Source organism: Peromyscus maniculatus, chromosome 8, assembly GCF_049852395.1.
Source record: "Peromyscus maniculatus bairdii isolate BWxNUB_F1_BW_parent chromosome 8, HU_Pman_BW_mat_3.1, whole genome shotgun sequence".
Lineage (NCBI taxonomy): Eukaryota > Metazoa > Chordata > Mammalia > Rodentia > Cricetidae > Peromyscus > Peromyscus maniculatus.
Genome location: NC_134859.1, coordinates 33,415,964 through 33,488,052, shown reverse-complemented (window position 1 = coordinate 33,488,052; position 72,089 = coordinate 33,415,964). Strand labels below are relative to the sequence as shown.

At 39.8% G+C, this 72,089-nt stretch overlaps 4 protein-coding genes across 6 annotated transcripts; all 4 read right to left on the bottom strand.

Moving 5' to 3' along the window:
• Positions 1-23,349: 23,349 nt before the first annotated feature.
• On the bottom strand, positions 23,350-56,980 carry LOC102914872 (olfactory receptor 2Y1B-like). Of its 2 annotated transcripts, none has more exons than XM_076578243.1 (4): positions 56,929-56,980; positions 31,030-31,129; positions 29,126-29,202; positions 23,350-28,022 (listed from the first exon to the last, which is right to left on the bottom strand). In XM_076578243.1, the coding sequence occupies exon 4, from the start codon at positions 25,550-25,552 to the stop codon at positions 24,611-24,613; it is 942 nt and encodes a 313-aa protein (XP_076434358.1). In that variant the 5' UTR covers positions 25,553-28,022; positions 29,126-29,202; positions 31,030-31,129; positions 56,929-56,980; the 3' UTR covers positions 23,350-24,610. The 2 variants fall into 2 exon arrangements, with proteins under 2 accessions (XP_076434358.1, XP_076434359.1); XM_076578244.1 differs by having other exon boundaries at positions 23,350-26,144.
• On the bottom strand, positions 36,526-56,982 carry LOC102915190 (olfactory receptor 2Y1B-like). Of its 2 annotated transcripts, XR_013053253.1 has the most exons (3): positions 56,929-56,982; positions 41,868-42,977; positions 36,526-36,547 (listed from the first exon to the last, which is right to left on the bottom strand). XR_013053253.1 is itself a non-coding variant. In XM_042283912.2 (2 exons), exons 1-2 carry the CDS (start codon positions 56,948-56,950, stop codon positions 42,001-42,003), a joined length of 999 nt encoding a protein of 332 aa, XP_042139846.2. In that variant the 5' UTR covers positions 56,951-56,982; the 3' UTR covers positions 40,952-42,000. The 2 variants fall into 2 exon arrangements, 1 of the variants encoding a protein (XP_042139846.2); XM_042283912.2 differs by lacking the exon at positions 36,526-36,547 and having other exon boundaries at positions 40,952-42,977.
• LOC102915495 (olfactory receptor 2Y1B-like) lies at positions 43,367-56,982 on the bottom strand. Its single transcript, XM_042283911.2, has 2 exons — positions 56,929-56,982; positions 43,367-56,281 (listed from the first exon to the last, which is right to left on the bottom strand). The coding sequence occupies exon 2, from the start codon at positions 56,236-56,238 to the stop codon at positions 55,303-55,305; it is 936 nt and encodes a 311-aa protein (XP_042139845.1). The 5' UTR covers positions 56,239-56,281; positions 56,929-56,982; the 3' UTR covers positions 43,367-55,302.
• A 9,208-nt stretch (positions 56,983-66,190) lies between these two features.
• Positions 66,191-70,156, bottom strand: LOC102915801 (olfactory receptor 2Y1B). Its single transcript, XM_042283916.2, has one exon. It carries the CDS (start codon positions 69,471-69,473, stop codon positions 68,538-68,540), a length of 936 nt encoding a protein of 311 aa, XP_042139850.2. The 5' UTR covers positions 69,474-70,156; the 3' UTR covers positions 66,191-68,537.
• Positions 70,157-72,089: the final 1,933 nt, after the last annotated feature.

Sequence of the window (72,089 nt, the reverse complement as noted above, 5' to 3'; positions counted from 1 at the left end):
TTAGAGAAGAGGCTGAGGCCATTGACAACAAGGTAAAAATCAGAGGTTTTGAAATCTCCCAAGACCAAATTCTTGCTGAGGGCCGTTTGACTGATATAAATGTACAAACTACCTTGGATGAGCATATATTATCCCTGTGCTGTAAAGCAACTTTAAATGCTTGGGATTCTAGAACCAGGGAAACCAAATGAGCTATATATGAAGGTTTTCAAAGGGTCAAAAGAACCAACCATTTACTGTTTGTTTTTTTTTTTTACATAGGCTGACCATGGTTGTAAACAAGACAATATCAGATCCACAATTAAGGCAAGTATTAATTCAGTCTTTGGCTTTTAACAATGCCAAAACAGAATGCAAAAGAATACTTACACCTCCTTTAAAGATCAGGTCAGCACCTTTGGAGAAATAGATTCAACAGAGAAACAGTGTTGAGTCTCTTAACTATGGTAATGAGGCTTGGATAGGAGAGGTGATTCCCAAAGGTGGAAGGAGGCATCCATGTAACATGTTTTAACCGTGGTAACCAGGTCATATAAGAAGAAATTTTACAGAGGGTGCTCCTAGAAGCAATGCTTCTTTTAGAAATAACCCAAACAGGAGAGCTCAACCTCCTGGATTATGCAGAAGATGCAGCAAAGGCCAACATTGGATCAATGAATGTAGATCAACATATGAGGCAACCCTTTACCAGTGGGCAAAGGCTTCTGTGGGCTATTTGCAGACCCCCAAATCAAACATGGTCCAAACATTTCCAATCACTGTAAAAGAAATTTCTCCTCAGGACTATTAAGCAACCCACTGCCTAATGTAAAGAATGATATTGCACTGGATAATAGAACAACTTTGATAGATGAATCAAAAAATTCCAAAAAAACCATAAAATGAATATTTTGGCACACGTTCATAAATGAACAAAGACCAAAGCTTAAAGTGCAAATTAATAACATTGTTCTTGAAGGATTAGTGGACACAGATGAGGATGTAACTATAATTACATCAAATTCATGGCATCTGAATCGGCCTGTTCAAGAGGTAGACGTCCAATTTCTAAGGATTGGAATCCTACCTCAGGTAAAACAAAGTTCAAGATGGGTTGAATGCATAGGGCCAGAAGGACAAAGAGGAAGGCTGAAGCCATATGTGGCAAATGTAGCAGTGAACCTTTGGGGCCAAGATCTGTTACAGCAATGGAATACCCAGATTGAAATTCCTCCCATCTCAGGAGTGGAATATAGACTAATTCATGTTTGGGGGAATAATATTATAAGATACTGTAAAAAACAGCCACCAACCATTCGGGCTGTACATAAACAGAGCACAACTGCTGTTGAACTCTCAGAAGTACCAACAGCCCTACCTTTAAAATGGCTAATGGATAAACCTGTATGGTTGGAAAATGGCCTATGATGCAAGAGAAACTACAGACTTTAGAACAGCTGGTTCAGGAGCAGTTAAATGCTCAACACATAGAAGAATCTACCAGCCATTGGAATTCTCCTGTATTTGTTATTAAAAAGAAATCTGGTAAATGGAGAATGCTGACACATCTGAGAGCCTTAAATAAAGTAATTCAACCTATGGGCTCCTTATAGAATGGGATGCCCTTGCCCTCTCTGTTACCTAAAGAATGGCCTGTTATAGTTATTGACTTCAATATAAAGTTATTGACTGTTTCTTTACCATACCTCTACAAGAAAAGGATAGAGAAAAAATTGCCTTCACAGTACCTGTTTATAATAATTACAAGCCAATGGAAGGTCCTCCCACAGGGAATGTTAAATAGCCCTACCCTGTGCCAATATTTTATGCAAAAACTGTTGGGAATAATTTGTGCAAAATTTCCACAATCTATAATCTATCATTATATGGATGATACCTTATTAGCTGATCCAAAGTCAGACAGAAAACATGTTTGAAGAAGTAAAGAAAGTTTTACCTTGCTGGGGATTACAAATTGCTCCTGAAAAAATACAAAGAGGAAATTCTATTAATTACTTAGAATATAAGATATAGCTACAAAAATATTAGACCCCAGAAGGTACAACTCAGGAGAGATTGATTGTGGATTCTTAATGATTTTCAAAAATTGTTAGGAAGCATTTCCAACTTTGGAATGCTTGGAATATCTAAAGATGGACTAGTAATTTTGGCCAGTATCCTAAAAGGGGACAAGTACTTAATTAGTTCAAGAGAATTATCATCTGAAGCTGAGAAGGAATTGGCTCTAGTAGAAAAGAAAATACGAGAGGCACATGTGGATCATGTGAACCCAGAACTTAACTGCATTCTGGTCATACTCCCTCCAGATACTTCCCCACAGGGATTTTGATGCAGAGGGAAGATATTATATTAGAATGGATATTTCTATCACATAAACTGAGTAGGAAGTTAAAGACTTATGTAGAAAAGATCTCTGATTTAATTCTAAAAGGAAACTTAAGGTTTCATCAGTTGTCAGTTGACAGGAATGGACCCAGCAGAAATCGAAATACCTTTAACTAATGAGGAAATTTCCTCTTTATGGAAAGATAATGAATATTGTCAAAGAATCTACAGTAACTTTTTGGGAAAGATCAACAATTTGGAAGATTAAAATCTGTACAACATACCATTGACACCTACTCAGGATTTCAATGGGCAATTTCTATGAGTTCTGAAAAGGCTGACTCTGATTACACACCTATTAGAAATTATGGCCATCATGGGAATACCTGTACAAACTAAGACTAACAATGTTCCAGAATATATCACAAATAAAATGAGACAGTTTTTGCCTATTACAATATAAGGCATGTTACAGGTATACCACACAATACCACAGGCCAAGCAGTGATAGAAAGATCCAATCAAACTTTAAAGGATATGATATATAAACAGAAACAGGTACAATGACTCCTAGAAATAGATTACATAATAATTTATTAACTTTGAATTTTCTCAATGCTGATGAGAAAGGAACAACAGCTGTGGAGAGACATTGAACAACAGAAAAAACTCCTGAGCTAAACCAATCAGTTTACTTCAAAGATGTGTTGACCTGGGAATGAAAACCAGGATACAGCCTACATTGGGGAAGGGGTTTTGCTTTTGTTTCTGCAGGAGAGGAAAAGCTATGGATACCAACAAAATTAATAAAAATCCACTTCGAGCAGGAGAAACCCCTTGATGAGGAGAAGTAATAACTCATCCACCGATGTGACAACTCTACAAAGTTGTAAGGAAAAACTCAACAAACATGGGTCAGGGCAGGGTTCTGTTTTTGTCTTTACAGGATAATAGAAATACCCATCTTCAAGAAATTATAAGGTCTTGGACCCCTAGACATCTACACATAAAGGAAGGACCTATTGGCACCAATATACTCTACAGGGTAATATCTCAGTGCCTAACTTCTATATCTCTTCAACTCTAGAATAGTTGTGGTTCCAATTCAATTACAAATCAAGCTGGCTTTGGGGTTGTAATATGGCTCTCTCTTCTCTAATCCCAAGCATATTGCTTAAAGAAAAATTAGGAGATTCTGTCACAAATCAGAAGAGCCAACTGGCGTGAGACAGAAGAAAACTAATAATCTAAGGACCATTGATGTCAAGATTCTATTTTTTTCCATGCTTGTCCTTGCTTTCTGGGAATCCCTTCTCGATCCAATGTAAATCCAAACTTTCCATTTTGATATTAATAATGTTCAAGTTTTCCACAGTGAAAAATAAGTCTTTCCAGTAGCAATTTCTAAAGTCTCCAGAAGAAAGATGGTGCTCCACCACAACTCTACTCTGTCCAGAAAGATGCCATTGTTCCTAAGAACATTACTCAATGATCAGCTTTGGACTGAAAACTGTTCAGAAGTGTTCTACGATGTGATGGTCCATCATACTACACCTCTAGCCAGAATCTCAGACAATCTTATTCATTACTCTGAGACTGGCTGCAGACTCTACAACTAGTCCTATTGAAACCTAATTATCTAAGCTTTTTTACAGGATGCCACTGAGATACCATCACCCCCTAAACAGCAGGAAGCAATTCTAGAAAATGATGCCCCCTCTAACAAAGGTTTAATTTTTCTCAGGGTATGGATGGATGGTTATAAATTTGGGGGTAGAACAATAAAATTTAGAGTCAGTATTCTCCTTTAGAAAAGAAAAAGGGAAGCCGGGCGGTGGTGGTGCACGCCTTTAATTCCAGCACTCGGGAGGCAGAGCCAGGCAGATCTCTGTGAGTTCGAGGCCAGCCCGGGCTACCAAGTGAGTTCCAGGAAAGGCGCAAAGCTACACAGAGAAACCCTGTCTCGAAAAAAAACAAAAAAAAAAACAAAAAAAAAAGAAAAGAAAAAGGGAAAAGATACGTATAGTATATTAAGGTAGATCATTGTACCTACTAATACACTGATTTGGCAAACTATCAGTCTTGGATAATTTGCACTGATATGGATTCTTGTATATGGATACAAATATAAACAATTCTTAGATTCCTATTTAAGATAATTTATACATTGATATAAATACAAAACAATATTTGTTGTATTCTACACATATTCCTACTCCTGTTTGAAATATTTTGTATATTGATACAATTGTAATATTATATTTATCATACTGTATATATGTTCTACCTCTGTTTAGGATATTTTGCATATTGATACATATTAAGAATATTTTTGTCATATTGCATATTGTACTATAAATTTCTACCTCTGTTTAAGGTATTTTGTGTAATGTCACAATTTTGAGATCATTGTCCTTATATGGTAAATCAGCTCACAGACTGTTTATCTTGTTAATGTGAAGCATTAGTCCTTAGGTTATTAAAGTAGATAATACTTACAGAACTATAGTCACCAAAGCTTGCCATTTCTATAGTTATGCTAGTTAGGTTCTCTAGACTTACAGAAACAAATGCCAGATGGATAGGTAATCTTCAAATACTTCATAGACCTAGAAAAATATGTCATTAAAATGTTTTGATAACTTACAATTGTGTTGATATGAGACACAACTGCTCCTGGCAGCACCGATCTGATCCCATAGAGTATTGGGCTTCTAGACATTTCCATTTGGAAGTTTGTTTTCCACTTGGCACAAAATGGCCTGATGTGCAAAGAATTGCCCTTGCCTCAACTGCTGATAATATGAATGCTGTCCTTTCCAGATGAGCAGGACACAAGGAAAAACAACTACTGAACTCTGCCAAGTCTGGGTAAGATGGTCTTTCAAATTCCTGCTTCTGAAAATGGTCTGTCAGATATTCTAGGCCTGTAGACAACTTGGACAGACATTGGTCTGTCTATGACCAAGGAGGCAGTGCTTCCTGTCCTTGTATGTGACCTCTTAAAAGGTGAGGCTGAAAGGTCACATGCCGCTTCTCTCTGCTCCTGCCTGTGAGGTGGAATCACTGCTGGTCAGATCAGAGGACGACTTCAGCTCTCTACTCTGTTCTGTTTTTATGAGTGTATTTTCTCAATTTACCTTAATAAATTTCCCTAATACTTCTTAATCAGACTCTTATAGATTCACTGCTTTAGAGGAGGTCAGGGGTTCCATTAATGAAGCTCCAGCTATTATTTTCTTAAGTGAATATAAAGCAACTGCCAAATTACCTTCTAAACGTGTGTGTGTGTGTGTGTGTGTGTGTGTGTGTGTGTGTGTGTGTGTGTGTACTATTAACTTCAATTGTTCATGGAGGGAGACTTCTCTTTAGCAACAAGAAGTACAAAGCAGATTCACAACTGCTCATGCTTCTGAGATGAAGTGACTGTCACTCTGGCATAGTGGTCCAATACTAAGGTGTAGATGGAGAAAAACTATCAAACATCCATATTAAACACCATATCATCCATATCACCTGCTTTAAGATTCAGGGCCCATTGGGGAAGAGGGTACAGAAAGAATGTAAGTACCCCAAGAAGTTATTTTTGTAGGTCTTTCCTCTGCATTGAAACTTTCCCTCTTTGAATGTAGAAGGAGGTTCCTTAAGGCTTAGGAAGTAAACAAAACAAACAAGTCTCAGAACAAATCTCAAGAAGTTCCTGAATCTAACAAGATTTACACCAATCTTCCCAAGTTTACATAAGCAGAGACAGTTGCTATGGAGAAGAGACTCTGTCTGACTGGATGAGACACCTGCAAGTTGGGCAGGGAAGTCCAGGAATGTGGTTTCCTGTGCCATCACCAGTACTGGGATAGGCTTTTTGATAATGCAGCAGCCTTTGAGCCTTCCACACTCCTGTAAGTGACCCCAAATGAATTCCCTGGTTTGCTAAGGTAGAGTTGGGTGAAATAACTTCTTTGGTTTGTTATGGTTGCTTTATCTTAGGTGAGTAGATGTTTCCTCACATCTGCCCAGGAAAATCCACAAAATACCTTTTGAGGTGAAAATTGTATTTTTGTATCAACCAAAGAATACAACAAAATATAACAACTTTAGCAATACTGAGAAAGGATTAATGACATGGTTTGCAAAATGAGTTGCAAACATAAGCAAAATCAGTGGGAAATTATTATAATAAAACATGATTCAATTTACACAAAATTTATCATACTTACAAAAGTCTATCAACAAAGATCCCTGCACTTGTAAACATGAAACAGTCATTTAAATACATGGAAGTAAACAATAGTGATGGAAGACTGATAGTCAAATAAAACAGAGATGAAGAGCAGTGAAATGGAACCCCAAATCAACTTTCACATAGCTGGTCACACAACAAATAATAGCCTCTTCCTTTGCTTCTTTTAAATTTCCATTAATAATTTTCTTACAAATATAGATTTTATTCTACATAAATTTTTGCATCGGGATATATATAAGTTACTGATTTCTTTGAATTTTTCTCTTAGTTTACTATTTGTATAATCATTTTCCCTATCCTCACCTCTATATAATAGGAGAGGAATGCTGCCAGTTCGCATGATGGATACTCAGGGTTCTGCTAGGAGATCTTTCTCTCGCCTTTCTTTTTTGCAGCGTGCATAATAAATGATTCTGCCTTTTTCTCCAAGAGGGTAAATGAACCCCTGTCTGAATTTCACATGCTACATGAAACAGCTCTGCTCATCATCAGCTTGTTTATTCCAAGCTAGGAATGTTAAGCACTAGCATAGGAGGCCTTCACAAAAGACCCCGAGTTATGACTGAAGCCAGATAGGGTCATGATACATCACGAAAATGGGGTGATATTGAGGCCCCACTTAGACCTGATGCTCCACATCCATGTATATGCAGGTGGCCCTACATGGACCCCCTGGGTTATATATTTTTTAAAAAGGCATGAATGAAGTTGGGATTAGCCATAGAGATGTTCGAGGACTGAGGAAGTTGGATAGAGAGGAATAGGAAGAGAGAAGGAGGGGCTGAGGGAGATTTCCAGGACTTTTGGATTAGAAAAACATGGACAGTAGGGTCAGCTGATCTTACCCACCCTGTTCCTTGTATTTATCAGGTTTTTCTCTCAATTTCTGACTCCTGAGTTTTTATTAATACTAGAACAATTTTTTGGGTTTTAAAAATAGAGATGATTTAGATTTTTTTCCATGGCTGTGAAAAAAATGCCATTGGAATCTAGATGGCGATTGCACTGAATCTGTAAATCACTTTGTATAATATGGGAACTTTAATGCTTAAATTGCTTAAAATCCATGATGTAAAATATCTTTCTATTTATTTGTAGTACCTGAAATTCCTATTATAGTCTTCATCTAAGGTATATTTTATATTCTTGGTTGACTTTATCCCTATTCTGGATATCAGTCCTCTGTCAGATGTGGGGTTGGTGAAGATCTTTTCCCATTCTGTAGGCTGTCGCTTTGCCTTGTTGACCGTATCCTTTGCTCTACAAAAGCTTCTCAGTTTCAAGAGGTCCCATTGATTGATTGTTTCTCTCAGTGTCTGTGCTACTGGTGTTATTTTAGGAAGTGATCTTCTATGCCAGTGCATTCAAGACTACTTCCTACTTTCTCTTCTAGCAGGTTCAGAGTAGCTGGATTTATGTTGAGGTCCTTGATCCACTTGGACTCAAGTTTTGTGCATGGTGACAGATATGGATCTATTTGCAGCCTTCTGCACATTGATATCCAGGTATGCCAGCACCATTTGTTGAAGATGCTTTCTTTTTTCCATTGTACACTTTTGGCTTCTTTGTCAAAAATTATATGTTCATAGGTGTGCGGGTTAATATCAGGGTCTTCAATTCGATTCCATTGGTCCACATGTCGGTTTTTATGCCAATACCAAGCTGTTCTTATTACTGTAGCTCTATAGTAGAGCTTGAAGTCAGGGATTGTGATGCCTCCAGAGGTTGTTTTATTGTACAGGATTCTTTTGGCTATCCTAGGTTTTTTGTTTTTCCATATGAAGTTGAGTATTATTCTTTCCAGGTCTGTGAAGAATTGTGTTGGTATTTTGATGGGGATTGCATTGAATCTGTAGATTGATAAATTTGGTAAAATTGCCATTTTTACTATGTTGGAAATATCTTATTCTTTTTTATCTTTTTAGAAATAGGGTTTGGCTTTTGATTTCTTCTTAGGATAATCTAATGTTAATGTTAAGCAATGCTACTGATACTGTAGGTTGATTTTATATCCTGAGAATTTGCTGAATTTGCTTACCAGTTCTGATAGTTTGTTGATAAATCTTTAGGGTTTCTTACACATGAAATCACAACATCTACAGAGACAACTCTACTTCCTCTTTCCAATTCAGATGTCTGTCTTTTGTTTCTTTCTCTTGCTTCACAGCCCTGGCTAGACTCTAGTACTATGTAGATTGATGTAACAATGTGGCTTCTCTTGTCTTGTTATTGACCTTAGACAAGTACAGGTAGTAATTACAAATGACTTTGGCAAAACCAGTGAAGTTTGTATAATAAATGTGTTATGAAGTCCAGGAATGTGGTCTGACCTATAGTAATAGCTTCCCCCAGCATTAACTGTCAAATCTCTTAAGTTTTTTCTCCATTAAGTTATCACTGAAATTTTTTCATTTGAGGATCTGAGAAGATGGTTCAGTGGTTAAGAACACTTGCAGCTCTTGCAGAGGACTGGAATTCTGTTCCCAGTACCTGTGGGGCGTTTACCCACCACCCCCACAGCTTCCCAGAGTTTTCTTGAGTGTGATCAGCAGGAAATATTAGATAGAAGGATTTATAGCGGAGAATCTTGTGGAGATAAACAGATAGAAAATAAAGGATAGCCTCGAGAGGGCCTGGAACCTATTCCAATGGGCCCCGACTAGCTCTGGCCCAGGGTTTTTATAGAGACGCCAAGGGGTGGAGCAAAAGACCTCCTCCCCCAGCACAGCCAAGTGCAGGCCATCTCAGACACCTGCACTCAGGCCCGTGGTCCTGATCATCCTCTATTCGGACCTGCTGGGTAAAGCCACGAGGAACCCCAGAACGGGCTCCCACAGGTCCCCCCTTCTTAATATATAAAAAATAACTATTAATGGCTTACAGCAATCTCCATAGCTGTTACACCTCCCAGTATGGGAGTAGAGGATGATATAAATGGCATTTCTCTTTTGAATTAGGTCCAAGGTGACCACAGCAGTCTTAGCTGCCTCAAGCCCTTTCTAAACCAAAACTCTTAAGGTGACTACAAACTTAAAGAATCCCTTAGCTTCATCATTACCATTAACAGGTTAACATAAATATTTCTATACATAGTCACAATTCTCTCAATCTTACAACTCAAAACAAACTCTTAACAGAACCATTAGAATTAGCATATATGGTGCTATATATAGTTAACAATTTTCTCTGTCTTACAACTTTAACTCAGTCATTTGAATTTTCTTGTTAACAGAACATAGGAAAAACTTCGATGTATTCACATCAAACTTAAACATTCCCTTAACTCCATAAAACCAGGGTGCATTAATATCAATAGGTTTCTGTGAACATAATTTAATCTCATAGCTCCTCCTTTTCTTTATAATTTTTAAGCAAACTCTCAAGCCTAGTTAGAAAACCCAAACTTTTCTGTTTAAACAGTTCCATTTGTAACACAAAACCAGTTCCATAAGTAATTCCATTTTTACATAAACAGTTCCACAAAACAATTTATAAATCTCCAATTAATAAAGCATATATGCATACACAAAATTGCATCTTGATTCTAAGTAGAAATACATTTCTTCATTTAAACAGTTCCATTTTTAACCCAATTCCAGAAAACTGTTCCTAGGTCATTACTATAAGTAAGCTCAAAATTGTCCCATTGTAGTGAAATCTCTATTGTTCATTTCATTTAAATACCAAAATTCAAATGATAAATTCTGGTACTAGCCTTCCAAATATGAGAAATCCATAACCAAAATCTTTTTGTAATTTTATCTCATTTTTAAGTTCAAAAAGTTCAAACAAGAAAAATTCTGGTATCAGGCTTTCACTTCCAAATATGAAGAGACGTTTTTCAACCAAAACTTTTTGCAGTTAATAATTTTTGTTCAAACAAGCGTCTCTGCACCTTTTGTTCTCACAGACAGACCTTTTTAGTTACAGTAAGATTTTAAACCGCACCGATTTTGCTGTTAGCTCAGGTTTTTCTGTGCTCCGTTGATATTCCACGGATCTCAGCTGCGGATGCCTTGTGCTGGTTCTGGTGTCCTCCATTCTTAGCTTCTTAGCGGCTTCTGGAGCTTTTGAAACCATTCAGACTGCCTACTTTGCAGTCTACTAGGACACTATCTCCTGTGTCTCAGGTGTTTTCACCATATACATTAATAGACTCACACTTAACATTTACACTTTTTCACAAACTCACATATAACATTTTTTACCTTGCAAAGCATTTAGACTCATATTTTTTTTTTTTTTTTTTTTTTTTTTTTTTTTTTTGGTTTTTCGAGACAGGGTTTCTCTGTGTAGCTTTGCGCCTTTCCTGGAACTCACTTGGTAGCCCAGGCTGGCCTCGAACTCACAGAGATCCGCCTGGCTCTGCCTCCCGAGTGCTGGGATTAAAGGCATGCGCCACCACCGCCCGGCTTAGACTCATATTTAACATTTACACGTTTTTACAAATTCACATACAACATATTAACATCTACTTATTTATACTTTAAGGAAACTATAGAACTACTTTAGCAAATATATTTCTTATTAATTCTTATATACTTATATTCATTCCATCTTATTTCTTATTTAAACTTACATTTACAACTAGCATCTTACAAGCTTATTACTACATGTCTTAAGACTACCTTAGATACTTCTTACAAGCTTATATTCTTAAAGGAACTCTATAGATCTATTTTACAAACTTATATAGGCTACCATTAGCATATATCTAACTTAGCAAACACCTAAAGATTTCTTAACACAGATATAACAAGACAGAATTTCTACAAACTCACATATCTTATTTTCATTTTTCTACTTCTTACTCTTTTTTTTTTTTTTTTTTTTTTTTGGTTTTTCGAGACAGGGTTTCTCTGTGTAGCTTTGCGCTTTTCCTGGAGCTCACTTGGTATCCCAGGCTGGCCTCGAACTCACAGAGATCCGCCTGGCTCTGCCTCCCGAGTGCTGGGATTAAAGGCGTGCGCCACCAACGCCCGGCCTACTTCTTACTCTTAATTATTATCACTATCTCTATTATAAAGATACTCTTAACTAGACAGGAAGTGCGTACATCATTTCTAAAGTTTAGAGTCAGTTTTGTTATAAAGCACTGGGATTTAGTGAGTGTTGTCATTATAGAGTTGTGATACTTGTTGCTAGGGGATTGTAACATTCTCAGGACTAAGCCACACTCCAAAGTTGCCAGTTCTCTCAGCCGTTCCGGACCGGCAGAGATGTACTGTCAGCGGTAAACGGTTTTTAACTAGAGACTGTCCCTTCACCCAAATTCATAATAGCTCCCCTAAGAACTTCAATTCAAACAAACGTTTCTATCACAGCAGTACTTTTGGTTTGTTCTACTGAAAAACTTTACGCTGAGGGTGAAATTACTGTATTTAGCTGCTGTAAAGCACTTCGCAAAGTACTGCACAGCTATTAGGTGATATAAAGTATATTTCTAAAGGAGCTAGTAAAGCCAAAAGCAGCACAGCTCTGAACTTATTTCCTCGCTGTTTGCATTAAACCAGTGACAAAACCTCAAATACTAATCAAACCACTTTCATTCTGGTTCCTTTATAGGAAATGTCACTGGAGCTGACTTTTCTTAGTTCCACGCTCCTTACCACGCTCCGGTAACCACCGAGCTTCATTTTCTTGTGAAAAAACACAAACATGTCCTGGACCCCATATCAACACAGGATCGGGACCCTTCCATAATCCCGAGCAGGGATCTTTCCATTTCACTTGAGTTTCAGGATTTAGTATTTTCACTTCATTAGCTTTAACTCCTGATGTTATTAGCATCGGTGATATTTAGCATTGATTTCTTATAAGGAACTTTCAGGTAAAATAACTATTTTGTAAGACAGCTAGATTTTCTGAAGTCTGTTTCCCATCTATAAAGCAGTCATTTCTGAATGCCTGTTTCCTTATCTCCTTATTAGATTTGCAAAGGAATTACTCATTGCAGGCAGTTTGTTCAAAAGGCAAAGAACTTTTAATTTCAACATAAGTTTCTTCATATCTAAGAAAACGTTCAGTGTATAAACTGCTTTCCCTTGTTTTAAGGATTTTAAAGTGGCTTGTTTGCTCTTAAAGGTAGCTTTTTGTCATCCAACTACAGTAAAAACTTTTCACAGCTATTAGGGTAAATAAGGCATTTTACCAATGGAGCCCCAAACCGCGAAGCACCTAGTTCCGTATCCTTTCAATTTTTCATTGGAACTGACACTTAAATCCTTAGACGATTTTCCTCCTTATTTTTAAAAGCTGTATTTTAAGTTTAGAGCTGACAAAAGTGTTTCAGGGCAATGTTGTCGCCATCTTTAGCAGAAAAACTACCTTTCCCAGAATGCATTTCCCTTATATCAGTCTATAATAATATCAGTTCCATATCAGTCCCTTATATCATTTCCCATATTTCTTTTTGGGTCTGAGAGTCAACTGGTTCTCTTTTACTAGACTTGCTTACAAATTCTTGCCCGGGAGGTTTGAACAAAGTTTTTTGCTTTTGCAATGGGAGATTTGAACAAGCATTTTACATTTTCAGCTATGGTACATTGGGAGGTTCTGGTTTCTCCTCAGCTGGCTTCAACAGGTGTCTCTCCTTCATCAGACACTGGCCCCCGAATCAGAACCGCACCTGCCTCATTAGCACGCATTGAGGCTGGCATTTCTGATAGCAACTTTCCTTGGGGCTTGTGTTTGTTTTAGCCAGTCAGTGAAAAACAAGATCATTTGCAACAGAGCTTTTCCACAGCTCCTTCAGAGATTTTCTCCCACTGATCTATCTCATTTTGCTTGTTCCTTCCCCCCCAGATGCAGAGCTTCAGGTATCTGTCTGCGGCTCTGTACCTCTGCTAGCTGCCTTTGGAGGTAGGGGCTTTTTTTCTCCCCCCGAATCTGCCTCAAATTCTAGCAGCTTTTTCAGGTCACATATTTTCTGGGGAGGATTATGTCCCTTCTCTGTTTCTTCAGAGTCTTTCTCCCAGACAGTTCCCAGTTTGGTCTCAGTTTATCCCCTCTACCCCAGAAACAGTTTCCGACACTACAGCGGCGGCTTTCCCTGCTACTGAAGGTAGGGGCTTTTTGTCTGTTTTTGGGGTCTGTGTTGTTTGCGTACAGACTGAAAATCTAACAAGGGAGGTTTTTGCTATCTCTAAACTCCCATTAGGACAGGTGCTTTGCATCATCAGGCCTTCACCTGGCCCAGTCCCCCAGTGGGTTGTGTTTGCTTGTCTGGGTGCTCAAGGACAGAGCTTATGCCAGAGGCAATCACCCCTCAGGGCTACACTCCCTCATCTCATCGGGAGTCAGTTGAAACAAAGCTTCTCTCAAAGAGGTGCTTTCTCTGACAGAAAAGAAAGCTTTACTCCTGGATAGTTCTGTTCTGCCCAGGCTGGGCTCTTTCCCCAGACAGCGTTCTGACTCAGCAGCACGACTGCTTCAGACACAGTTCAGCTTTACTGTTTTCCCAGAAAGGTCCTTTCTCTGATAGGAAAGCTTTTCTTAGATTTCTTTTTGCAGTTATGGACCTATCAATCCCTGGACTTGTAGGAAAGCAGATAAGTGTGCCATTCCCACTGGCTTTAGCTTTGTTTGTTCATTAGCCGTCTTCCCCTGGGTCCTGCACCTTCCTGCCTCAGCTCTGTGCTCCAGGAAGTTTACAACGCAGGAACCCTAGTATCCCCGAAATGCACTCCAACTCAGAGACGCTGGCCAGTCGCCTCTGGGTTTTTGCTCAGAAGCGAGGATACAATGCTAACAGTTTCAGGGAATCTTTACATAGGATGATTAGGAGCACCTTTTCATTCTGAAATGCTCAAACAAAACCTTTGCTGCCTCAGCTCGGCTGTAACTGAAAAGCTTGGCTTTTTTTCTTTTCTCAGGTAAAGTTTCCTGCCCTTTTGGGCTCGCTGTAGCTGTTCACCCTTGTTCTCCCCAAGCGTTTCCCTCAGGGTTCTCTGACCCACTGTCTTTTACTAGCTTGAAGAGACAGAGCTTAGAAGAGCTTTTTAGAAACTTGTTCCTGCCTCCTGCATTGCAGGGAGGATTGTTAAAGCTTTAAAGAGAACTTAGAGAGGTTTTGCTGTCTTAAGTTTGTTGTTTTCCCTTTGAGCTAATCACAGGTGGTCCCATACTAATATCTTCAGGTGATTCTAATTTTTGTCCTCTGAGAAAGTTAAAGGCTTTAGTTTTTAAGTTTAAGAGAGCTTTTGAGAAAGATTAAGGCTTTTTAGAGAGATTTTCCCCCCAAATTTTCCAAGCAAAGCTTTAGAGTTTAAGAGAAAGATTTTTTTCCCCCAGGAGAAAGACCAACTTTTCCCAAAACTTCCCAACTTTAAACTTTGACTTCTTACACCCCCATTTTTGCCTCAGGGAGAAATTACTTTCTCCTGTCACTTGGACTTAGCATTTCAGCTGTTCCCAGGTCAAAAGCTTCCATAGGAAACTTTTTCTTCCCCATAAGCTCAAAGAAGAGCTTTTTTACTACCCGTAAAGCCCAAAGAAAGATTTTTCCCCCAGTTTGCTTTCAAAGCCCCCAAAGTGAGAAAATTGAAGAATTTTTCTGTCTAGTTGCCTTACTTATTTTTTCCTACACAATCTTACACTTCTAAGTTTTTCCTAAACTATATTACTACAATATACCTTATACTTATCACAGATAGAAATTGAGAAAGGGATAGAAGATAGAAAATTTTGACAGAAGAGAATTTCGCTGCAGCATCGGACATCCTTCCAGTCTGCTTTCCTTTTCTCTCGAGTATAAAACCCCTGCCTTCCCAAAAAATATATATAAAAAATATATATATTTTCATAACACCGGCATGCCTTTCCACTGGCAGGGCTGACTCAGCACTTTCACCAAAAACTCTGTAATAAAACTATTATTTTCCTTTATCTTTAGTCCCTATTACTTTGTCTTTAGTCCCTGTTCATTTGTCTTTAGTCCCCCCTTTTTGTGTCCCTTTTTTTTTAGTCCCTTTTTTCCCCTTTTTCTTTAGTCCCTTTTTTTCTTTAGTCCCTTTTTTTCTTTAGTCCCTGTTCACAGCGCCATTCTGTGGGGCGTTTACCCTCCACCCCCACAGCTTCCCAGAGTTTTCTTGAGTGCGATCAGCAGGAAATATTAGATAGAAGGATTTATAGCGGAGAATCTTGTGGAGATAAACAGATAGAAAATAAAGGATAGCCTCGAGAGGGCCTGGAACCTATTCCAATGGGCCCCGACTAGCTCTGGCCCAGGGTTTTTATAGAGATGCCAAGGGGTGGAGCAAGAGACCTCCTCCCCCAGCACAGCCAAGTGCAGGCCATCTCAGACACCTGCACTCAGGCCCGTGGTCCTGATCATCCTCTATTCGGACCTGCTGGGTAAAGCCACGAGGAACCCCAGAACGGGCTCCCACAAGTACCTATATGGTGATTCACAGTTACCTGTGACTCCAGTTCCAGAGGATCTGATGCTCTCTCCAGATCTCTGAAGGGACTGCATGTACCTAGTGCATATACATACATGGAGGGACTCAGACATATACATTAAAAATTTTTTCTTTGAGAGACAATCCTCTGTAGTCTCTTTTCCCCAAGTCTTTTTCTCTTTTCCATAGATAATAGTCAAATCTAAGTCCTGTATGCGCCATTGTGTCTAGGCTAAAACTTCTACACAGTTTAACAAAAAACAAATGGCAGTCATCTGGGCCACAAAAGATGAAGAAGACAGGTAGCAAGATGTTAGACAGTCACCTTTGTGGACAGTTCATTGACTCTTTGGATCCACAATCTGGGGATAAATCAATGGCCTTTGGTGAAAAGGTCCAAAGAGTCTCAAATGTCCCCCAGAAATGGCACATGCCCCTCACAAAGCCTTGCTTGCAGAAGACAACAGCTATGTGTATGCAAACACACAAATGGCCTCTTCCAATTACTCTATTGTGGAACATGTTGAAAGACTGAGAAATCTAGGGCAATGTATCATATTTAGAAGCAAAGTTTGATGTCTTCATTTGATTGAGAACTTCCTAAACCATAATCAAATACTGCCAGGCAACTCTTGTTTAAGTGCTCAGGAAAGGGGAACTCACTACCTCAAAGGCAGTCACTTATACTTTTGACCTTCTTTTGTAAGTTGTCTGCTTATATTCAGCCAAATTAAATCTCCTAAGATCTTCAGCACAGCTGTACTTATTCTTACCATTGAAAACATAAAGAAAATTGAATTTCATCTCTTATGCAATTTCAAGTACAGAGATAAAAATCTCTTGAATTGGGATAGCTGGAGCCCTCTGCAACAGTCATTCCTTGTTCACCTTTGTGTCAGAACTAACATCCTGTGACTAATAAATAAAAAACCTCTTGAATTCTGTTTACTTAGCTTCCACCAACCCAAATGTTCAGATACCATTTGGGGCCTGGAAGAAAAATTTGCCCCATCTCTCTGTATCTGTCTCTCTTATATACCCACTAATGTGTTTAATTTATTGATTTACATTCCTTTTATTGAAAATGCGGTTGTTCTCACATACTATATCCTGATTATGGTTTGCCCACCTCTCCTCTTCTCAGGCCCTCCCACCTCCCCTTCCATCCAAATCAACCCTATTTTTGTCTCTTATTAGAAGACAAGCAGGCTTCTAAGTCATATAATCAAATAAACTGATATAAAACAAAAGCTAATACATCAGAATAGGACAAAACAAACAGACAACAGGAAAGCACCCAAGAAAAGGCACAAAACGGATATATATGCAGAGTCCCACCGATCTGCACACTCAGGAATCCCATAAAAACACTAAATTGGAAGCCATGAATATACCCAGAGGATTGTAGGAGAAAAAATATAAATAAAACACAAGATAAAGTGGGAAATTTTTATTTTTTTTCTAACATGACATTATGAAACAAGGAATCTCCAAAGATGCCATTACATTTGTTTCCAGTTGGCCATATACTGCTGGGCATGCAGCCTACCCTTAAGAGTAGTTTGTTTCCCCAATGAGACTCCTACTTGGAGAAAACTAAAGTTCACTTGCAGATTCCCTGGGTTAGGGATGAGGCCATGTGTCCACTTCTTTCAGCTCTAGGACCCCATCTGGTAGCCCTGTGAATGCTACCTCCGTCTCTGTGACTATACACATTGATCCTGTTGATGTGGAAGACCTTGTTTCTTTGGTGTCCTCCATCTCCTCTTGCTCCTATACTCTTTCCTCATCTTCTTTGGGGTTCCCTAATCCCTGAGGAGAGGAATTTGATGGAGTCATCCCATTTAGGGTTGAGGCTCCCAAGGTCTCTTACTCTTTGAATATTGTCTGGCTGTGAGTCTCTGTATTTGTTCCCATCTGCTGCAGAAGGAAGCTTCTTTGATGATGGCTGCCAAAGGCATTGATCATCTTCAGGATTTTTTCTTTTTTTACTACATTCTTTTAATAGAAGTAGTTGGTTTTATCTTAGTCACAGGATTTTGGTCATCCAAGCAGCATTGGGTATGGGTTCCACCTTGTGGAGAGGGTCTTAAATCAATATCAGATGTTGATTGGTTACTCCACAAGATTTGTGCCACCTTTACACTGGTGTATCTTGCAAGCGGGACACCATTGTGAATCAAACTATTTGTAGGTAGGTGGGTGTTTATGTTTTTCCTTCGGTAGCCTGCAGAGTGTCTTTCTGCACCAAAGACACTAGAACATACAGATGAAGGCTCATTGTAGGCGCCAGCTCTACTTCTCCATGTTCAGTGAGTTGTGTAGCTCTTGTCTTTAGCAATAGGAACTTGTCATCAGTTTGAGAAAAACAATGTATACACCTGGTAATAGCCTGCCTTGTTTGGGGATTCACACGGGTCCCTTTGGACAACAATTTCATTTGATGTAACCCATTTTTGGTACTGAGAGCATCATTTGGTGAAAAGAGATGGCAAGTTGGATCTCTTTCTTCCCTGTTATTTGGCAATTTCTTTTAGATTACCTTAATATACATACATATGTTAGGAACCTTCTACTGTGTTAGGCTTCCATATTATCCCTCAAACGTCACTCCCTGTATTCTCTCTTTGTCCAACTCTCCCTTCCCCCTCTCTACTTGATCTTCCCATTCCAGCTTCCCTGCACATCCACAATTAGCTATTGTATCTCCTCTTCCTAGTGAGATCTATCAATCACAACTATTTCCTTACTTTTTAACTACTGCTGTGGTTCTATGTATTGTTTGGTTATCACCAACTGAACAGCTAATATCAACATATAAGCAAATATATATCATATTTTTTTGGTCTGGGATACCTCACTCAGGATGATTTTTTTCTAGTTCTGTCTATTTACCTGCAGATTTCATTATTTCTTATTTTCAATGGCTGAGTAATATGCCATTGTCAATATACCGCATTTCTTTATCCATTCTTCTGTTGAGGGACATCTAGGTTGTTTTTGATTTCTGACTATTATGAATAGAGCAGCAATGAACATGGTTGAGCAAGTATTTCTATGACAGTATGAAGCATTCTTCGGGTGTGTCCCCAGGAGTTGTACAGCTAGATCTCGAAGTAGATCAATTCCCATCTTCTGGAGGAACCACCACACTGATTTTTATAGTGGCTGTACAAGTTAACATTCCCACCAGCAATGGAGGAGTGTTTCTCTTACTCCACATCCTCACCAGCATGAGCTGTCATTCATTTTTATTGATCTTGGCCATTCTTATGGGTGTAAGATGAAATCTCAAAGTAGCTTTGATTTGCATTTCCCTGATGGCTAAGGACGTTGAACATTTCTCTAAGTGTTTCTCAGCTATTTGCATTTTATCTTTTGAGTACTCTGTTCTTATTTCTATACCCCATTTTTACCTGGGCTGTTTTCTTGTTGTTCAGGGGTTTTTGTTTGTTTGTGTAGTTCTTTATATATTCTAGATACTAACCCTCTATCAGATGTATAATTGATAAATATCTTTTTCTGCTCTGTAGGCTGCCACTTTGACTGAATTATGGTGTCCTTTGATGTACGAAGTTTTTCAGCTTCATGAGGTTCCATTATTCTTGATCTTAATGCTTATATTATTGGTTTTCTGTTCAGATAGTCTTTTTTTGTGCCAATGAGTTCAATCTCATTTCCCACTTTCTTGTTTATCATATCCAAAGTTGCCTAGTCTTATATTGAGGTCCTTGGTCCATTAGGAGTTGGGTTTGTGTGGGGTGATAGATATCGGTCCATTTTCATTCTTCTGAACACAGCCTCTGGTTGGACCAGAACCATTTGTTGAAGATGCTGTCTTTTCTTCAGTGTATACTTTTGGCTTCCTTTTCAAAAACCAGGTGTTCATAACTGTAAAATTCAGTCTGCATCATCAACTTGATTCCACTGATCACTCTGTTTTTATGCTGATACAATGCTGTTTTTGTTACTGCAGCTCTGTAACACAACTTGAAATCAGAAATGGTGGTTTCTCTGACAATTCTCTCATTATTCAGAATTGTTTTAGCCACCCTAGATTTTTGTGTTTCTGTATGAACTTGAAGATTGTTTCTTAATTTCTGTGAAGAATTGCGTTGGAATTATGATCAGGATTGCACTGAATCTGGAGGTTACTTTTGGTAGAATGGCCGTTTTTTACAACATTAATCTACTGATCTGTGAGCATGGAAGATCTTTCCATCTCTTCTTCAGTGTCTTAAAGTTTTTATTATGAAAATGTTTCACTTGCTTGGTTAAAGTCATCCCAGGAAATTGTTAAGATTTCCTCACCTCCATTGGCATGTCAGTTATTGTCATTTTGCTGACCTTGTTCAGCCAACCATATGGTTGATATTTCATGGTGCGGCTTCCCTGCATGTGTAGAAGACACCATTGCACAGCAGGTGTCCTGGTCTTCTGGGTCTTGCAATCTCTCCACCCCAACTCTCTTGATGTTTCCTGAGCTTTATCTAATGTATGATAATCCTTTGCATTTTTACACACACACACACACACACACACACACACACACACACACACACGCACGGATTTTTTTGTCTGCATGTATGTTTGTGCACCACATATGTACAGTGAACATGGAGGCCAGAAGAGAGCATCAGAATTCTGAAACTGGAGTTCTAACTGGTTGTGAGCCTCCACATGGAAGCTGAGAATAAAACTCAGGTTGTGTAGAATACTAGTCAATGCTCTTTATAGCTGAACCTACTACCCAACCTCAAAAATGATACTTCTTAAACTTGCTCTAAGCACATGTGTGTGCTGACATATTATGGTATGTGTAAAAGTCAATTTAAACTAAATAGAAGTCCTCAGGGTAAGACCACAACTATAAAACTCCTGGAGGAGATTATAGAGGAAAAACTCATGAACCATGAGTTTGGCAGTGTGTTTTGGGCTAGCATAGCTTGAGATTAAAAAATAAGTAAATGAGTATTTAAAAATGACACTACATCAGAAAAAAGTCTTCTGAAATAAAAATGATCAACAAACGCAAACAGCAGTCTACAGACTGGAAAATTTACTTGAAAACCATGAGACTGGTGAGAAGGCAATGTCCCAAGTTTATGACTAACTCTTACAGTAGAAGAAACACTGAAAACCCATCTTAATAATTGACACAGGTCATTACTCCATAGAAAACTTTAAATATTTTCCAACAAACATGTGAAATCTGTTTGCTGCTAGTAATCACCTGGAAATACATATTGAAACCACTCTTTGAAGTTACCTATACTTTCTAGGATGAATGTTTATGAAGAGATAAGAGGTGTTAGTGATGGTACGGGAAAAGTGAAAACAACATTCTTGTAACTGGGAGTGTGGATTAGTACAGACATTAGGAATAATAATAGGGCAATTCCTTAAGAAATTTAAAATGAGGCTGGAGAGATGGCTCAATGGTTAGGAGCACTTGCCACTCTTCCAGAGGACCTGGGTTTGATTCCCAGCACCCACATGGTGACTCCCAAGCATCTGTGACCCCAGTTTAAGGGTGCCTGATGCCCTTGTTTGTACTCCATGGGCACTAGGCACACACTTGGTGCATAGATGTACTTGCAGAGAAAATTATCATATGTATTTTAAAAGAATTAGCTTAATTTAAAATAGGTACACACACACACACGCACGCACGCACGCACGCGCACACACACACACACACACACACACACACACACACACACACAGAAAAATGAAACATAACTACCAGAAAATAGAGCTCTGTCTTCTAGGTTTATGAATTTACCAACTTTTCAAGATGTCTACAATCTGTGATCATGCTTTCTGTACTTTAGTTCATCATAGTCAAGACATGGAAACTACCCTAATATCCACCAATGCTCTGTCTAATGGATAAAGAAACTGTGAAGTTTGTAAGAAAGTATGATTAAGTCCAGGAAAATATCTTGCTCTATGCTACTGTATAATAAGCTGGAACATTATAGGAAGTGAAAAAAAAGCGAAAGAAAAATATCACATTAGCTTGCTTATTCCTGGATTTTTTAAGTTAATGCTGTGTAGCTGTTTCCTATGGATTGTAAGGTTCCTTGCTGGAGGGAGAGGGAAGCTCACCAGACTTATGAAACTTAAAAGAAACTCTCAGACCTCAGGGGCTCATGAAAGTTACATGACTGTCAAGTCCCCTCTCCAAGACTATAGAAACAACAGTAGTACATCTGCCTACCTGTGGCACAGGGGGCTCCAGGAGCACAGCTTTCGTGATTGACACCCATGCCTGAGTGAGACTCTCCAAAGATGCAGCCCCCTTAGTCACCTACACTTCTGCAACAAACTCCAACTGAATCACGGGTTCACTAAGTTGGACTTGGATGGAATTGCTTCTTTGGTTCATCATTGCTCTCTTCATGGGTATGAAGACAAACAGGTTTCCAAAGAAAAGATCACACAATAATCAAATATGCAGAAAATTAAAGAGAGCATATGATTTGTAGTGAACTGAGAAGAAATGGGGAGATGTGGATTAAAGAATACAAAATATTAGATATCTAAGGTAGACAAGTTTAGATGTCTAATTACAAAATAATGTATCATTAGTAAAATTTTATTGTATGAGATATTTGTGATTGGTAAGTAACTGTCATCATATATCTACTCTTCTCTAATCCAAAAAGGATTAGAAGCATCATATAGGATGACAGGTAAGTTGATTTGCTTCAGATACTGGTGGCCTTACTTCCTCTATGCAACCTATAACTTCTTTTTATGAACCTCAAGCACATGAAATTACTTTTATTTTAAAAACTAACAAACTAGGCCGGGCGGTGGTGGCGCACGCCTTTAATCCCAGCACTCGGGAGGCAGAGGCAGGCGGATCTCTGCGAGTTCGAGGCCAGCCTGGGCTACCAAGTGAGTTCCAGGAAAGGCGCAAAGCTACGCAGAGAAACCCTGTCTCGAAAAAAACCAAAAAAAAAAAAAATAAAAAAATAAAAACTAACAAACTAAATATAAAATAAAACCATAAAAAGAAAAGTCAAAGGGTAAGTTGATATTCTGCTGTGTGCTTTTTCTTATTCACCCCTAACTACTCTATCACAGTAGAGAGACTTGGGACTCTCTGACTCTGGAGTGGCTTAGGGATCCTTGCTCTCTGATGACCAATTAGCTACTGTCCTGGATGAGAAGATCCTGATGGGTTTAGGTTTCCATGGAGATGCAATTTCCTTCTCAAAAGACAAGATTTGTGAAAAGTCATGGATGGCTGTTTGCCTAGATACACTAGTGGCTTCTTCAGATTTCTTGAACATGAAATGTATTTCCACTAATATAATTGAATTGCTATGTTCTCTATAAGCTAAATAGCAAAACATAATAACCACAAAAGAATTTTATTGAATTTTATTCTGTGTCCAAATAAACACTTTTTTCTATTAAGTTTTACATATATTTGAATTATTAGAACTTGATAAACAAAACAGGCAAAAATTCATTTTTGTTACATTTATTGGCCAGTGCCCTGAGCTAATAAATATAAAATGTGGAATCTTAGGTACCAGCTAGCTGAATAAGATTTACAACAAAATAGGGCACATTCAAATAATGAATTTCTATTTAGTATCTGGGAAAACTGAAAATAACAACACAAAGTAATTATCTGGCATTTGGTCTCTTGATAAGTATAACTAATATGAGGGAGGAATTTGCCTGTATTCCACACTGAGATAATTAAATGTAATAAAACAGAAAGTTCTATAAGCACAGGGCATGAGTTACATTAAGAGTTCTAGAAACGAGAACCGTTATAGAATGGTTGACTCTGTAAATCACACTATTTGACTTTTACCTAAGAATAGGTAATTAAGAAGAATCTAGAACATTGGAAAGAATCAGTCAGACAAAGCAGTGATGTCTACTAATTAAGCTCATGTTTGGTTTTCTCTCCAGTTTCTCTAGTTTCTTCTCATTCATGAACATTATCATCTTCCCCATGTCAAGCATCATTTCTGAGTTGCACTGTACAGCTGGGGAAATAGCAATGCCTGCCCTCCTTTTTTGAATGCCTCCTTAATACTTCTTTGCATGTGACCCCAAGTAGAAAAGCAACATTCACATCGGGCCTCTACATGCTTCGTGATAAACCATTAATCATTATTTCTTATATTCTTCAAATATCACAGAAAGGTATCAACCTAAGTAGACCATAAAAAGAGATCCTGTAAAGTGAAGGGACCTAGACAGGATAGAGGGAATTAGAAGCATAGGCATTGATGCAAATCTTTGTCATAGGGCATTCTGCTCGGCACCATGCTAGAAATCTGAGGGAACTACCATCTGAACAATGCTTCCCTGTCTCCCAGGCTTACCTAGAAACTGTCTCCACTTTGTACAAGAGGAGATAATATCCACTTCCTAAACACCATGTTACAAATCAACTCTTACTCCCTGTATTATATGGATTATATACACTGGACTACAAAGAATTTCAAAAGACCCTCCTCACTTCCATCTTCAGAACAAGGAAGCATCAAACCCATAGGGTCTGTGGAAGCTTATTTTTTTTACTGATAAATTGCTTTGCAAGGACAGGATAAGTCTGTAACCCAAGAACTATTAAACCAAATCGTACTGGTTGTCCTTTGGTCTTCTATCCTGAGTCTGAGCTCCCAAGCACCTTCCACAGAGCCCTCTTCACATCCTTGTTCCTCAGGGTATAAATCAAAGGATTGAGCATGGGGGTGATGATAGTATAAAAAAGGGCAACAAACTTCCCCTTGCTCTCAGAATAACTGCCCCTGGGTTGTAAGTGTGTGTAAATGGCTGCACCATAAAACATAGAAACCACCACAAGGTGGGACCCACAAGTGCCCAGGGCCTTTTTGCACCCTGCCATTGACTTGGTCTTCAGCATCGCCTGAGCAATGTTTGCGTAGGAGCCCAGAATTAGCGCTACAGGAAATATCAAGATTACAACTCGGGCCACAAACATTTTGGCCTCTGTTTCTTCTGTGTCCTCACAGGCCAACTTCAAGAGAGCAGGCATCTCACAGAAGAAGTGGTTTAGCTGGTATCCACAAAGAGGCATCACCATCATCAGGCTTGTCTGAATCAGAGAGTTCATGAATCCTCCTATCCATGAAGCAATAGCTAGTGAGAGGCAGAGAAGAGGGTGCATGATGGTCGTGTAGTGCAGGGGACGACACACAGCAGCATAGCGGTCAAAGGCCATCACCACCAGGAGCACACTCTCTGTGGAGCCCAGAGCAAGGAAAAGGAAGAGCTGGGCCACACATCCTCCATAGCTGATGGTCCTGTCATATCCCTGGAGGTTGATCAGAAGCTGGGGCACAATGCTCGTGGTGTAACAGAGGTCCAGGAAGGAGAGGTGGCAGAGGAAGAAGTACATTGGTGTTTGAAGTCGAGCATCCAGTTGTGAAAGAATAATGATGGCAGAGTTGCCAAAGAGAGTTAGGGAGTAGAAAATGGAAATGAGAACAGAAAAAATGAGTTCCAGTTGAGGATAATCAGAGAAGCCCATTAAGATGAAGCCCTGTCTAAAACTGGTGTTGAAACTGCCCATAGCTTTCATGTACCCAAATAACAGGAGACAATTCAGTGTCTGCTGTGAAGCTCACGGATTAGAACATTATTCCAGACAATCCTGAAATACTCCAAAAATCAAGCTCTTTAGACTGGAAATCATGGGATCAGGAGTATTATCTTTTGTTTGACCTATAACTCTGCTCCCTATGTGTCCTGAACTTTATCTAGCCCCCTTAAGCCCATGGATACCTCACTGTCTGATAGCAGAGACAGCATCTTTCCCACCTTCCCACCCTGATGTTAAGATCTAACCCAGTAACAGGTAATAGCAGAGTTTCTTTGAAAAATATAGAGTCAAATGTAGCATTATTATTCCCCATCAGTCGCTTTGGCTCCTGGTTGGTCCAGTTGGCAGAGTGTTTCATGTAGGTGAAGACCTAGGACTAACCAGGATGAGACCACAATTTTGTCCCCACTGCCCCATTTCCTCAGTGGCTGTGATTAGCACCACAAACCCAGAAATCCTGCTTGTGACTAGCTGTCAATTTGTTCTCTTGTTAAGTCTGCTGAACTGGAAGGTTAATGAGTTGGTGCTGGACCAATGATGCCAGGAAGCCATTCGGACAACGTCTTTAATGCTGTTGAGGAAAACATGGAGAAGTTGAATGATTCAATAAAGTATTAATTTACATACAGATAAATCAATCCATCAAAGTTCTTTCTAACAAACACATTTATTAGATCTTTGTGATGATATCAAAGATTTCATTGTTATAGGTTTTTTAATATACATTCTTAGAGGTGTGTAATGTCAAAGTCGGCCTTTGCAAGTTCATTGTCTTAGAATGGTATGATTTGTTTTGAGTCCTTACCAGATCCCTGCAGATCAACTCTACCACTGTCTAACTGAACTACCTGCTCAGACATGTTGACTTCACTCACTTCTGTGAGTCTCAGTTTAGCTATCATGGAACAGATGCAACAAGATTTTAAAAAAAGATTGAATGATATCATATATTCTGCAAGATATTAAGAATATGCTACATGAAGTTTTGTAATATTTTTATTATATATTTTTAAATTACTTAATTTTTGTTGACATGTGTAACTTGTACATATAACTGAGGCTTATGAGATAATTCTACATAATCACAGAGTGAACTCACAGAACCCAGCCTCCCATTACCCACATTACACACCCAACGCCCCAAACACCAATGACCAACACTCTACATTTAGTTTGGTATTTTTACCTTTGACATGAAAAATACCATGAAGCTCTTGTCTTTCTGGGTTCTGTAGTCTTTGTCTATCTACATCACTACTCTTGACCATGCAACAGGGTGTGATTTGTTAACTGTTGTAGTGCCATTTCCAAACCAGTGTATAAAGAATGAACAGAACTCAACAAATATTGTTAAATGAATTAATGAATGTATTCTCCTTCATTAGACAATATACATGCCATAGAAATGTTTGTTACCAGTGTAACATGAAAGGAATAAACAGGTATTGTCTCTAACATGGTGGATTAAGGTTTTACTGTTTTGACCATTCTTGTCCATATTTGATCAACAATGCTGTTCATAATTATAGCTATGCTTGGTATTAATATGTTTATAAATAAATAAAAACTTAGAAACCTAATACAGCAATTATTTGATTTAAGGTAATATTGAACAGTAAAAAATGAACTTAGCTTTAGATCTTAAAGTATAAGAGTCAACTTAAAATTCTGAAGTACATGTATTAGAAAACTAGATGGCCTGGGAATGTATCCAGCAAAGACTCAACACAGGCCAACAGTGCCCACTGACTGCTGAATCTTAGAAAGTGCAAGCTCAGACTAGACAAAAATCTAATCAGCACCTCCTTTCACATTGGAGGGAGACCTGGAAGTCATTTCTCCAGCTGTGTGTCATCTGTTCTCTCTCTCGCAGAGAATCTAAAACCAGTGCTTAAGTGACGACAACTTCTCTCCACTCGTCATCACCCATAGCCTTTTGTTCCTGTGTGGCCATGAGGTCCCTACTTCTGCTGATAAACCTAGTATTACCTGCCTATTATTTCAATAATTTTCTTAATAAACATCTTTAAGCCTATCAAAGTATGATCCACTCAAATCTGGAAGAATGGATTTTTTTATAGGTGCCATCACTAAACTCAGGCTAATAAAGTCTACAAAAAAATAATAATTCAAGTGTCAAAAGCAATACTATTAAAAATTCATATCCCTGCTAGCATATGTCTTACATCACCTCATCTGGTTAGTTGTCCATAGAAATTATCTATTATGAAGACTGTACAATTTTTAAAATACCATTTCTACCTCCAGTTTCTGTTCTCACTCTCTTCTGGATCTCATCCTTGAGCATTTGACATGTTGAGTAACTGGTCCTTTCTATTCAGTATTTTTTTCCTTCCTTCATGGATGTCTCCTTCCCTGCATCCTCCATCATGGTGTCCTCTAACTGCACATTGCTGACTCTCTTCTAATATCATGCTATAAAGCATTCCTGGAAAATTCATGCATTTCAGGGTGTGAGTCACACTCACTGTGTTGATAACACCCAAATATGTCTCCATCCCTATCTATTCTCTGCATTTCAGACTCCCACTGTTCATCTAGTTCAATCTTTTTCTGTATTTCTGATGTTTTGAGAGTTTGATGCCTGGTTGACCATAAAAGGACTTCCCCTTTTAGGTATAGAAATTCTCACAGATAGCAAAGCACTTTCTTGTAAGAAACATCTCATGAAAACAATCAGTCTAGAGTCCACATTTCTCCCTGCTCCTTTGCTGGTGTCTAACACAGCAGCGTCTACCCTCTCTAACACAAGACCAGAAAATTAGTCATATCATAAAGCATGCTGAAGTTATGTTTTAAAAACACAGTATGTAAGCTTTGCATGCTTCCTCATACCCTGTGTGTTTTGTCTGCATTTTCTCTCAACTTCCCTTCTTTCTAACAAACTCTGGCAATTCACTCTGTGGACCCAGGTAACACCATGCCACTTCTTCTTGAGAACTGTTGAGCAATGAGCTCCTAATCAAATTCCAATTATCTTCTTAACAGGGGCCTTGATTTATCTTTAACAATAACAACATCTTTGTGTTAGTGGACATCTCCTTGCCTCTCATTTTCACTTGGAAGTCTCCTGGACTTCAGCACATTCAACACGAAACTTGTCCTTGCCCCTTATAAAAATGCTTCCATTTGTGTTCCTTATCTCAGGGAAGCACATCTCAGCTATGCTGGTCACCTGGCCAGAAAACCAGTCACCAGCCTCTATAATGGCACTTTCTTTGAGCACACTGCACATGCCACTATGTCTACAATAGCATTTCTCAATCAGAGATGAAGTCATCTATTCAGGAAGATTCTCCAATGTCTTTAGACATTTCTGTGGTTTGTTGAGGCCAGGAGTGCTGCTGTGTCTTTTCAGTGCACATAGCCTCTCATCAACACTACATACACATGAATTATCCAGTCCCAAGTGTCAGTTGTGTGAGGGTAACATTCTCACTTCTTGGGAGAATTCTTTTCTACTTTTGTGGGAACTGAAAACTCCTTGGTGTATGGCCATATGGGCACTTCATCTTCTCACATATCACTTACCATCCTTGACATTAATTTATGACCTTTAGTTTCATCATGCCAGGGCTTCTGAGGAACAGAGCCATGTCTGTCTTGTTCTTAGAACAAAGATGTGAAAATGTCCTTCATGAGAAGCAGGTGTTTTAAATTATGTTTTTAGATTCTAAAGCCAAGAGCAAGTGCATACACTTGATTACTTCTATCCAGTTAAAGTCTTGTGCTATGAGAAAGATGGTAACTCCCCTCTGTTCTTCTCCAAAGCCAAAACTGAGACTTTCAAGGGTAAATCATAATATAAGAAAACTTGGAAGAAAGGAAAACAGACTAAATATAGACTGCCTGGAAAGGAACCTGGCTTCAACTCACTTGAAAGCTTCCTGCTCATCCAGAGCCTGAAACTTAAACTTCCATTATATTGTAAAATGTTCTAACATTCTCTCAGCAAATTAGGGTAGCATTATACCCAGGTGTGACACTCCAGATTTATTCCTTTTGAATGATTTTGTCATTACTTTACATGTTCCTAATCCCCTTGACTAAATTAGTTCTATATTTATATATTTGACACAGTTGATTTTTGTAACAGAAAAACTATTGACTGTGTTCATGTCTGTTTATATATGTGTGTAGGAGTATTTATGATCTCTGCAAATAATAAAATTCTTATGAGCAAAAGTCATATTTAAATTTTTTTTCCATTTCTTCATGCCACTATAATACATAACAGATTTTAACTAAATGGAGCCACATCTGAGCCAGAAATGCCTATCATCTGACTGAGCATAGGAGGTTCAACCTTATCCCCAACTTTTTCCATTTGAAGAGTCATCCTTAAATAAGTCAGTGTGTGGTAGTATGTGTTCTCACCTTTTATATCCTTTCAGAAGTGTTTACTCATGACGTGTTCTTTGAAAATACATTTTAAATTGAAATATAGTTGCATTATTTTTGCCCATTCTTTTCCACATTCTCAAATCTACAGTTTCTTCTCTGATTATTATTGTGATACACACACACACACACACACACACACACACACACACATATATATATATATATATATATATATATATATATATATATATATAATTTCTCTATCTCTTTATATCTGAATGTGTAATTTTTTATTAGCTTCTAGAAGACCCTTCTCCCCTCGGAACTTCATTAGGCAACAATGAATCCTTCTTCCTATTCCCCACCACAGCCTCCTCCTCCACAGATTTAATTGTTGCTTACTCAGTCCATCCTTTGCATGCTAAAATCGCCCAGTATCTCATTCTATCCCATATCTTTCTTCCGTGAGTTTCAGGATTCCATCACCTTCTTGGCAGAAACAACCAATATTTTCTAGAATGTAGTTAGCTCATTTGACACCCAAACTATAAATGAACAAGTCCACACTCTGCTTTCACACCGACTCCTCATGCAGAACATTGCCTTCTCTCATGTCTCCATCCTTGTCTACTCCAAGAAGTCTTCCTTGATGTATCAACAGCTCTGACTTTACCCCTAGTCTTTGTCTCCTAGTGATGATGTATGTATCTTATTTTGCATGTTATTGCTTTGGCATCACAGAAGCTAAATTTTGCAATACACTATTAAGCCAATCTTTACACTTAATGAGAAAACCAAATGTTCCATAGACGTTCAGTGAGTTTCCTAACTTTATGTAACTGGAAAGTTAGTACAAAGTATTGTGCAACCTGCTGTGTTTACTTGAGTGGGAGGACAGAGAAAGACCCAGTTAGTGCTAGACTATCTTCTTGCCTGAGTTCCACGTTTCCACCCTCAGTCCAGGGATACAACAGAACCTTGCATAACCGCCTAATGCAATGCCTATTATTTTCTGGTTTTGTCTGTGGGTGCTTAAGTGCCACAGATCATTACTCACCCACAACTCCACAGGAAAAAACGACTGTGCTTACCTCTCTTGAGTCTATTGGCATCAAAGTTGAGGTGAGACCCACATGGCACTGTTACCTAGGAGCCAGGGAAAGCCACTCGCTACTTCAGACCTGATTTCACCTGTAAGGTGGAGAGCTTGAGTGAGGGTGACTTTCCTGGAGAGCTTGTGGTAAGAATTGGTTTCTTCCTTCAGCTGAGGAACTTCACAACTTGGGGTGAGGCACCATCATCTCCACTACAATTCCTTACTCAGCCTAAGTTATACCTGAAAGTTTTATACCACCACATTAGTTATTGTCCCTAAAACTGAGCCCTTCAATTCTGTCCTGGGGGCATTGCCCCCTTTAAAATTCACAAAAGGGAGATTTGTTTATGAGTTAAGTCTCCAGAGGCCTGTAGGCCCTGATGAGGCAATTAAAAGCAGTCAATGGGCTCCCTAAGACCTGAATTAAGGCCTCAGTTTTCCCTATTCCCCATATACTGCTCAAATAATAACTTATTATTATTCAGTATCCTAAATACACGAACCCCCAAAATAAGGATCTGCTAGCCCTGATTTTTGCCTCACTGAGGTCAGTGGGAGCTGAATAGCTGCTGCCTCTCCCTTAGAAAGCATCCTGTGTCTTCACTGAACCACCTCTTTTTCAATACACAAACCTCCATCCTGTAGGCATTCTGATTTTTTATCCTGAGATTTTTAAATTACTTGCTACATTTCTTTGTTTCTTTGCTTCTTTGTTTCTTTCTTTGCTTCTTTCTTTCTTTGTTTCTTTGTTTCTTTCTTTCTTTTTTTTTTTTTTTTGTGTGTGTGTGTGTGTGTGTGTTGGTATGGAAGTCAAAGGACCTCTCCTACCCTGTGGGTCACATAACGTTTGGATGCAAACACATTTATCCTTTGCTCCTGACCCTGACTTCTTAAGAAGAGGACAGAAGAGAAGGACTGGAGAATCTAGGGAATCTAGGGCAACATATCAGACTTGGAAGCAAATGATTAAGTCCTTGTCCAACTCACAGGACTTCTCTGAATCTGTATCCAAATGTTCCCATGCAGCCTGCTCTAATGTCTCAGGGAAGGGAACCACCCCCTTACATAATTTTCAGCTCTTCCGTTATGAACTATCCTTTGAAAGTCAATATTCTCCTTCGGTATCTCAAGGAAATTCATCTTCCACATACATAGCAGCTTCTCAAATATTGAGGTCATGATGTTTTTAAAAACTCAACTTGATATACTATAATTTATGTATAAAATAACAAACATTTTTGGGTATGGGTCCTATGAGCTTAATGATCTTTTGTTTTTTCGAGACACGGTTTCTCTGTATAGCTTTGGAGCCTGTCCTATAACTCACTCTGTAGCCCAGGCTGGCCTCGAACTCACAGAAATCCGCCTGCCTCTGCCTCCCATGTGCTGGCATTAAAGGCGTGTGCCACCACCGCCCATTTAACTTTTTTAAAAATAACTGATTTATTTGTATTTTATGTGCATTGTTGTTCTGCCTGCATAAATGCCTGTGTGAGGGTGTCAGATTCCCTAGAACAGGAGTTATAGACTGCTGACACGTGGGTTCCGGGAACTGAACCCGGGTCTTCTGGAAAAGCAGCCAGTACTCTTAATTGCTGAGCTATTTCTCCAACCCCAAGTTTAAGTTTTAATTGTAGTTTAAAAATTAAATTTAACAGGAAGAAATAGTGACTGGTTTTTAATGTGATGTACTTTTTATACTCTGCCCTTTTCTTGTTTGCATGTTATATTTAATTTGGCCACTTTTAGTATGTTTTTATCTTTTGTTGCCTACTTTAATCTCATATGCACACATTTATGTACATTTGTGTGCAACCTAGCCCTAAACAGGATGTCTCCAGTAAAGCCTCCAGGGAACTCTGAAGAAGAGGAGGCAGAAAGAGTATAAGAGGCAGAGGCAATGGAAGACATCAAAGAAGCAAGGCCCTCTATATCAACATGTGTGTGTGTGTGTGTGTGTGTGTGTGTGTGTGTGTGTGTGTTATATAACATACATATGTAACAATATGTATCATAATGATTTTGCTTTTGTTTGTGAATTTCTCATGTATGTTTTAGGATTGTTCTGTGTGTTTCTCCATAAAGTCAATGCGTACTCATTACTACTCTTGTGCATAATTCATATACTTTCCCTCTCATCCCAACCTCTTCCCTTTTAAATCTTTCTTATCTCTTCACCCTTATAATCTACAACTATGACTTTCCATAGCTTTATCAACCTCTAAAGTCGAAGGATATTAGCAGTATCCTGCTGTGGAATGTCTTTCTGTATGTTGTGAAAATATGTTGCTCTCTCATTGTTTGATAAATAAAGCTGTTTGGCCAATGGCGAGGCAGAATAAGGTTAGGTGGTACATCCAAAGTGAGGACAGAGATGAAGAAGGGTGGAATGAGGCGGAAGCTATGAGCCACCTCCAGGAGAAGCAAGATATGAGAAAATTGGTCATGCCATGAAGCCATGTGACTAAACATAGATTAATAGAAATGGGTTGAATTAAGTTATAAGAGCTAGTTAATAGTGAGCCTGAGCCATAGGCCATACTGTTTATAATTAATATAAACCTTTGTGTGTTTACTTGGGACCAAATGACTGCAGGACCTGGTAGGACACAGAAAAACTTCCAGATACAGTATCCTAAGTTTCCCCTCCCAGAAACTTTCCTGCCTTGATATTTTTCTAAGGAGTCTAATGCTGGTTTGTATCCTGCACACCCGACTTTCCTTCTACTCCTAATCTCAGTCACTAAAACCGTCCTATACCCCATATTACCCTCGTTAGTTTAGCCTCCATAGTTATTGAGGTTAACTGAACCATGGTTGCTAGCTGGCTAGTACGGCATTTGCATACTGAGCACGGCCAGCTGCAGCGTATACTATAAGAGAGGAGACAAAAACTAACACTATGATGCCATAGGGGGATTGCGGTCACACAAACACTTTCCTGAAACACTAGATAAAACCTTAGTTTGGTTCCCAGTTGGTTCTTAGTTTGGTTCACAACATGTTTTGAAGACAAAACTTGTGTCATTTAGGCTAAGACTCAGTAAGAAACAAAGTCCCCGTGGTGAAAAGGCATTGTGGTAACAGTGCTGGGATGAAGTATGCACAATTGTTCAACAGATATGATGGGTTGACAAAGGTGGACCTCCAAGGCCAACTCTAGAACCTGCTCCAGCATCCTTATACATACATTTATTTTACAAAACGTTCATTAGGCAGGGACAGAATCCTATGTACCCACAGACAGACTGACGACATAAGCAAGATATGTAAAACCACATTCATTCTTTCTAGAGCTGGTACATTTACATACATTTGTGTGCAACCCAGCCCTAAACAGGATGTCTCCAGTAAATCCTTCAGGGAACTCTGAAGAAGAGGAGGCAGAAAGAGTGTAAGAGGCAGAGGCAATGGAGGACATCAAGGAAACAAGGCCCTCTATATCAACATGGTCACACACATATGAACTCTCAGAGACTGAGGCAGCATGCACAGGGCCAGCATGGGTCTGCACCAGTTGGGGTCCTAGAGCTGAAAGGAGAAACCCAGAAGCTATCTCCAATTGATAGTCACTTGCAAAAGAAATTTTAGTTTCCTCCAAGGGAGTCTCACTGGGGGGAAAAAACAACTCTTAAGGGTAGGCTGCATACCCAGAAGTAGATGACCAACAGAAAATAAACTCAGTGGTATCTTTGGAGGTTCTTTGTCTTATAAGGTAGTATCAGGACACTTTTTATTTTTAACTTCACCTTATTTTTATAATATATTATATATCCTCTCTCTTGTTAACGCACAGGTCCTTTGCATGTATATTATGGCTTCCACTTTAAGTGTTTTTATGGAATTCCTTAGTGTGTGTATGAGTGGGTCTCTGTTTTTTGTCCCTTCTCTTGAGCTCTTTTCCTTCTGTTTGTTTTGTTCTATTCCAATGTGTTAGCTTATGTTTTATCTTATTATATTTTATTATTGTCCCATAGACACCTGTCTGTTTGCTAATGAGTAACAGAAAGGGGGTGGATCTGGATGGGAAGGGAGGTGGGAAGAAACTTGGGGGGGGGGTAGAGGGAGAGGAAATGGTTATCGGGATATATTATGTTTGGTCAGAAAAAAAATCTATTTTCCATAAAACAAAAACAAAACTGTGTGCGAGTTCTTCAAAAGCAAAGAAAGTGTCACAGAGTTGTCCCCTACAGAGAAGGATTTTGTAACTACTTCCTGGGATTGAATGGAGAGGCAAGGGCTCTTCCATACACAATGCCACCCATGCAGAGGCAGACAAATAGGGGGTCAGTGCCTCCTGAATTGAGTACAGTAAGCTTGTTTTGTTTGGACCATACACTAGCCCTTAGGAACAGGGTGAAAAACCGTGGTGTCTACAAATCTCTTGCTAGGATTTGAACAGCTGACAGTCCCAGCACCAGCACACCTATAAATCCATGTCCCTTTCTCTCTGCTAAGCATCTTTGTTTACCATGTTTTATGACATCTCATTTGCATCTGGGGTACATACTTGTGATGTCGATGACAAATACAACGAGGAGCATTAGTACAATAGAAAGTGCTGTAATATGACGGCCTTTTGGAATGCCTAAACGTGTTTGTATTCCACTCAGCACATATGGCTTCAGGGACGGGGTGGGAGGTGGATATTTCGAGGAGCACAATGGCTCAGTTTGATAGAGGGCCTTCAAGAATTGTATGTGGAAAGGACTTTAGAAAGAAGTTCCATGTGAAATGATCCATCAGAAAAATATCTACCTGGCCGCATCGTCAGGAGTATTCTGGAAGTCTCTCAGGTCATCTGATGGAAACTAGCTCAATGCATTTTGAACAATGCTCTTGCACAGGGAAATTGGGAATGGACACTCTGACTGGGAAGCTGGTTGAGATCCTTAGGTACAATTTAGTACTGTGAGATACATTCCCACCTATGCACAATTACTACTGAGTAACAGTAAGGTGTATTTCCTTTGCCTTCTCCAAGAGAAAATATTGCATTGTCTTTCATTATTTTCATATTTGGATTGAAAAATAAGTAAAAAAAAAAAAAGACATTAATCAAAAGGTGCTCACAGTTTCTTGGTTAGGGGTGGGACTCTGCATCTACCTTGGCTGCTCAGTGCTGGGACTCTAGCTGGCTTGGACCTGTGTAGGTCCTGTGCATGCTGTCACAGTCTCTGTGAGTTCATATGTGCATCAGTCCAAAGGCCCACCCTCAGCCAAGAAGCTATTTGTTATCGATGCCCCCTGAGAAAGGGGAAATCAGTTCCTCCAATGGGGTGTCACTGGGTATGTCAACCACACTCCAGGCCCATGCCCAGGAGTAGCTGGCCAGTATAAAACAGGCTCAATGGGATATTTAGGGGGGAACATACACTTTCTGTTTTGCTTTATTTTAGTACTTTTGTCATTGTTTTGGTTGGTTGGTTAACTTGATTTTGGGGTTTTGTTTTTCTTAGAGTGACAAAGAACGTGTGTTAGATAGATCCTCCATGGAGAGGATCTGGGGGGACCTGGAGGAGGGGAAATAATATGATTAAAATACATTGTATGAAAAATTTAAATAAATAACACTCATAGATTTGGGCTGGAGAGATGGCTCAGCCATTAAAGGCTAGACTCATAACCAAGATATTATATTAAATCAAACTTATTTTCCTGTATCATCCCCTAACCTTTTCCTTGCTCAAGATGAGAAAGCTTCACAATAGAAAGTCCTACCAGAATAGGATTCAATATTTGGGAGGCAGAGGCAGGAAGATTTCTGTGAGTCTGAGGTCCTATATAGAAGACTTTGTCTCAGAGAGAGAGGAGAGGGAGAGAGAGAGAGGAGAGAGAGAGAGAGGAGAGAGAGAGAGGAGAGAGAGAGAGAGAGAGAGAGAGAGAGAGAGAGAGAGAGAGAGAGAGAGAGAGAAACTAACACTTTTAGATTCTTAAACACAGGCTCACGTTCTAAGTTGTCTGTGACCAAGAAATTAGTAAGTAGGGCAAGCCATGATTAAAATGAGATACCTTCTGTTCTGAGCATGAAAATCTTTCCCACTCACTCCTAAAAATACATACCAATGCAGATAAAATGGGGAAAATGAGCAGTATGCAAAAGTGGCTGTCCCCTGAGATGGTTCTCTTGTTAATTGCTGTATAGAATTTCATGGCATGAAAATTCTAGAGTTTACCCATTATGTTTTGAGAAAGAAGTCACTGAATCGTTTCTTATACTGTTCCTTTTGAGACAACATGACTGGAAACATGTCTGTATATAGCTCTGGTGCTTATATGAAAGAGTTTCTCTGGTTTTTCATAGAGTCAAATCCTGGGACAAAGGAAGTGGAGATCTTCAATACTGAAAGAACTGTCGTATTGATGGAGCTTGTTTTGTTCTTATTCTTAAAAGCAATAAGAATGAAGTTATAGCCGGGCAGTGGCGGTGCACACCTTTAATCCTAGCACTTGCGTGGCCAAGGCAGGTGGATCTCTCAGAGTTCAAGCCCAGCTTGGTCTACAGAGCGAGCACCAGGACAGCCAGGACTACACAGAGAAACCCTGCCTCAAAAAACCAAAAAAAAAAAAAAAAAAAAAAAAAGAATGACGCTATTGACCTCGACATTTAATGTTTGTTACTAAAAGGATTATGGAAATTTACCTCATTATTTTAATTTGTGTTTCATTGATTGTAAACAAGGTTGATCATTTTTGCATTTTAAAAACATTAGTTCTTTAACGGTTTTGTACAATGTGCTTTAATCACATTCACTGCCCCCACCTCTTCCCAGACTCACTCCCTTCCCTACTACTTCTGTGTCTTCCTCTGTTTTTAACCCATATAACAATTGCCAATAACTCACTGCTAGGTGCTCAGCTTCCCTCTCCATGCTGGTATTTGATCTGGCTCAGGCTTGCACAAATGTTATGCACACTGTCACAACTGCTGTGTCCAGGAGACACTGCCTCCTTGTAGTCATCCATCACCTCTGGTCCTTACACTCTTTTTGGCCCCTTTCTCACAACCATCCCTAAGCCTTGGGAGGCGGGGTCCAGCTTCATTTAGGGCTGAAAATTCTTCAGTCTATTGTCCTCTACACCTTGGCCAGTTGTGAGTCTCTGCCTTAGTCACTGTCGACTGAAAGGAAAAGCACTGCTTGTTGCTCATTCAATTTATTCTGGGATTACCTATTCATGCACTTCTCTGTTTTATGTGGGCATTTGTGCTTTCCTGAAAGATGGGTTTGATGGGTTTCATGTTCTGTATCCCAACCTTCTGTGGGTCATGTACACTGCAAATGCCTCCCAATCTTCAGCTTGATGTTCCCTTTACGAAGTGTGTTGTACAGCATGGGGCAGTGGGGGAGGAGTGCATACATGTATGTGCACATGGGCATTTAATGCCTATCCTTTCCTTACTGTTCTAAGTTTTCTCTAAAATATACCTTCAAGATCATAAAAATTTCTATGTTCTGAAAATTTTAGTCTCTTGCTTTTTACAACAAGACCATGAGTCAACTTGGTAGATGATGCCATTGTTATGCGGTGTTTATTGGATGCCCAGGCTTCCCAAATGATTTGACCTCTATCATGTACCAAATTTTTGTATGTGTTTATTTCTGTGTCTGGTGCTCTCTTTTGTCCTGTTGTTCCATCTTCTACTCCCGTGTCAACAGCCATTGTGTTAGTTGCCACAGATCTGCAGCATCTTGATGTGTGACTTGATTCTCCAAACATTTTTATTTTTCAAAGTTTTCTTTTTTCTTTTTGATTCCTGATTTCTATATGAGAATATATGAGACCTATGAGTCCCCTTCCCCCCCACACACACACACAAAAAGGAAACCTTTAGGTTATTAGAATTTCATTGGGGAATAATTAAAACTGTTTGTTAAAGATGGCTTTTCTTTCACTATCCAGTATTCTAACCCATGAATGTGATAGAATTCTAAAATAATTCAGATACTTTTTTCATGTTCTTTCTGAACCATAATTTTTCCTTGATGAATTTAAGCTAACCTTTTTCCCACAGCATTTTCTATCTGGTTATGTGTTAGTATTTCAGAATATTTTTATTTAAATTTTTAATTTCAAATGGTAGTGAAATAATCAATAAAATTAGTCATTTTAAGAGTACATATCAATCATATTAAGGATATTTATTAGAAACTTTCAGACCTTTCTCATCCTACTTTTCATCTCTTTGGAAACTTCCTGTGTATTCTGTTTCTATTCTCAGCTCTACGTAGCTTACATCAGTGGAATTATGCTGTATTTGTTTCCTTATGGCATCTGCATTTCACATAGCTAATATATTCCAGGTTCATTCATGATATAGCATGGATCAGCTTCCACTTTCCTTTTGAAGACTAAGATACACACAAACAGACACACATACACACACACTCACACACAAAGACCACACACCACACCCCCCCACACACACAAACTCACACACAGACACACACACACTTCCCACATTTTGTTTACCCATTCATCTGGTGATCTATGACAGACTCCATATCACCTTTGCCTTCACCTTATGGCTACTGTGAACAATTTTGCTATGAATGTGAATACACAGGTATCTCCTTAAAGCCCTGTTTTCAATTCTCTTGGATATATACCCAATTAAGTGAACAGATCATACAGCACTTCTGTTTTTAATTTTTTTGAGGAATCTCTATCCTGTTTTTCATTGTAGAAGCAGCACCATTTTCCAAAGTACCCATGCAATTGATTTTTATGTTTTTTTTACAAACTTTAAAAAGAAAAAAAGCTTTCTAAAATTCCATTCGTTTCAAAACATTACAAATTCCTTGTATAATATGTGTAGAGATTAAGCAACCTGATAGAAAGTAGTTTTACCTGATGTTTTCTTTTTTCTTTTTTTAAAATTTTATAAAATTTAATTTTACGTGTCAGCCACAGATTCCTCTGTCCTCCAACTGATAAAAAGAATAAGTTTTCTGAAAATTTGATGTTTTCTAATTTTCAGATCACTTTCTCTTTTTACCAGTTGCGTTTTTCAATACAATGTTGAAGAGAAGAAGGTTCTCTACCTTGTTTATTGTATGAAAGAGGCCAGCCTTTCACCGGCACAATGGTGGAAGATGTTAGACTCAGTTTTGGCTCATCTAGAGCATCATCTCTTCTAAGCTTGCTGTGACTTTTTGTCACAAATTGGTGCTGACTGTTTACAAATGACTTTTCTTCCTCACCCTAGGAATGCTATGATATTTATCACTATGTCTATTGGTGTCATAAGATATATGTGCAAGCTCTAGTGTTGACTTGTCACATGGTTGGTGTGATAAATTCATTTTAACTATGTTTTTAAAGTTGACTTATATTCATCTGAATTCAATTTACTAACATCTTGTTGCTTCTATATTGAAAATAAATTGACCTACATTCTGGTCAGTAGTCTTCTGTATTGAAAAATAGATTGATCTACATTCTGGTCAGTGGCATCTTTGATTTGTTTTGCATTGAGGTTACAAAGGCACAAGAAAGTAGGTTGATTTTCTTGATGGTAATTTTCATTTTCTGTTCTCTGAAAGGATTTGAATAGCTGCTTTGTTCCTTGAAATTTGATGAAGTTCAGTTGGGATTTGTCAGAATAAAAGACATTCAATTACCAACTCTAGGTCTATTGGTTTATTGTTATAAACTATTATTACATCTTATGTAATACATGCTATATTATATAATATATAAATAATTAGTTTATGAGATAAATTTCTAGTTGATTATTATTTTATTATTAAATTTAATATTATTTAAATATCAAATATCTTTATCATTCAATTTAATTATTAACAATTCTAAACATTTATATAATACAATCTGATCACACTTACCCTCTCCACTTGTCAGTGTCTGTGTGTGTGTGTGTGTGTGTGTGTGTGTGTGTGTGTGTGTGTGTGTTGAGAAAAGACATTCTAGGCTATTTTATTTTCCCTTCAACAAGAATGGGAAATGGGAATTAACATTTATTGCATACACACTACAAATAATTATTGATAAAGTGATTGATATCATGCTTATTTTACAGAAAAAGAAACCAAAACTAAGGTAAGGTAGATGCTTTGACCACTCAGAGCTCTAGCAAGGTGTAAGCTTAAGTATATGTGATAGCCAAATGCTAGACTTTTCAGCACACATACCAAGGCCATCATTGGGAAGCTGTGTCAGTTTGAATGAGAATGGCCTCCACAGGTTCATATATTTGAATATATGGTTTCCAGTTGATGGAACTGTTTGGGAAGGATTAGGAGGTATGGCCTTATTGAAGGAAATGTGTCACTAGAAGAAGGTTTTGAGGTTTCTCCACTTGAGTAAATGAGCCCATCTGAAAGCCACATGCTCTATAAAACAGCTGTTTATGATCTGATTATTTTCTCCAAGTACCGTAGAATAGTAAACACTGTAAGAAACCTTTGAAATGGACTCTGATACATCAAAAATTTGACAGGACCACCAAAAATGAGAAACATACAAACAAAAAACAGTAAACTCATGTCCTCTGCCTTGGATCATACTGCCAACTATAGGACAGCTTGTTAAGATCTGACTTTGCAAAGAGTCAATCAGAGCTAATTCTCTCACTCTCAATTCCTCTCCCACAGCACTCTTCTCAACCTCGTGTTTTTGTCGTTTTGGAAAGCTGTGATACAATCACTCACCCACTGCTGAGCAATGACCAGAGAGTGACCTAAAAAGCACCACAGGAGATCCTCGCTTCCAAATTCCCACAAGGAAGGCACCAAGTCCAGGTGCCTACTGAAGATGTATTTAGTATTTCTGGCAACTTCATAAATGTATATTCTGAGTTTTGATCATTTTTACCTCATGTTATCTTCTTTCCTCTCCCCCTCTTTTCCAGTGAAACTTTTTTCTCCACAAGCCCATAAGGATTGTTTTCTAGAGACCAATTGGCTCAATTATCCTAGAGACATCACAGAAAAAAAGTTGTTTTTTACTACCTTGATTCTGTGCCTCTCCCTAGTACCTTCCACAGAGCCCCCTTCACATCCTTGTTCCTCAGGGTGTAAATCAGAGGGTTGAGCATGGGGGTGACTATGGTATAAAAAAGGGCAACAAACTTCCCCTCATTCTCAGAATAACTGTCATTTGGTTGCAAGTATGTGTAGATGGTTGAGCCGTAAAACATAGAAACCACTAGGAGGTGTGATCCACAAGTCCCAAAAGCTTTTCTGCGGCCAGATACTGACTTGACCTTCAACACAGCCCTGGCAATGTGTGCATAGGATCCTAGAATCAGTGTCGCGGGGAAAACCAAGATTATGGCTCTGGCCACAAACATCTTGGCCTCTGTTCCAGCTGTATCCTTGCAAGCCAACTTGAGGAACACAGGCATCTCACAGAAGAAATGATTCAGTCGATGGCCACAGAGAGGCATGGCCATCATGAGGCCTGTCTGGATCAGGGAGTTCACGAGGCCTGCTACCCAGGAAGAGATAGCCAATGCTTGGCACAGGAGAGGGTGCATGATGGTGGTGTAGAGGAGTGGGCGGCACACAGCAGCATAGCGGTCAAAGGCCATGACCACTAGAAGCATACTCTCTGTGGAGCCCAGGGCAAGGACACTGAAGAGCTGGGCCACACACCTTCCATATGTGATCGTGTGGTCATGCCCCTCGATATTGATCAGGAGCTGGGGCACAGTGCTTGTGGTATAGCAGAGGTCCAAGAAGGAGAGATGGGAGAGAAAAAAGTACATAGGTGTGTGCAATCGGAGGTCCAGTTGGGAAAGAGCAATGATGGTGGTGTTGCCAAAGATGGTTAAGGAGTAAAAAATCAAAATGTAGATGAAAAGAATGAGTTCTAATTGAGGCCAGTCTGAAAAGCCCACCAAAATGAAGCCTTTGCCCAAACTGGCATTGAAACTTCCCATAGCCTTTGACCTGCCCAGCAGCAGAAGACAGTTCAGGGCATCTGTTGAAGAAAACATATTAAGACATTGTTCATAGCATTCTTCAAGTAATCACAAATTAATCTGTTTTATTATTCAATTCTATTTTATCTAGTCTTTTATTCTTACTTTTCTCTTCTATAAACTGAATTAGGGATGATATCATCTTTGTTTGAACTGTAGCTCAGCTATTTGCTCTAAGACTTCAGCCTGGTCCTTCAGACTTGTGGATCCAATCTTTCTTATTCAAAAGTTAAAAAGTAAGCCGGGCGGTGGTGGCGCACGCCTTTAATCCCAGCACTCGGGAGGCAGAGCCAGGCGGATCTCTGTGAGTTCGAGGCCAGCCTGGGCTACCAAGTGAGCTCCAGGAAAGGCGCAAAGCTACACAGAGAAACCCTGTCTCGAAAAACCAAAAAAAAAAAAAAAAAAAAAAAAAAAAAAAAAAAAAAAAAAAAAAAAAAAAAGAAAAGTTAAAAAGTGCTTTGAAAATCTAAGGTCTATTCATTAGCTCATTTCAGATTTGGATTTGAATCCAGGCCCAGCCAGGAGGCAATCACAGTTTTGATCCCTGGGTTCTCATCTGCCTCCTTCTACACCATGGATATTGTCAGTGAACCCATCCTAGAAGCCCCACTCACAGTAGCCGCCATCTGTCACAGAAGACTAAGAAGTAGTTTCACTTCTTTGGAGAGAAAAATAGCAAGAAATGTGTTCCTTGGGACTTGACCCTGCTTCTTTAGCTAAAAATGTTCACAATTCAACTCCACAGAAAAAAACTGTTTTCTCCTCTCTACCCAAGCCCTCTTTGAAACTATTTCCTTCTAGTTCCTTCTGCTCACTTGATGACACTCATGCCACAGGTCTTTGTCCTTCTAGAAGCTCCTCTGTGGTAGGGAATGGGCCAAATATAAAAATAAGTATTAGTGCATATCACAGAAATAATAAATAATGAATAAACATCATCACATGCCTTTCTGGTACTGAGGGTGTCAAAATAATGTCACTTTCATTCCAGATACACCATGGCTGTTGAATAAACTTTCTTCAGTGCATCATGTGCCTTCACCTGTTTAGAGCTCATGAGATCTACCTGCAGATGAACTGCTAACACACCAACAAATGGTAGAGGCATGATAGGCATAAAGTATCACTCTCCTCAAAAGATGGACACTTCTTATAAAAATATAAATAAGATTATATGGAAGCATGCCAAAGAGAGAGGAAACCAGAAATGTCATTCCAAAATCTAGCCTATGATCAGAGGGAGACATTTTTGCATACTTAACTAGTTCTTTTTTTTGTCCAAGTTTACCAAACTGGAATATTGTCATCAGTGAGTCAATACTGAACTTAACGCCCTTAGGTCCATATCATGGCCCCACAGATCAGCTCTATCATGGGGCAGCTGTGCCTCCTGCTCTGAAATATTTTCTTCTATGAGTCTCCACTTAGTTACCCATAAAACAAAGGAAATAGCTGGCTCCAAGCGATTTGGGCTGTGGTTACATGAAATAATGTCATGTGTATTACAAAAAGTTGTTTGTTCTGTTAACACTGTTCTGCCTTCATAATTAGCAATTAACTTGTGCAAATGAGGCTGCATAATTCACTCAGCATTGTACGTCCAACTCTTACTGCAGTAGCTGGAAAATAACAAACAATATTATTGACTGATTGAATGAATAAATGGATGAATGCATTTTTAATCCTGGCACCATGTCTGATGTACACGAACGTCTCAGCATATCTGCACTGTTCCTCACTTAGTGGCACAGCATTTTTTTTTATTCACTCCTATTGTACACTTCTAACAATGATTTTATATTGTGGCATATAGAAATGAATAGTATTTTTCATCTTTAAATTTTGTGTGTATGGGTGTTTTGTCTGCATGTATTTCTGTATATATGCTATGTATGCCTGGTGCCCATAGAGTCCAGAAGAGGGCACTGAATCCCCTAGAACCAGAATTACAGATGCCTGAGGGTGTTGGGAATTGAAACCAGGTTCTCTGGAAAAGCAGCAAATGCTCTTAACAAGTGCTCTTAACCACTGATCCATCTTTCCAGTCCCCAATTAATATATTTTCAATGAGCAAAGCTTAGTGCTATAATTCTGATAGTCAAATGAACAATGATCCAAGATATTTCAATATGATAAAATTCAGAGCCTTACACCAGCAATGATCGTTTTAATGAATAAAAAGCTTGGATAATTTTGAAGCAGAGGTATTAAATTTAGTTCAAAATACTTTCTGCTGTCAGCTAGATGCTCTACCCAGGGCTGGCAATACTCAGGAGAAGCCAGGGGCTAAATGGGCTTACCCAGAAGCATATATCTCTAAACCCTAAAAACTAGGGACTCAAGGCTTTAGAAGCCAATATTATGGCTTCTGGGTTAGGAATGGGGGCCACCTAGAACCTACCTCCAATTAATTATCACTTGTAAATACAAATGTAGTTTTCTCCAAGGGAATCTCACTGGGGAAACAAGCTACTCTTAAGGGTAGGTTGCATACACAACAGTAGATGGCCAATAGGAAACTAATTTAATGGCGTCGTTGGAGGTTCTTTGACTCCTAATGTCATATCAGGAAATTTTTTTATTTTAATTTCAATTTTATTTTATAGTTATATCTTTTTACCCTACAGGTCTTTTGCACACATATTATGACTTCCAGTTTACTATTTTTATGTGATTCCTAAGTGTGCAAACAGGCGGGTTTCTGTGTCTGTGTCTGTTTCTTGCATCTTTTCTTGCGTTCTTTTCCTTCTATTTTCTGTTTTGTCCTATTCTGATGTGATAGTTTTTGTTTTATCTTATATTTTTTTTCTAATGAGACACAGAAAGGGCACAGTGGATCAGATGGGAGGGGAGGTGGGGAGGAACTGGGAGGAGTAGAAGGAGGGGAAATCAGAAACAGAATCTATTATGTGAGAAAAAAATCTATTTTTAATAAAAAAAAAGGGAGGGTGGGGGGGAGAACCCAGCCTTATGGCTTTAGATCCTGTGACTGGAAGCTTAGTGCTCTGGGCTTCAGTACCAGAGGCGCCAGCACTTCATGCCTATGGAATCCTTAGCTTCCAGCATCAGTGAGCAGCAGTGGGAGGCAGCAGCAGGCTGCAGTGGGAGCAGGAGGTGGCAGCAGGCTGCAGCTGCCCTTCTTGGGGATAAGGAAGGGAAGTTCTTCCCTTCTGCCTTGAGTGAAAGTGATTGCTAGATTTTTTCCAAGGCTTGTGATGACAAAAATCTAAAATCTAGCTTAAGAGTCTTTAAAGAATTGGAGCTGGAATAAGCAGCAGGAGTGGTAGCATGCCTTCCTCAAAGCATCTGTAGTATGTTCAGAACAGCTGAGCTGCCATGAGGGAAGTCTGACCCGCTGCCATTGAGTGGCAGCTGGGCCGATTGTCCTCCACTCAAGGAAGCCAGGATCCAGGAAAGGGTCTAACAGCTCTCTACTGGGGTTTAAATTTCCCCAGCATCCATCTTGCTTATTTAAAGCAAAAATAAACATGAAAAAGTTTGTTTATTTCATATATACAAAGAACACTAAATAATAATAACAGCTGAACAATTGTATAATGGAAGATACCAAAACTGCAAAACTTCCAACTAGTTCACAAGAATGTGGATGACAACCCTGAATAGCAACATTAGCTCTAAGAAAGAAAAACAAAGCAGGATATGTCACACTTCCAAGTACGTTACAAAGCAACAGTAACAGTTTTTAAGAGCTATAAAGAGCACTTAGGCCCCTGGGGTGGGAGAGAGAGGCCAGGAACAAATCTCAGTACATAGTCAACCACTGTTTCCTAAGGACACCAGGAGGACACAAAGAATAAAGGACAGTCTCTCACATAAGTAGTGCTGGAAGAAATGTGTTTCCATGAGCAAAGGATAAGATTGCAACTGTTAAACACCCTTCACAAAACTGCTCAACAATGATATCAGATACCGCCACTTGGACCATCATGGAGGCAACTGAGCGGCACTGTAAGAGAAATAAACCAGAACTGGAGAAAAAAATGTATAACCTCACCAGTACACACAACATCAAAGAAAAATAACATAATAAAATAATCATTCAGAGAATAAAATACGGCTGCTGGGAGTGTAGTTCAGGTGACAATGTGAGGTTACAGGTCACAGGATACAAGCACAAGATATGTGGGACTGAAAAAAGTGTCTAGAGGCCTAACAGTATTTAAAAAGAAATAGGTATAAGATTGTACTCTTTGGAGAAATTGTACTAAAGGAACAGGAATGGGGGGGGGGGCAGGAGGGAGCAAATGGATGCAAACCACTGTTAATTGCCCAATCATAATCCTGTCAAGAATTAATTTTACTCTCATGTGCTTGTTTCAGAAAGAGCAACAGCTACAGAGTTTACCTAACCAGAAAACTGGTTGTCAGTAGCTAGCTATACTCCAACACTGTTCAATCACCTTTACATGTCACCTCGTTTGAGACAGCAGTTCTTCATCAGGGGTGATTTCTTTCCCCTCGGTGGAATATGGTGATGTTGCAGACTTCTGAGACTGATGTGGTTGACATCTCATTTGTGTGGGTGAAGAATGTCCATGTTTAACCTGTGCTGTGTAGCAGACTGTATCACCACCATGACACACACAAGAGTGATGTAGGTTTGAATATCAGCTGTGCTGATAAACACTTCTGTAAGAGATAGGCTTCGACGCCTCTCATCCGAGCTAACCCCTTGCTGTAAGAGCCTCCCAGGCACTGTACCTTCACATACAGACTGTGATGTCCAGCTTAATTTCTGATGTGATTATTTACCTGCACCACCATTCTCGGGCTTCCCGAGAGCATTGCTGTTTCCAGCATATCTGCAATTATAATCCTAGGACGCAGAAGAAGGACTGCCATGTGAAACCAGCAAAAGAGACCCCAAGTCTGAAGGCAGCAACAGCTTTCAGAGGTTCAGAGAAAAGCAGGTTCAACCATATTTAGAAAGAGATGTGGAGGTGCCTTCTTTTCTTTTTTTTTTTTTTCTGGTTTTTCGAGACAGGGTTTCTCTCTGTAGCTTTGTGCCTTTCCTGGATCTCTCTCTGTAGACCAGCCTGGCCTCGAACTCACAAAGGTCCGCCTGGCTCTGCCTCCTGAGTGCTGGGATTAAAAGCGTGTGCCTTCTTTCTTATGGATGAGAACAAGAGGATGGTGGTCGAGAAGGGAGGTACTACACCATATATCCTCTAGGGGGCGTTCCCATCACTACTATGTTATGCTCGTTTCCTTCCTCCTGTCTAATCAAAACCTCGATGCTTGCCTGCCCCCGTGTGAGCCTTTATGTTTTTATTACTTCTATTTTTGAGGTTTCAATCATTTCCCCCTTCCCTTTTCTCCCTCCAGACCCTCCCATAAACTCGAGCTCTTTCATCTCTTTTTCATTAATTGTTGTTGCATACGTATATGTATATTTCCATGCATATATATTTCTAAATATAACCTGCTTGGGCTGTACGTTACTTGTATGTCTGTTTTGTATGTTGTGTATCCCTGTGACGACCATTTGGTGTGAACGGCCATCAGAATGTTTTTCTTTTGAGAATTCCTTCTACTTCCTAGTCCCAAGGGCCCTGCTGAGATTGGATGGTCTTCAGAACTAAATATCCAAGATCAGCTGAAGTATCTTAAAGCCTCCATAAAACTGATGTGAAGGAAACCATGTGTTCACCACAGGTGATCTCACCTTGCCTGCATTTGACACATTTCTACTGCTTAGAACTAGTAATTGCATTTATGATGCATCATTAATGCTTCATAGAGTGTTCTCCCACCCTTCCCTGGGCTCCTGGCTTGGATTTGCTCACATCCACTTCTACTGATCACAAAAAGAAGACCTCAGCTTAGCCAATTCCCTTTGAGTCTTTCACCTTTCTAGAATAGTGGCACATTACTCCTCATGTGTACTCGGCATTGGGTTCCTGGTAAATTCCATACAGTGAAGCCAGGAGTGTGAGCCCACCAGCAGGATTCACTCTAGATAAAATGAGTCAGCCAAAGGGCAGAATTGGGCTTCATGTAAATGGCACTAGTGCACTTAGCTGAGAAGGATGAGAAAGTTCTCATGACGGGATCATACACAATAATCACAAGGCTCCTTCCAAACAATGGGAGTCCTCCCCGCACTGAAGGGAGGACTATAAGTAAACTATATGTAGACTTATATAAACTATATGTAAATTTTACCGAATGCTATGGTTCTCCAGTGGAGGTGGAAGCTTCAAAATGACCATTTCCTTAAGAATTTCCCATATCTTATTCCAGCAAAGGAAGAAAATTAGGTCAGGCTGATATAACTGGTCCCTGGTGGCTCCTACGCATCCATTTAATATTTACAGAGGATCCTTCTGTATTTTCATATTTTTTTTTAAAAGTATACTATCCAATGCTTCTAAAACACCAACTAGCCATCTGAAGGCATCTTGGGTGAGAACTGGATGCCTTCATTGTGCATTTTAGATAAAAAACAAAAACAAAAACAGGATGCTTAAAAAATAGGTGTGGTGGCTTATATGCAAGTTTAAATATTTCTCATATAGAAAAGGTGATGGCCTTTCTTTGTTCTTCACAGGGCAGAATGAAGACCAATGCTTGAAATGTAACAAAGATCAAACAGGCAAAAACAAAACAAAAAAAAAAAACCCACACAGAAATTCTAAGAGTAGCAGTCTCAAAGTGCGCATTTCTCTACTGTTAAATTATCTTTTAAAATGCAAACCCTACTCACAGTCTCCTTAAGAACCACAAAGAAACCTGACATCTGCATGTTTGACACTGCTGGTGGTCTTGACTGAGATCGCCAAGAGCCTGTGTTTAACTCCTAGTGTGTGTGGTTGGATATGAGTGTGGATGGGTGTGCATCTGTTCATGGCCTCCATAAATAATTAACTAGTTTGCAGTGCTGGGAATCAACCCAAGACTCCTCACGCAGGGTTTCTACCATCAACCTACACTTTCAGTAGTAAAGTACTTGATATTAGAAATGATAAGAATATTCTTCATATCAATACACTGACTTAATGATTGTCTGCCTGCAGTGGAGCTACCTTTAAAGGAACAAAGACCCAGAATCCTGTGTCTGAAGAAAGGAGGGGTCTGGCAGATTTCATACTAATCACCCTCATTTCTAAAGAATCCATCCTTCAATTTGACTCAATTCTCTTTCTCCTGCTACACCTGAATATATAACTCTCTCCTCAGCCTCTAGAGAACTGAACTCTGAACCGAAGCCGAGTAGGCACTAAATCATCCTGTATTCATTCTGCAGCAGTCTGTGCTTCTACAGACTCAATCTTTCCCTCTTGCCCACACCATCTATAGAGATCACATCTCATTCACTCTATCCCATAGCATTTAACTCCCTGATGAAATATTTAATAATAGCACAATAACACCATATAGTATAAGACCAGAAAATAAAAGGAGTCTAGTCAGCTTAACTAAAATTCAAAGTCTGAATGAAAAACTGACATTTTAAACTCCCGACTCCCCACAGGGAACATTGCCTCCAAATGAGAATCCTCTTCCATCCTCAGCCACTCTAATAAACTGTTCTTCATTTATTTTCATAGCTCTGAACATGGTTGTGATCTGTCTCCTGTTTCTGTTGTCTATAACTTGGTTGCATCTTAGATCTAGGATATCAAAGAAACTCAGTTTATAGAAGGACTATGAATCCAGAGAATCCCACCAAGTCTGTACTCACCACAGTCCTGGGGAGGGGGTGGTTGTGTTTACTTCCCTCAGTCCCACTGGCTTCTAGATAATATGAAACCCATTCCACATCAATGTCATCTAGAAGTGTTTGAGAAAGACATCTTTCTCTTTGGTCCCAACTGTATCTGTGATATGGCAGGCTGGATCACAGCTCTGGTCCTGGAGAAATTATACTTACCTGAGGCCACGACCTTCAGCAGGATCACCTGCTGAGACCCATAACTAAGGGAGGAGGAAGAAACATCCTGTACTGTTCTCTGGCTCCCTCACCATAACCAGCTTGCGATGGACAGGAGCCAGTATATCATCGAACCTGACCTTAAGGCAGACTGTACCACATCCACCCTTGGGACATGACTGGGACCCTTACTAGAAATGGAAACAGGATTGTTTATTCAAGTGTGGCCTTGGAGATCTCTGGGGGGCCCTGAGCCAATTACAATTAATTGACTGGTTCTGCAGGATCTATTTGCTATCCTCAGCTGTTTCTATCCCTCATACACTGCCTAATCCAAAGTGACCCATTCAGGTCCTCAAAACACATATTTTAATATGGCTTGTGCAAAACCATGTTAGTGTATTTCTCATACTTTCCCTACTTTGACCCAAATCTAATTAGCCTTTTCATCAGACCATATTCCATGTCTCACATAACCCAACCAAGTTTTACCATCAATGGAATTTCCATCTTAAGTTCATTCTCATGAATGTAGATTATTTGTCCAGTTAAAATCTGATGTTTTGTCTTGCTCTCACACAAATCTGCTTCAATTACTAGTTCTTATTTTATGCCCTGGTTTTATCCTCAACAAAGCTAAAAAATTAAAGATATTGTTTTTTATCACTGTATGTCAACTGGAATGCCTAGGTGAAAAGTTGACAGCCAGCCCGATGCTGTGGTAGGGAGCTTCTGGAAAAATGTAAAGCCGACCAATAGCTCACAGGAGAAAATACTAAGCCTGTCTTAAGGGGGACAGATATCCCCAGAGCACGGGGGACATAGGAAATAAAGGTCACAAATTGTTTGCTCAGTCTAGGGTCCTTTTAGCAGTCAATGAAAGCCAAGGACCACAGTGTTGGCCTGTGGCCTGTCAGATCTTAGTGTCCAGCTCTAGAAGTGGACACACCAGGTCAGAATGCAGCCCACAGAGCTGAGCCAGCCTGAGCATCACAAGCTAGCCCTGCAAAGACCACCATGGGAAGTGCAATGCACAGTGGCCTTGTGTCATCAAGGTACCCCAGGATGAGGATGGTTGAGGGGTGGTGTCTTCTGTCCATGCTGCTGTCCCCAATAATTAAATGATCAGCAGAAGTGATAAAATCCATTTGTACTATACTAACATTTCCCTTTAAATGTCCACTAGATGCTCAACACCAACTGGCACTTATTTAAAATGGATGATAGTAGGCTTTCAGAGACCCTGCTCACTCAATATAAAAAGGCTTCATTACATATTGTTAAACTCTTGAGCATCTCACTGATTTGCAAAACCTTCTGTAAAAAATATACAGACATCACTTAGAGAGCTAGACAAAAACACCACACATGAGTGAGAAAAGACAGTTAAGGTTGGGTAAAAATTCCAATAAGATAAAAGGACTACTTCTCTTGAGTTGTTGGCCAGGGAAGGTCCTTGAGGCCCCTTACACTATGACATTATTGTTGATGGTGTTGGTGGATGCTAGGTCAACATGGTATGCTTTTATTGTGATTGAAGGCATCACAGGCTTTAGCACTCAGACAAGGAAAATAAAGCTAGGACTAGACTGGTAGCTCTCTCCCTTTCATTTGCCTTTTGTAGTGCTAGAGGCACCACACAAGCACCACTCAGCAAAGGACCCCATGTGCTCCATTACCAATATGCCAGGCAGGCTGTGTTGACTGGTGCAGTTCTATCACAAATGTTAAGGGTGAATTGCTTTTCAGTTGAATTTGAGGTCCATTCCTCTGCAGGGACCTCAAATGGTACTATAAGCCAGAAGGAGGAGGTCAGAGGTCCCAGTGTTTCTATTGTTAATTTCTTAAATGAACATAAAGCAACTCCCAAATTACCTTCTACACATTAGTGGTGTTTGTTTGTGTGTGTGTGTACTTATATATCATTACTACTATTAACCTCAGTTGTTCATGGAGGGAGACTTCTCTTTAAGAACAAGAAGTACAAAGCAGATTCACAACTGCCCATGCTTCTGAGATAAAGTGACTGTCGCTCTGGCATAGCAGGCCAATACTAAGGTGTAGATGGAGAAAAACTACAAACATCCATATCACCTGCTTCAAGATTCAGGGCCTGTTGGAGAAGAGGGTGCAGAGAGAATCTAAGTACCAAAAGAAGTTATTATTGTAGGTCTTTACTCTGCACTGAAACTTTCCCTCTTCAATGGTAGAAGGAGGTTCCTTAAGGCTTAGAAAGTAAACAAAATCAACAAGTCTCAAGAAGTTCGGGAAACGGACAAGATTTACACCAATCTCCCCAAGTTTACATAAGCAGAGACAATTGCTATGGAGAAGAGACTCTGTCTGACTGGCTGAGACACCTGCAAGTTGGTCAGGGAAGTCCAGTCCAGGAATGTGGTTTCCTGTGCCATCACCAATACTGGGATGGGCTTTTTGGTAATGCAGCTGCCTTTGAGCCTTTCACACTCCTGTAAGTGACCCCAAATGAATTCCCTGGTTTGCTAAGGTAGAGTTGGATGAAATAACTTCTTTGGTTTGTTATGGTTGCTCCATCTTAGGTGAGTAGATGTTTCCTCACATCTGCCCAGGAAAATCCACAAAATTCCTTTTGAGGTGAAAATTGTATTTTTGCATCAACCAAATAATACAAAAAAATATAACGACTTTGGCAATACTGAGAAAGGATTAATGACATAGTTGGCAAAATGAGTTGCAAACATAAGAAAAATCAGTGGAAAATTATTATAATAAAACATGGCTCAGTTAACACCAAATTTATCATGCTTACAAAAGTCCATTAACAAAGATCCCTGCACTTGTAAACACGAAACCACCATTTAACCGGAAGTAAACAACAGTGATGGAAGACTGATAGTCAAATAAAACAGAGATGAAGAGAAGTGAAATGGAGCCCCAAATCAACTTTCACATAGCTGGTCACACAACAAATAATAGCCTCTTCCCTTGCTTCTTTTAAATTTTCATTAATAATTTTCTTACAAATAAAGATTTTATTCTAAATAATTTTTTGCATCAGGACATATATAAGTTTAGATTTCTTTGAATTTTCCTTAGTTTACTGTTTGTATAATCATTTTCCATATCCTCACCTCTATCTAACAGGAGAGGAATGCTGCCAGTTCGCATGATGGATACTCAGAGTTCTGCTAGGAGATCTTTCTCACCTTACTTTGTTGCAGTGCATGTAATAAATGATTCTGCCTTTTTCTCCAAGAGGGTAAATGAACCCCTGTCTGAATTTCACATGCTACATGAAGCAGCTCTGCTCTTCATAAGCTTGTTTATTCCAAGCTAGGAATGTTAGGCACTGCATAAGAGGCCTTCACAAAAGACGCCAAGTTATGACTGAAGTCAGATAGGGTTATGATACATCAGGAAAATGGGGTGATATTGAGGCCCCACTTAGACCTGATGCTCCACATCCATGCATATGCAGGTGGCCCTACATGGACCCCCTGGATGATATATTTTTTTAAAAAGCATGAATTTGAGAGACAAAAGTGGTGTTGAGGGAAAGGGAGAAATTGGAAGGAAGACCTGTGGGTGGATTTGATCAAAACACAGCATATGAATGTATGGATATTAAATTAAAATGAGAATACAAAATGGATAGAAAATCAGAGTGAACCCTTGGGTCACAGTGTCCACTATATGACACCACATCTGACTTGGAGTGTTGCAACTCAGAATTATAAATCCGATGACATTCAGACTTGCCAAGAACCAATCCAGTCTCCACAAGTGTTCACAGTACACTCTTCCCTGCCAAGATCCCAGCACATTTCCACAGGTGCTCACAGTCAACCTCTCCCAGTCTCTTCTATGGAAAGTTGTGTCTGAATTCACAATTATCCTTGCTGTGCAGTGATGACAGAGAGTAACTCAGAGAGCAGATCCCCACTCCAACTTCCAACAAGGACGGTATTAAAGTGCTGATGCCTCCTGGGGACTGTTTTAATTTTTAATTTTTTTCTTTAGTGTATACACACATACACACAAACAGAGATAGAGATAGAGAGATAGGGAGAGAGAGAGAGAGAGAGAGATAGGTACAGAGAGATAGGGGGAGAGAGAGAAATAGAGAGAGGAGAGAGAGAGGAGAGAGAGAGAGAGAGAGAGAGAGAGAGAGAGAGAGAGAGAGAGAGAGAGAGAGAGAGAGAGATTAGAGGTCTTAAACTATGTAGAATTCAGGCATCAAACTCAGATCCTGGGCAGCAAGTGCCTTTACCTGCTGAGTCATTTTGCCAGCCCAGGATTGTTTTTGTTTTTGTTTTTCTAATTTTATATGCTTTGACAGTCACATGAATGTACATACTAATTGTACTTGCATTGACATCCAACTCCCCTCTCCCACTGAAATCCTCTGGACTGACAGAATGTAAAGCTTTTTACTGCTCACCTGTTCTTTCCTACCCTGTGGCTGTTCCTCTCCCTAGCACCCTCCACAGAGCACCCTTCACATCCTTGTTCCTCAGGGTATAAATCAGAGGGTTGAGCATGGGGGTGATGATAGTATAAAAAAGGGCAACAAACTTCCCCTTGCTCTCAGAATAGCTGTCTTTGGGCTGTAAGTATGTGTAGGTGGCTGAGCCATAAAACAGAGAAACTACCAGGAGGTGGGACCCACAGGTCCCAATAGCCTTTCTGCGCCCAGCTGTTGACTTGACCTTCAGCACTGCCCTGGCAATCTGTGTATAGGAGCCCAGGATGAGCACAGCTGGAACTGCAACAATCACCACTCTGGCCACAAACATCTTGGCCTCTGTCCCTTCAGTGTCTTCACAGGCCAACTTGAGGAACACAGGCATCTCACAGAAGAAGTGGTTCAGTCGACGGCCACAGAGGGGCATGGTCATCATGAGGCTTGTCTGGATCAGAGAGTTCATGAGGCCTCCCACCCAGGAGACAACAGCCAATGCCTGGCAGAGAAGGGGGTGCATGATGGTCGTGTAGTGCAGGGGACGACATACAGCAGCATAGCGGTCAAAGGCCATCACAACCAGGAGCAAACTCTCTGTGGAGCCCAGAGCGAGAGATATGAGCAGCTGGGCCACACATCCTCCATAGCTGATGGTCCTGTCAAGTCCACGAAGGTTGATCAGGAGCTGGGGCACGGTGCTAGTGGTGAAGCAGAGGTCCAGGAAGGAGAGGTGGGAGAGGAAGAAGTACATGGGAGTGTGTAATTGAGGGTCCTTTCGGGAGAGAGCGATGATGGCGGTATTGCCAAAGAGAGTGAAGGAGTAGAAAATCAAAATATAAATAAAGAAGATGATTTCTAGTTGAGGCCAGTCGGAGAAGCCCACCAAAATGAAGCCTCCTCCCAAACTGGTATTAAAGCTTTCCATAGCTTTGGGCAGGAACAAGTTCCTGAAGGTAAATCAGTGCATCCTATGAAAAATAAGGGTTCATACATTCACTGGATAGAGTACTCCTTAAGGGCTCCTAAATGGTGAGTTTATTATCTATTCTGGTATCCAGTTCACTTCCTCCAGCCTTCTAGGTTTACTCTTTTCTACTTTAGATAGAATATAACTCAGTTAGGAATGACATCATCTGTGTTTGAACCTCATCTCCTTCTTCCTCTTTGCTCCTAGACTTTAGCCCGGCCTCTTGGTCCTGTTCCTATTGCACTGAGATTTGGACCTACCTAGTACCATTGGAATTTCTTTTAAAATAGTATGAAACCGATTGTGGAAAGGCACCGAGGTATAGCACATGCCACACGAGTGAGATCGGGGTTTAAACTCCAGCATCCACAGAACCCTCCCCCGCTGCTCAGTGAGTTATCAGGCTCAAATATGTCTTCTTTATTTTAAGATGCATCATGTACTCACTGTGCCAGCATAGTGACAGAACCTGACTTCTCATCCAATAACTTTATTACTGGCTTGGAGACAGAAGTGTTAAGAAACTGCCTAGTATTGGGGAAGCCCTGGTTTTATTGTCAGAATTACAAACATATTTCATTGTTTATGGAGACCATCCATATACAGAGGCACTCAAAACCACACAGAGAGATGAACATAGATACTCACCAGTCGCTGTGATGTGGAGCATCAACAGTATCAGTGCCTAAATGCTTGGAGCTTGATGAAAGGAATGAGATCAACACTATGTAATTAAAAGATAATTTAAATATATAAAAATACATTAAATCTAACCCAATTTCCCTGTGTTATGCTTGCATATGTAACCTTCTCCTTAGCCTCTGGAGAACTGAACTCTCAACCAAAACTGAGTAGGCACTAAATCGTCCTTGGACTCATTCTGCATCAGTCTGTACTTTCTCTGACTCAGTCAATCTCTCTTGGCAATACCTTCTAGAGAAATCACACCTCATTCACTCTATCTCATAGCATTTGGGGTGATCTTCAAGACTCCTTGATAAAATTTTTAATAATAGCACACTAGCATTGTGTAGTATAAGACCAGAAAATAAAAGGAGTCTAGTCAGCTTAACTAAAATTCAAAGTCTGAATGAAAAACTGACATTTTAAACTCCCGACTCCCCACAGGGAACATTGCCTCCAAATGAGAATCCTCTTCCATTCTCAGACACTCAAATAAACTGTTCTTCATTTATTTTCACAGCTCTGACCATGGTTATGATCTGTCTCCTGGTTCTGTTTTCTACAGTTTGGATTGCATCTTAGATCCTAGACATCAAAGAAATGGAGTTGTAGAAGGACTATGAATCCAGAGTATTCCACTCAGTCTGTAGTCAAAACAGTCCTGGGGTGGGGGGATTGTGTCTACTTCCCTCAATCCTGCTGACTTCTAGATAATATGAAACCAATTCCACACCAATGTCATCTAGAAGTGTTTGAGAAAGACCTCTTTCTCTTTGGTCCCAACTGTATCTGTGATAGGCAGGCTGGATCACAGCTTTGGTCCTGGAGAAATCATACTTACCTGAGGCCACCAACCCCAGCAGGATCACCTGCTGAGGCCCATAACAAAGTGGAGGAATATCATGTACTGTGCTCTGGCTCCCTCACCATAACCAGCTGGCCCTGGACAGGAGTCAGTATATCATCCAACCTGACCTTAAGGCAGACTGTACCATCCCCACCCTTGGGACACTGCCTGAGCCCCATTAATAGAAGTGGAAACAGGACTGTTTATTCAAGTGTGGCCTTGGAGTTCTCTGGGGGGCCCTGAGCTAATTACAATTAATTAACTGCTTCTCCAGGAGCTGTCTGCTGTCCCCAGCTCTTTCTATCCCTCATACAATGCCCAACCCCTAGTGACCTGCTCAGGTCCTCAAAACACATCTTTTAATATGGCTTGTGCAATACTGTGTTTGCATATTTCTCCTAATTTGCCTACTTTGACCCAAATCTAATTAGCTTTTTCATCAGACCATATTCTATGTCTCACATAACCCAACCAAGTTTTACCATCATCCATGGAATTTCCATCTGAAGTTTATTCTCATGAATTAGATTTTTTGTCCAAATAAAATCTGATGTTTTGTCTTGCTCGCACACAAATCTGCTTCAATTAGTAGTTTTTATTTTATGCCCTGGTTTTATCCTCAGCAAAGCTAAAATATACAGATACTGATTTTTTATCACTGTATGTCAACTGGAATGCCTAGGTGAAAAGTTGACAGACAGTCCAATGCTCTGCTAGGGAGCTTCTGGAAGAATGTAAAGCCTACCAATAGCTCATAGGAGAAAATACTAAGCCTGTCTTAAGGTGGACAGATATCTCCAGAGCACAGGGGACATAGGAAATAAACGTCACAAATTGTTTGCTCAGCCTAGGGTCCTTTTAGCAGTCAATGAAAGCCAAGGACCACGGTGTTGGCCTGTGGCCTGTCAGATCTTAGTGTCCAGCTCTAGAAGTGGACATACCAGGTCAGAATGCAGCCCTCAGGCCTGAGCCAGCCTGAGCATCACAAGCTAGCCCTGCAAAGACCACCATGGGAAGTGCAATGCACAGTGGCCTTGTGTCATCAAGGTGCCCCAGGATGAGGATGGTTGAGGGGTGGTGTCTTCTGTCCATGTTGCTGTTCCCAATAATTAAATGATCAGCAGAAGTGATAAAAATCCATTCACACTATACTGAACTTTGTTAACATTTCTCTTTAAATGTCCACTAGATGTTCAACACCAACTGGCACTTATTTAAAATGGATGATAGTAGGCTTTCAGAGACCCTGCCCACTCTCTGTAAAAAGGCTTCATTACATATTGTTAAACTCTTGAGCATCTCACTGATTTGTAAAACCATCTGTAAAAAATATACAGACATCACTTAAAGAGCTAGAGAAAAAAAAAACACCACACATGAGTGAGAAAAGACAGTTAAGGTTGGGTAAAAATTCCAATAAGATAAAAGGACTACTTCTCTTGAGTTGTTGGCCAGGGAAGGTCCTTGAGGCCCCTTACACTATGACATTATTGCTGATTGTGTTGGTGGATGCTAGACCTATATGGTATGTCTTTATTGTTGAAGGCATCACAGGCTTTAGCTCTCAGACATGGCAAATAAAGCTAGAACTAGACTGCTGGCTCTCTCCCTTTCAGTTGCCTTTTGCAGTGCTAGAGGCACCACACTGGCTTCTGGAGGACAATTGTCCCCACCAGTTTCACTCAGCGAAGGACCCCATATGCTCCATTACCAATATGCCAGGCAGGCTGTGTCCACTGCTGCAATGGTGGCACAAATGTTATGGGCAATTCACTTTCAGTTGAATTTGAGGTCCATTCCTCTGCAGGGACCTCAAATGGTACTATAAGCCAGAAGGAGGAGGTCAGAAGTTCCAGTGTTTCTGCTATTATTTTCTTAAATGAACATAAAGCAACCATCAAATTACCTTCCAAACACAGGAAGTGATTGTTGCTCTGGCATAGTGTCCCAATATGCGAAGGTGAAAATTTGACACACAGCCCAATGCTGGGCTGCTTTAGATGGAGAAAAACTATCAAACATCCATATCATTTGCTTCAAGATTCAGGGCCTGTTGGAAAAGAGGGTGCAGAAAGAATCTAAATATCAAAAGAAGTTATTTTTGTATGTCTTTCCTCTGCATTGAAACTTTCCCTCTTTGAAGGAAGAAGGAGGTTCCTTAAGGCTTAGAAAGCAAACAAAACGAACAAGTCTTAAGAAGTTCCTGACCGAGACTGCAACTGTTCTCTGAGACAGAGCCTGCCAGCACCTGACTGGACTGAGAGAGCCCACTAGTACCCGACTGGACTGAGTCCCAGTTTCAGGCGAGGTGTCAGGAAGACCTCCTGCAGACAAGTCAGACTACCACCATCTACCACACTAAGACTGCAGCTACTCCCTGAGACAGGGTCCACTAGCACCAATTGGACTAAGAGCTGCTCTCTGATACAAAGAGTCCATCAGCACCAACTAGACCAAGAGCTCTCACTGAATCAAGAGTATCAATCAGACCAAGAGAGGCTCCCTGAGACACAGATACTGCTTGCACCAAGTGGAGAAAGAGATGGGTAGACACCAGTGCAAAAATAGAGTCAACAACATAAAAACTAATATGTCTCCATCAGAAACTACATCAGCAAGACCTGAACATCCTAACACAGAAGAAACAGAAGATATGTACCATAAAAATGACTTTAAGAAGATATTAGCGATCTTAAAAGAAGAAATGAAAAATTCCCTTAAAGAAATCAAGGAAAAGTAAAAAAAAAAAAAAAAAAAAAAAAAGGAAGAAATCAGTAAATCTCTTGAAAGCCAAGAGAAAGCAATTAAACAAATGAGGGAAACAGTTCAAGATTTGAAAGCTGAAAAGGAGACAATAAAGAAGACACAAACTGAGGTAATGCTGGAAGCAGAAAATCTGAGTAAATGATTAGGAACTACATATGCAAGTATAACCAACAGAATGCAAGAGATGGAAGAGTGGATCTCTGGCATTGAAGATACAGGAGAGGAAATAGATTTATCAGTCAAAGAAAACACTAAAGCCAACAAAGTCATGACCCAAAATGTCCAGGAAATGTGGGACACCATGAAAAGACAAAACTTAAGAATAATAGGGATAGAAGAAGAAGAATACCAATTCAAAGGCACAGAAAATATATTCAACAAAATCATAGAAGAAAACTTTCCCAACCCAAAGAAGGAAATGTCTATAAAGATACAAGAAGGTTACAGAACACCAAATAGACTGGATCAAAAAAAAATTCCCCTCGCCACATAATAATCAAACCACTAAACATACAGAATAAAGAAAAAATATTAAAAGCTGCGAGGGAAAAAGGACAAGTAACATATAAAGGCAGACCCATAAGAATAACACCTGATTTCTCAGTGGAGACTCTAAAAGCCAGAAGGTCATGGACAGACATTATGCAGACACTAAGAAACCATGGATGCCAACCCAGACTACTATACCCAGCAAAACTCTAAATCAATGTAGATGGAGTAAACAAAATATTCCACAATAAAACCAGATTTAAACAATATCTCTCCACAAATCCAGCCCTACAGAAAGCACTAGAAGGAAAAATCCAACCTAAGGAAGTTAGATACATCCATGAAACCACAGGCAATAGATAGTCCCATACCAACAAATACCAAAGAAGGGAAACATACAACACTACCACAAAAAAAATTAACAATAACTGGTCATTAATATCCATCAATATCAATGGTCTCAACTCACCTATAAAAAGATACAGGCTAACAGAATGGATATGAAAACAAGATCCAAGCCGGGCGGTGGTGGCGCACACCTTTAATTCCAGCACTTGGGAGGCAGAGTCAGGCAGATCTCTGAGAGTTCGAGGCCAGCCTGGTCTCCAAAGTGAGTTCCAGGAAAGGTACAAAGCTACACAGAGAAACCCTGTCTCGAAAAAGCAAAAAATGAAAAAAAAAAAAAAAAAAAAAAAAAAGGAAAACAAGATCCATCCATTTGCTGCAAACAAGAAACATACCTCAACTTCAAAGACAGACACTACCTCAGAATAAAAGGCTGGGAAAAGACTTTCCAATCAAATAGATTTAAGAAGCAAGCTGGTATAGCTATCCTAATATCTAATAATATAGACTTCAAACTAAAATCAATCAAAAGATTTTGGGAAGGACATTACATGTTTATCACAGGAAAAATCCAACAAGATGAAGTCTCAGTTCTGAATATTTATGCCCCAAATACAAGGAAACCTACATTTGTACAAGAAACATTACTAAAGCTTAAATCACACATCAAACCCCATATACTAGTAGTGGGAGACTTCAACACCCCACTCTCACCAATGGACAGGTCTGCCAGACAGAAACTTAACAGAGAAATAAGGGAACTAACAGACATTATGACTCATATAGACTTAATAGATATTTACAGAATATTCCACTCTAACACAAAAGAATACACCATTTTAGCACCCCATGGAACCTTCTCCAAAATTGACCACATGCTTGGTCATAAAGCAAATCTCAACAGATATAAAAAACAGAAATAACTTCCCATGTCTTATCAGACCACCATGGCTTAAAGTAAGAATTCAAAAACAACAAAAATTACAGAAAGCCTACAATCTCATGGAAAATGAATAATGCCCAATTGAATCACCAATGGATCAAGGAAGAAAGAAAGAAAGAAATTAAAGATTTCCTAGAATTCAATGAAAAGGAATGTACAACTTACCCAAACTTATGGCACACCATGAAAGTAGTGCTAACAGGAAAATTCATAGCTCTAAATGCCCACATAAAGAAGCTGGAGAAATCTCACACTATTGACTTAACAGCACAACTGAAAGCTCTAGAACAAGAAGAAGTAAATTCACCCAGGAGAAACAGATGCCAGGAAATAATCAAATTGAGGGCTGAAATCAATAAAATAGAAACAAAGAGAACAATACAAAGAATCATTGAAACAAAGAGTTGGTTCTGTGAGAAAATCAACAAGATAAACAAGCATTTATGCAAATTAACCAAAAAGCAAAGAGAGACAGCATCCAAATTAACAAAATCAGAATGAAAAGGGAGACATAACAACAAACAATGAGGAAATCCAGAGAATCATCAGATCATACTTCAAAAATCAGTACTCCACAAAATTGGAAAATCTGAAAGAAATGGACTATTTCCTGGATAGGTACCCCATACCAAAGTTAAATCAAGACCAGATAAACTATTTAAATAGACCAATAACCCCTAAGGAAATAGAAATGGTCATTAAAAGTCTCCCACCCAAAAAAAAAAAAAAAAAAAAAAAAAAGCCCAGGACCAGATGGTTTCAGTGCAGAATTCTAACAGATTTTTAAATACCAATATTCTTGACTAATACCAATAGTCTTCAAATTGTTCCACACACTAGAAATGGAAGGAACATTACCAAATCCTTTTTATGAGGCTACAGTTATCCTGATACCCAAACCACACAAAGATGTAACAAAGAAAGAGAATTATAGACCAATCTCCCTCATGAACATTGATGCAAAAATACTCAATAAAATACTGACTAACTGAATGCAGGAACACATCAAAAAATTTATCCATCATGACCAAATAGGCTTCATCCCAGGGATGCAAGGATGGTTCAACATACAAAAATCTGTCAATGTAATATAACATATAAACAAACAATGAAAAAAATCACATGATCATCTCATTGGATGCTGAAAAAGCCCTTGACAAAAGCCAACACCCCTTCATGATAAAGATTCTAGAGAGATCAGGAATACAAGAAACATACCTAAGCATAATAAAGGCAATTTACAGCAAGCTGACAGCCAACATCAAATTAAATGAAGAGAAACTCAAAGCAATTCCACTAAAATCAGGAACAAGGCAAGGCTATTCATTCTCCCCATACTTATTCACCATAGTACTTGAAGTTCTAGCTAGAGCAATAAGACAACAAAAGGAGATCAAGGGGATACAAATTGGAAAGGAAAAAGTCAAACTTTCATTATTTGCAGACGATATGTTAGTATACATAAGTGACCTCAAAAATTCTACCAGGGAACTCTTACATCTGATAAACTCCTTCAGGAAGGTGGCAGAATACAAGATTAACTCAAAAAAATCAGTAGCCCTCCTATATACAAGTGATAATTGGGCTGAGAAAGAAATCAGAGAAACATCACCATTTACAATAGCCACAAATAATATAAAATACCTTGGGGTAACTCTAATTAAGCAAGTGAAAGACCTGTATAATAAGAACTTTAAGTCTCTGAAGAAAGAAATCAAAGAAGATATCAGAAAGTGGAAAGATCTCCCATGCTCATGGACAGGTAGACTCAACATAGTAAAAATGGCAATCTTACCAAAAGCAATCTAGAGATTCAGTGCAATCCCCATCAAAATCCAAAGACAATTCCTCATAGACTTGAAAAGAACAATATTTAACTTTATATGGAAAAACAAAAACCTAGGATACCTAAAAGAATCCTGTACAATAAAGCAACCTTTGGAGGCATCATAATCCCTGACCTTCAAGCTCTACTGTAGAGCTATAGTAATAAAAACAGCTTGGTACTCGCATACAAACCAACATACAGACAAATGGAATTGAATTAAAAACCCTGACACCTAAAATGTATGATTTTCAAAAAAGAAGCCAAAACTGTATCATAGAAAAAAGAAAGCATCTTCAACAAATGGTGCTAGCATAACTGGATGTCAACATGTAGAAGGCTGTAAACAGAACCCTATCTGTCGCCATGCACAAAACTCAAGTCCAAGTGGATCAAAGACCTCGACATAAACACAGTTACACTGAACTTGATAGAAGATAAAGTAGGAAGTAGTCTGGAATGAATTGGCACAGGAGACCACTACCTAAATATAGCACCAGTAGCACAGACACTGAGAGCGACAATTAATAAATGGCACTACCTAAAACTGAAAAGCTTTTGTAGAGCAAAGAACATGGCCAATAAGACAAGACAACAGCCTACAGAATGGGAAAAGATCTTCACCAACCCTACATCTGACAGAGGGCTGATCTCCAAAATATATAAAGAACTCAAAAAGCTAGACTTCAAAATACGGAACAATACAATTTAAAAATGGGCTACAGGGCTTAACAGATAATTCTCAATTGAAGAATCTCAAATGGCTGAAAGACATTTAAGGAATTGCTCAACATCTTTAATCATCAGGGAAATGCAAATCAAAACAACTATGTCAGAATGGCTAAGATCAAAAACAGTGAAGACAGCTTATGTTGGAGAGGATGTGGTGCAAGGGGAACACTCCTCCATTGTTGGTGAGAATGCAAAGTTGTACATCCACTCTGGAAATCAGTATGGTGGATTCTCAGAAAATTGGGAATAAGTCTTCCTCAAGACCCAGTTATACCACTCTTGGGCATATACACAAGGGATTCTCAATCTTACCACAAGGACACATGCTCAACTGTGTTCATATCAGCATTATTCATAATAGCAAGAACCTTGAAACAACCTAGATGCTCCTCAACTGATGAATGGATAAAGAAAATGTGGCACATACACACAATGGAGTACTACTCAGCAGTAAAAAACAATGATACCATGAAATTTGCAGGCAAATGGATGGACCTAGAAAATATCATCTTGAGTGAGGTAACCCAGATTCAGAAGGACAAACATAGTACGTACTCACTCATAAATGGAGACAAGATGTGAGGAAAGGGATGGCCAGACTGAAACCCACAACTGCCGAGAGGCTAGCTAAAAGGGAAAGACCCTAGGAGGGACACATGGATGATCCTGCAAATGAGAAGTGGATGAGATCTACATGAGTGGATGTGGGGTGGGTAGCAGAGGGTGAAGAGCAAGGATGAGAACATAGGGAAATGGGAGGGTCAATCTGGAACAGGGACAGAGTGGGAGGGCAAGGAGGAAGATAGCATTATAGATGAGAACATCATGGGAATAGGAAGAGGCAAGGTGCTAGGGAGGCTTCTCGGGAATCCACAAGGATGACCCCACCTTGATCTGCTGGCAGTGGTCCAGAGGGTGCCTAGACTGGTCTACTCTGGTGACCGGTCTAGTGAATAACCCAGCTGTCATCATAGAGCCTTTGTCCAGTGACTGATGGAGGCAGATGCAGAGATCCATGGCCAGGCACCAGGCTGAGCTCTGGGAATCCAATTGAGGAGAGGAGGGATTCTGCAGGTAAGGGCCGTCGAGTTCATGATGGGAGGACATGCAGAGATGACGAGCCACACTAGTGGAAGTCCATGAACTGTGGACTGGTGGCTTTGGAGCCACAATGGACTGGACTAGGCCCTCTGGATACGGAAGACAGTTGTTTGGCTTGAACTTTTTGGGGAGCACCCAGCCAGGGGGTGTCCCTGGTGCCTGTTGTGTGACACCTTGCACTGTCTTGGTGCAGTGGGAAGGGCCTTGGACTTGCCTAGACTCAGTGTGCCAGGTTCTGCTGACTCCCCATGGGAGACCTTGATTTGGGGGATGTGGGCATGCAGGGTGGCATGAAAGAGAGTGCTGGGGGATGGAGGAAGGAGAAAGGGGGATCTGTGGGTGGTATGTGGAGAGAGTAGAAAATTTCTTAATAAAGAAAAATGAAAAAAAAAAAGAAGTTCCTGAAATTAACGAAATGTACACCAGTTTTCCCCAAGTTTACACAAGCAGAGACAATTGCTATGGAGAAGAGACTCTGTCTGACTGGCTGAGACACCTGCAAGTTGGTCAGGGAAGTCCAGTCCAGGAATGTGGTTTCCTGTGCCATCACCAATACTGGGATGGGCTTTTTGGTAATGCAGCAGCCTTTGAGCCTTTCACACTCCTGTAAGTGACCCCAAATGAATTCCTGGGTTAAGGTAGAGTTGGATGAAATAACTTCTTTGGTTTGTTATGGTTGCTCTATCTTAGGTGAGTAGATGTTTCCTCACATCTGCCCAGGAAAATCCACAAAATACTTTTTGAGGTGAAAATTCTATTTTTGCATCAACCAAAGAATACAACAGAATATAACGACTTTGGCAATGCTGAGAAAGGATTAATGACATAGTTAACAAAATGAGTTGCAAACATAAGCAAAATCAGTGGAAAATTATTATAATAAAACATGATTCAGTTAACACAAAATTTGTCATACTTCCAAAAGTCTATCAACAAACATCCCTGTACTGGTAAACATGAAACAACCATTTAAATACGTGGAAGTAAACAACAGTGATGGAAGACTGATAGTCAAATAAAACAGAGATGAAGAGAAGTGAAATGGAGCCCCCAAATCAACTTTCACATAGCTTGTCACACGATAAATAGTAGCCTCTTCCCTTGCTTCTTTTAAATTTCCATTAGTAATTTTCTTACAAACATAGATTTTATTCTATATAAATTTTTGCATCAGGACATATATGTTACAGATTTCTTTGAATTTTCCTTAGTTTACTATTTGTATAATCATTTTCCCTATCCTCACCTCTATCTAACAGGAGAAGAATGCTGCCAGTTCGCATGATGGATACTCAGAGTTCTGCTAGGAGATCGTTCTCGCCTTACTTTGTTGCAGCACATGTAATAAATGATTCTGCCTTTTTCTCCAAGAGGGTAAATGAACCCCTGTCTGAATTTCACACACTACATGAAACAGCTCTGCTCATCATCAGCTTTTTATTTCAAACTAGGAATGGTAAGCACTAGAATAAGAGGCCTTCACAAATATCCCGAATTATGACTGAAGCCAGACAGAGTCATGATGCATCAGGAAAATGGGGTGATATTGGGGCCCCACTTAGACCTGATGCTCCACATCCATGCATATGCAGGTGGCCCTACATGGACCCCATGGGTTATATATTTTTTTAAAAGGCATGGAGTTGGGAGAGAAAAGTGGTGTTGCAGGAAAGGGAGAAATTGGAAGGAAGACCTGTGGGTGGATTTGATCAAAACACAGCATATGAATGTATGGATATTAAATTAAAATGAAAACACAAAATGGATAGAAAATCAGAGTGAACCCTTGGGTCACAGTGTCCACTGTATGACACCACATCTGACTTGGAGTGTTGCAACTCAGAATTATAAATCCGATGACATTCAGACTTGCCAAGAACCAATCCAGTTTCCACAAGTGTTCACAGTACACTCTTCCCTGCCAAGATCCCAGCCCATTTCCACAGGTGCTCACAGTCAACCTCTCCCAGTCTCTTCTATGGAAAGTTGTGTCTGAATTCACAATTATCCTTGCTGTGCAGTGATGACAGAGAGTAACTCAGAGAGCAGATCCCCACTCCAACTTCCAAACAAGGGCGGTATTAAAGATCTGATGCCTCTTGGGGACTGTTCTCTTTTATTTTAATTTTATTATGTTGATTGATTTATTGTACACACACACACACACATACACACACACACACATACACACATACACACATACACACACACACACACATACATACACACACACACACACACACACACACACACACACACACACACACATGTATAGGGAGAGCAGAGGTCTTGACTATCCTTTCCACCATATGGAATTCAAGCATCAAACTCCGATCCTGGGCAGCAAGTCCTTTTTTCTGCTGAGCCATCTTGCCAGCCCAGGACTGTTTTTGTTTTTCTAATATTATATGCTTTGGCAGCCACATGAATGTACATATTAATTGTACTTGCATTGACATCCAGCTCCCACGGAAACCCTCTGGACTGACAGAATATAAAGCTTTTTACTGCTCACCTGTTCTTTCCTACCCTGTGGCTGTGCCTCTCCCTAGCACCCTCCACAGAGCACCCTTCACATCCTTGTTCCTCAGGGTATAAATCAGAGGGTTGAGCATGGGGATGATGATAGTATAAAAAAGGGCAATGAACTTTCCATTACTCTCAGAATAGCTGTCTTTGGGCTGTAAGTATGTGTAGGTGGCTGAGCCATAAAACAGAGAAACTACCAGGAGGTGGGACCCACAGGTCCCAATAGCCTTTCTGCGCCCAGCTGTTGACTTGACCTTCAGCACTGCCCTGGCAATCTGTGCATAGGAGCCCAGGATGAGCACAGCTGGAATTGCAACAATCACCACTCTGGCCACAAACATCTTGGCCTCTGTCCCTTCAGTGTCTTCACAGGCCAACTTGAGGAACACAGGCATCTCACAGAAGAAGTGATTCAGTCGATGGCCACAGAGGGGCATGGTCATCATGAGGCTTGTCTGGATCAGAGAGTTCATGAGGCCTCCCATCCAGGAGACAACAGCCAATGCCTGGCAGAGAAGGGGGTGCATGATGGTCATGTAGTGCAGGGGACGACACACAGCAGCATAGCGGTCAAAGGCCATCACCACTAGGATCAAACTCTCTGTGGAGCCCAGAGCGAGAACTATGAACAGCTGAGCCACACACCCTCCATAAGTGATGGTCCTGTCAAGTCCACGAAGGTTGATCAGGAGTTGGGGCACAGTGCTGGTGGTATAGCAGAGGTCCAGGAAGGAGAGGTGGGAGAGGAAGAAGTACATGGGAGTGTGTAATTGAGGGTCCATTCTGGAGAGAGCGATGATGGCGGTGTTGCCAAAGAGAGTGAAAAAGTAGAAAATCAAAATATAAACAAAGAAGATGATTTCTAGTTGAGGCCAGTCTGAGAAGCCCACCAAAATGAAGACTCCTCCCAAACTGATGTTGAAGCTCCCCATAGTTTTTGGCAGAAACAAGTACCTGAAGGTAAATCAGTGCATCCTATGAAAAATAAGGGTTCATACATTCACTGGATAGAGTACTCCTTAAGTACTCCTAAATGGTGAGTTTATTATCTATTCTGGTATCCAGTTCACTTCCTCCAGCCTTCTAGGTTTACTCTTTTCTACTTTAGGTAGAATATAACTCAGTTAGGAATGACATCATCTGAGTTTGAACCTCATCTCCTCTTCCTCTTTGTTCCTAGACTTTAGCCCGGCCTCTCAGTCCTGTTCCTATTGCACTGAGATTTGGACCTACCTAGTACCATTGGAATTTCTTTTAAAATAGTATGAAACCGATTGTGGAAAGGCACCGAGGTATAGCACATGCCACACGAGTGAGATCGGGGTTTAAACTCCAGCATCCACAGAACCCTCCCCCGCTGCTCAGTGAGTTATCAGGCTCAAATATGTCTTCTTTATTTTAAGATGCATCATGTACTCACTGTGCCAGCATAGTGACAGAACCTGACTTCTCATCCAATAACTTTATTACTGGCTTGGAGACAGAAGTGTTAAGACACTGCCTAGTATTGGGGAAGCCCTGGTTTTATTGTCAGAATTACAAACATATTTCATTGTTTATGGAGACCATCCATATACAGAGGCACTCAAAACCACACAGAGAGATGAACATAGATACTCACCAGTCGCTGTGATGTGGAATGGCAGCAGTGTCAATGGCTAAATGCTTGGAGCTTGATGAAAGGAATGAGATCAACACTATGTCATTAAAAGATAATTTAAATATATAAAAATACATTAAATCTAACCCAATTTCCCCATGTTATACTTGTGTATGTAACCTTCTCCTTAGCCTCTGGAGAACTGAACTCTCAACCAAAACTGAGTAGGCACTAAATCGTCCTTGGACTCATTCTGCATCAGTCTGTACTTTCTCTGACTCAGTCAATCTCTCTTGGCAATACCTTCTAGAGAAATCATACCTCATTCACTCTATCTCATAGCATTTGGGGTGATCTTCAAGACTCCTTGATGAAATTTTTAATAATAGCACACTAGCATTGTGTAGTATAAGACCAGAAAATAAAAGGAGCCTAGTCAGCTTAACTAAAATTCAAAGTCTGAATGAAAAACTGATATTTTAAACTCCCAACTCCCCACAGGGAACATTGCCTCCAAATGAGAATCCTCTTCCATTCTCAGCCTCTCTAATAAACTGTTCTTCATTGATTTTCAGCAACTCTGACCATGGTTGTGATCTGTCTCTTGGATCTGTTGTCTACAGTTTGGATTGCATCTTAGATCCTAGACATCAAAGAAATGGAGTTGTAGAAGGACTGTGAATCCAGAGTATTCCACCCAGTCTGTACTCAAAACAGTCCTGGGGGGTGGGGGGGCGGGAATTGTGTTTACTTCCCTCAGTCCCGCTGGCTTCTAGATAATATGAAACCCATTCCACACCAATGTCATCTAGAAGTGTTTGAGAAAGACCTCTTTCTCTTTGGTCTCAACTGTATCTGTGATATGGCAGGCTGATCACAGCTCTGGTCCTGGAGAAATCATACTTACCTGAGGCCACCACCCCCAGCAGGATCACCTGCTGAGGCCCATAACAAAGTGGGGGAATATCATGTACTGTGCTCTGGCTCCCTCACCATAACCAGCTGGCCCTGGACAGGAGTCAGTATATCATCCAACCTGACCTTAAGGCAGACTGTATCATCCCCACCCTTGGGACACTGCCTGAGCCCCATTAATAGAAGTGGAAACAGGACTGTTTATTCAAGTGTGACCTTGGAGATCACTGGGGACCCCTGAGCCAATTACAATTAATTAACTGCTTCTCCAGGAACTGTGTGCTGTCCTCATCTCTTTCTATCCCTCATACACTGCCCAACCCCTAGTGACCTGTTCAGGTCCTCAAAACATATATTTTAATATGGCTTGTGAAATACTGTGTTAGTGCATTTCTTGTACTTTCCCTACTTTGTCCCAAATCTAATTAGCCTTTTCATCAGATCATATTCTATGTCTCAAATAACCCAACCAAGTTTTACCATCATCCATGGAATTTCCATCTGAAGTTCATTCTCATGAACGTAGATTATTTGTCCAACTAAAATCTGATGTTTTATCTTGCTCTCACAAATCTACTTCAATTACTAGTTCTTATTTTATGCCCTGGTTTTACCCTCAACAAAGCTAAAAAATTAAAGATACTGATTTTTTATCACTGTATGTCAACTGGAATGCCTGGGTGAAAAGTTGACAGACAGCCCAATGCTGGCCTGGTTTAGATGGAGAAAAACTATCAAACATCCATATCACCTGCTTCAAAATTCAGGGTCTTAAGGAATCCAAAGTACAGTATGGCTCAATAAGGAAGGGAATGGCTCAGTTGCCTTTATCCTACTGGCTATGGGTGAGATAGGACCTCTATTTGTCTTTTCTGTATCAAACACACAGATTGCAAGCCCAGTGCCACTTTGAGATCTTTGGCAGCAATTAACCATGCAGCTCACACACAATTGAGCTGGTATGATAATGAATATTCAGAGACAGGTAATGCCTGGGGGGTACTCACCAACCTAAGACAGAGCATCTGTATGG

Excerpts from the sequence above, each read along its gene's own strand:
- LOC102914872 (XM_076578243.1), bottom strand. The coding sequence starts at position 25,552 with ATGAAAGCTATGGGCAGTTTCAACACCAGTTTTAGACAGGGCTTCATC.
- LOC102915495 (XM_042283911.2), bottom strand. The coding sequence starts at position 56,238 with ATGGAAAGCTTTAATACCAGTTTGGGAGGAGGCTTCATTTTGGTGGGC.
- LOC102915190 (XM_042283912.2), bottom strand. The coding sequence starts at position 56,950 with ATGCTCCACATCACAGCGACTG. Across the intron at positions 42,978-56,928 it reads GCTCCACATCACAGCGACTG|ATGCCCTGAACTGTCTTCTG; the intron begins GTGAGTATCTAT and ends TTTCTTCAACAG.
- LOC102915801 (XM_042283916.2), bottom strand. The coding sequence starts at position 69,473 with ATGGGGAGCTTCAACATCAGTTTGGGAGGAGTCTTCATTTTGGTGGGC.